The 64016-nt window shown below is 38.3% G+C and overlaps 4 protein-coding genes across 7 annotated transcripts; 3 read left to right on the forward strand and 1 right to left on the reverse strand.

Moving 5' to 3' along the window:
- The first annotated feature begins 7150 nt into the window (after nucleotides 1–7150).
- qsox2 (quiescin Q6 sulfhydryl oxidase 2) lies at nucleotides 7151–25309 on the forward strand. The gene is made up of 12 exons (XM_067408030.1): nucleotides 7151–8243; nucleotides 12127–12227; nucleotides 13213–13261; nucleotides 13358–13463; nucleotides 13653–13743; nucleotides 20521–20666; nucleotides 20762–20905; nucleotides 21494–21623; nucleotides 21748–21870; nucleotides 22003–22153; nucleotides 22384–22572; nucleotides 23405–25309. The coding sequence occupies exons 1-12, from the start codon at nucleotides 7979–7981 to the stop codon at nucleotides 23914–23916; spliced, it is 2007 nt and encodes a 668-aa protein (XP_067264131.1). The 5' UTR covers nucleotides 7151–7978; the 3' UTR covers nucleotides 23917–25309.
- Nucleotides 25310–27363: 2054 nt separating this feature from the next.
- Nucleotides 27364–29712, forward strand: LOC137034583 (nucleus accumbens-associated protein 2). Its single transcript, XM_067407632.1, has 5 exons — nucleotides 27364–28162; nucleotides 28251–28427; nucleotides 28562–28667; nucleotides 28875–28972; nucleotides 29177–29712. Exons 1-5 carry the CDS (start codon nucleotides 27364–27366, stop codon nucleotides 29710–29712), a joined length of 1716 nt encoding a protein of 571 aa, XP_067263733.1.
- Nucleotides 29713–49696: 19984 nt separating this feature from the next.
- fam78aa (family with sequence similarity 78 member Aa) lies at nucleotides 49697–58732 on the reverse strand. Of its 3 annotated transcripts, none has more exons than XM_067408011.1 (2): nucleotides 57556–58732; nucleotides 49697–50868 (listed from the first exon to the last, which is right to left on the reverse strand). In XM_067408011.1, the coding sequence occupies exon 2, from the start codon at nucleotides 50769–50771 to the stop codon at nucleotides 50316–50318; it is 456 nt and encodes a 151-aa protein (XP_067264112.1). In that variant the 5' UTR covers nucleotides 50772–50868; nucleotides 57556–58732; the 3' UTR covers nucleotides 49697–50315. The 3 variants fall into 3 exon arrangements, with proteins under 3 accessions (XP_067264112.1, XP_067264111.1, XP_067264113.1); XM_067408010.1 differs by lacking the exon at nucleotides 57556–58732 and adding an exon at nucleotides 52748–54284; XM_067408012.1 differs by lacking the exon at nucleotides 57556–58732 and adding an exon at nucleotides 51630–51743.
- On the forward strand, nucleotides 56210–59975 carry plpp7a (phospholipid phosphatase 7a (inactive)). Of its 2 annotated transcripts, none has more exons than XR_010896987.1 (2): nucleotides 56210–56976; nucleotides 58746–58876. XR_010896987.1 is itself a non-coding variant. In XM_067408008.1 (2 exons), exons 1-2 carry the CDS (start codon nucleotides 56311–56313, stop codon nucleotides 59132–59134), a joined length of 861 nt encoding a protein of 286 aa, XP_067264109.1. In that variant the 5' UTR covers nucleotides 56210–56310; the 3' UTR covers nucleotides 59135–59975. The 2 variants fall into 2 exon arrangements, 1 of the variants encoding a protein (XP_067264109.1); XM_067408008.1 differs by having other exon boundaries at nucleotides 56210–56782; nucleotides 58746–59975.
- The last annotated feature ends 4041 nt before the right edge of the window (nucleotides 59976–64016 follow it).

Consider the following 64016-nt stretch of genomic DNA (forward strand, 5'->3'; position numbering starts at 1 on the left):
GGTAAGCAAGCAAGGACAATAGCGAAAAATGGCAGATGGAGCAATAATGACTGACATGATTCATGATAACATGATATTTTTTTAGTGATATTTGTAAATTGTCTTTCTAAATGTTTCGTTAGCATGTTGCTAATTTAAATGTGGTTAAAGTTACCATCATTTCTTACTGTATTCACGGAGACAAGAGCCGTCGTTATTTTCATTTTTTAAACACTTGCAGTCTGTATAATTCATAAACAAAACTTCATTCTTTATAAATCTCTCCAACAGTGTAGCATTAGCCGTTAGCCACGGAGCATAGCCTCAAACTCATTCAGAATCAATGTAAACATCAAAATAAACACTATACTTACGCGATTAGACACGCTGCATGACATACACTTTGTGCAGATCCATTTTAGAGTGTTATATTAGCTGTGTGAACTTTTTTTTATGTTGTTTAAGGCAAGCGCAAGCTCTTGGGGCATGGAGCACGAGATTTAAAGGGCCACACACCCTGAATCGGCTCATTTCTAATTATGCCCCAAAATAGGCAGTTAAAGAAATGAATAAAAAAAAATCTATGGGGTATTTTGAGCTGAAACTTCACAGACACATTCAGGGGACACCTTAGACTTATATTACATCTTTTAAAAAAAGTTCTAGGGCACCTTTAAAATGATCCAAACATAGAGATCCTCTATAGAAACATGTCTGAGAGAATGTATGACAACTGCTATTGGCACGATTGGTTGGTAATGTTTTCAGGGTGGGGATTAACAAAGGATCAGTTAAGATGTTAGAAATTCCATTAACATTCTTTTAGGATCTTTTGACAATAGAGAATATTTTATAACACTTCTACTCTTTGGTTTTGAGAGAGAAAATGAATATACACCTCTGTTTATCTAATATTTGTCAGATAAATTTACAGAATATCATTTGAATTATAATTGTTGCTTTCAGATCAAAACACGCAGAGGAAGGCACAAGGGTTTTATGAGGACACCTGCACACCCAAGAGAGTAAGTCCACAACATCCAGCTGAAGTGCCAATGAAGCCAGTATTAAATATCCAGCATTTCACACTCAACCGTGAGCCTCGTCCAGACACAAAAGATGATCTCCGGTTGGACTCTAAGAAGAGCCATCTTAAGCCCAATGAGCAAGAGGACAGAAAGACGACAAGCGTGGTCCATGGCAATGCAACTCCAGATACCACAGCTCTAAATGTACAGAACAATCAGAGACTGCACAGTGTGCTGATGTTTAACAACAACCACAATATCTGTGACCAGGATGCAGGTGGCCAATGGAAGTCATCTCTTGCATACTCCAAAACTGATAAAACCAATGCAGACTATGAGCTTCCTGGACTAAAAACTCAGGCGTGTACAAATGAGACTGTCACAGACAATCCACTTATTGAAAACTTGTTTCTGGAAGCAGTAAGTGCGGAAATAAGAAAGGCTGAGGATAGTCCATCTTGTGATGTCAGTCTGTCTGAGATAGATGAGAAGTCAGAGGCAATTTCGTTTCATAGCGAAGTACTCGCTTGGTCTGAGGAAGAGAGGGACTGTCTCGATGAGGAGAAGACTGAAGCAGCTCAAGAAAGTAGTTTCTCTTTAGTTTTTGCAGAAAAGTACACAATGGTACCAGACAATATTCAGCTTTATGTGAACAATAAACAGGAAGGATGCTGTACACCGCCACATTACGAAAGACAAATGACTGGAGAGTCTACTTTATCAGAAATTCTCTCTCCTGTAGATGAGGTTTTGTCTTACGGAAGTGCAGAACTCTCCCCATCCGCTAAAGGAGGAGACGCATCAGGTCTTGACATCCACGGTTGTCCTCCTCCTCCTCCTGCCTTTGAGATTATTACATGGACTAGTGAGGAGGAGCTTCCAGCTCCACCTGATTCTGTGGAAGATCTCTCCATTAACAGTGAGAACATCCCTCCTCTCCCTGTGGACTTCTCTCTGAAAAGAAGAGAGTCTCTAAGTATAGGCTCTAACAGTCTGAGGGAAAAGGAGGTAAACGATGATACTAATGGAGCTTTATGTGAGGATGCAGAGGAAAACGAATGCTCGGAGTACACTAGCTCACTTCCTGAAGATGTGAGAAATGAAATCTCAGATCCATTGTCCCCCTTTCAGATTGGAGACAGAGTACTTGTGTGTAACTCCAGACCGGGTGTGCTGAAATATAAAGGCCTCACAGCGTTTGCGAATGGTTTTTGGGCTGGTGTGGCTTTGGACAACCCAAATGGAAACCACAATGGAACTTTTAGAGGTGTGAAGTACTTTAGCTGTGACAAAAGTCATGGTGTCCTGGTCAGAGCTGAGGACATCGCTCATATACATAGAGAACATAGTAGTGATGTAGAGATTGGGGTGGATGAAGATCCCTTCTCAGATGAGGAACTGCCTAGCGCAAAGAGAGATAAACAACAGAAAAACATATCAGCGGCAGATGGACAAAGAGTACATGCACATAGACAGTGTCCTCCTAGAGATGAGACCATACTTACAATCGCCACATGCACAAAACAAAAAGAACCTAAGGAAGACACGTCTGATGGAGCGAGAAACCTTTCTCATCCCTCTGAAATGTCCTTGCCAAGAGTAAGTAACACCAAGAATTTAATTGGACAGTTTACTCAAAAATTAAAATTATGGCACCATTCATCCTCATGTCATTCCAAACCCATATGAAATTCTTTCTTCTGTGGAACACAAGATGTTTAGATGAGAGTTTGTGCTGCTCTTTTATATTCAGTGAAAGCATGTACACTATCGTTCAAAAATGTGTGGTCAGTAAGATTTTATATATATATATTTTATATATATATAAAGAAGTTAATACTTTTATTCAGAAAGAGTGGTTTAAATTGATCAGAAGTGACAGTAAAAATGTTCTATTCATTAAATGATCCTGAAAAAATGTATCACTGTTTCTACAAACATGTTAAACAGAATAACTCTTTTCAACATTGTTAAAAATTAGAAACTTTTTCTTGAACACCAAATCAGCATATTAGAATGATTTCTGAAGGATCATGTGACAATGAAGACTGAAATAATGATGCTGAAAATTCAGCTTTGCCATGACAGGAATGGATTACAGCATAAATTGAAATAATATTTTAAAATATTGCTATATATATCATTCTACATATGTGTACTATACAGTATATGTAGCCCTATTGTCTCTTTTCATTGGGACTTATTGTCTTTACAGTCAATTTGTTTATTGTTCCATTCTACTATTCGATTTTACTGTATGGCTAGAATGATGATAAACTACACTTGAAATGTCTATTCCAATCCTCTCACAAGGATGTGCGACTTCAGAGTCTTCAAAAAAAAAAAAACTTGGAATATAGAATAAAAGTCATATGTACTACTTTATCAGTGTTTTTTGTCCTTATTGGTGCTTGACAGCCTCTGGTCACTGTGTGATTTCATTATATGGAAAAGAGCATCAACATTCTTGTGTTTTGCAGAAGAAAAAAGACATACAGTTTTAGAAAAAGTGAATACATGATGACAGAATTTTCATTTTGGGGGGAATTATTGCTTTCAAAAACTTAGTCCTGTTTATTATATAGCAGAATGGCAATTGTATCTATCACTAAACACCTTTATTTTACAGCCGGACTTTGAGCTCCATCACAATGGGCAAAACAGGCATCAAGTGGATACTAAACTGACAGAAGAGCTGATTAAAGATGCTCAGGATACCAGAAAGAGACAAGGAATTAAATCATTGCGTGACAGTCAATCTACAGATGCTGTAAGTTAGCAAAGCAGCCTTGAAATATTTTAACAAAAGATAAAAAGTCTGCGTAAAATAATATATATGCATGAAATTTGCATGGAAGAAAACTATTTCTGAACATCTCACTCTTTGATATTTAGGATGTCAGAAAAAGCGAGGATGGTTATTTTAAGCCATGCGTCTTGGAGCAGTGGCATCAAGCCCAACCCGACACGCCATCAAAGATAAAGGTGTCCCCCCATGAAGACAGTATCGTGTGCAGATTAGTGAATGCTGCAGTAGAAATTCTGTGCAGCCAAGCAAATGAAGGCACTCTTGACCTTTATGAAACACCAAGCTATCTACTGGACGATGACAGTCGCAAACATTATCGAAAGGTTAGTCTATAGTAATGTCTACATAGCAAACAACTGAATATATGTAAATGATAAATTAATGACAGAAGCAAAACTCTCATCTAAACCTTATTCATTTTACACTGTAGGTGATCTTTCAGTTAACATCTGATGTACTTTATGAGATTTTGGGTGATCTGCTAAGAACAAAGCCTGCCCAGAATATAGATGATCAATCTGTAATCTCAACTCTGCAATCAAGTAAAATTTCAGTCACATTTTTAAAGGTAAAAGCATTTGCAATCAGCTGTATGAACTTCTCAGTAATATTCATGTTGTTGTTGTATTTTTAAAATCATATTTTTAAAGTACTTCTAAGCATAGATAATATGTATACATTGATGCCACATTCGACCACTCAAGATACGTTGACACATCCGCCATCCTGGAACAGTCAACACTTAAGATGCTGTTGTCACTTACAGTAAAAATTAATGACTTTTCTTAGATGCCACAACATTTTACAACACAGCTTCAGGTTGTAAAAACCACAGAGCAGAGTCTTGCATGGGTCCTGTTTGGTAAACGTGCACCCGCAGTACTTAACAGAACACCCGACCCGTTATCTGAGAGCTGCACTAATTTAATTAGTGTGTAAACTATACAAAACTTTTGCCTACAAAATGTGGCATACCCATACAGGCTTCTTTGAACAAATGTGCATAAATTACAACAAATACAGACGCTTAGAGGTTTTCATAAATTAAGAACATATAGCCAAATATGAGCCTTTACTGTCATATCATATCAGGGATATTTTAGCGGATTCACTATGCATTTAATTGTGGTTGTCTCTCCTGAAACTCTGCAGTGTATGCATGGCCATTGGTCCTCTTAGCATCATGAAAAATAAATCTTTTATTCACGTTGTGAATAGATTATATACAGAAAGGGAGCAAAGAGTGCTTCCTTTATGACTGAAGATGTCACTTCAATTGCAGCGCGATTGGCTACAATGCTCAGTGCTCCAAATAGAAAACTTTGACAGTCTTCAGACAACAGAGCATGAACACAGATGTGACCCTGGACCAAAAAATCAGACACAAGTTGCACAGGTAGCAATAGCCAAATGGGTCAAAATTATCAATTTTTCTTTTATGCCAAAAATCATTAAGATATTAAGTAAAGATCATGTTCCATGAAGATATTTTGTAAATTTCCTACCATAAATATATCGAAAATGTATTTTTGTAAGTAATATGCGTTGTTAAGGACTTCATTTGGACAACTTTAAAGGCGATTTTCTTAATATTTCGATTTTTTTGCACCCTCAGATTCCAGATTTTCATATAGTTGTATCTCGGCCAAATATTGTCCTATCCTTACAAACCATACATCCATGGAAAGCGTATTTATTCAGCTTTCCTATGATATATATATATATATATATATATATATATATATATATATATATATATATATATATATATATATATATCTAAATTTCAAAAAATTGACCCTTATGACTGGTTTTGTGGTCCATTGTCACCAATAAGCATGGGACCGCTTGAAAGCTGCTGCCTATTAGTAGGTACCGAATTGATTTGAAATAGTTTTGGCTATTAGACCAGCGGCTTGCTCATGCCTATTGATTCCCGACGCGCACCCGCAAATGACAAGGTAAATATTATTCCACCCGTTACATCAAATATTACATTGATTGCAGATATTCATACATGCATATAAGTATACGGTTGCAGATGCACAGTCAAATTGCTCTTGAGTGTTTACAGACTGGCTTTCACTGTTTCAATATGGCGGATGAGGCCCATAGAAACTGCCGCTAATGAGGCATCTATGTATACATATCTATGCTTTTAAGCACAGTATATTTGAATATATTTGTGTTAATCTAAGGTTATTTGCAGGCTGCAGTGAAAAAAGAGATACAGAAAATTCTGAATTTAGAGCGAAGTGAACAACAGATGACAGAGATGCTCCAAAAACTGTGCAAATACTGGTATGCCAAGAGAGACAGAGTGGACTTTATACTGGTGTGTGTAAAGGCACTCCTATAATAATATGCTTGCTTATGAAATTATTGGTCTTAGCTCAAGTATTATTTAAGACCGCAGTTAATAGTAGAACTGAAAATGGCACATTTTGTCTTTTTACCTTCTAGATTCAGGAACTTCATAATGAGGAGAGAAGCTGGCTAGACTACAGAGCTGACCAGTACACTGTGAAAATGCATCTGACTGAAGAGATTTTCAGCCTTCTTTTGGATGACACAATATTAGCCCTAAACCATATGCACTTTTCAACCTAAAAGTCAGGTTTTTGAAACTTGATGGCATTTCATATTCTGCATCTTTGATGTGTTGTTATTTTCCTTTTTGGGTGAATCTCACAAATCACATCAAGAACATTCCCAAGTCATATTTCATATATTTCATAAATGATTTTATGAACATAATGCTCTTTTATGACTATTAGGTTTTCTTGCATTATGAAATTATTTGCACATGACAATTAAGCACATTTTTCCCTAATTTACACTTTTTGAAATTACTGTAATGACAACCAAACAAAGTATGTATACATCATATTAGTTTTGGTTGTACATAATATATCATAGTTATTTGTTTATTCTAATGCATTAAAAATAACAATTTTACAGTATTACAGTAATGAGAATCTAATGCAGATCACCATGATGAGTGATGGGAATTACAAAACAACAACAAAAACAACAAAAAAGCTTAAAAGTAAATGTAATGATATATTACATTAATGAGAATTTCAGGACAAAATTAGCTTGATGGTCATACAATGAATCCATTACGCACATATCAAAATACAAACAATGAGTTCATTTTTCTGTATGCAGTAGGCCTATATTTTTTCTTTTGATTATGGAGAGAAATATGTGTAAAGGTTACTCATTGATTAATTAATTATGTACACCTGAGTCTTGTTTGATTAGCCATGTATTTAAAGGGTTAGTTCACCCAAAAAATGAAATTTCTGTTATTAATTACTCACCCTCTTGTCGTTCTACACCCATAAGACCTTCGTTCATCTTCAGAATACAAATTAAGATATTTTTGATGAAATCTGAGAGGCTTTCTATCTTCCGAAAAGAAACAACATGATTATCTCAAAGTAGAACCTGGAAGCACTGGACGTAAACAGCACAGCAGAAAGACAGGAGAGAAGATAATGTTGAAGAAAGTAGTTATTTATGTTTTGTTTTTGCAGAGAAAAAGTATCATCACTTCATAACATTAAGGTTGAAACACTCAGGACGAGTAATTAATGACAGAAATTTCATTTTTGGGTGAACTAGCCCTTAGTTTAAGACATCAGTTTGGTTTTTCTGTTTGTTCTGTATTGCTTTTACATATGTGACGCTGTTATGTAGATTTCTCTCTTCTAGATTGCATTTTTTTTGTGTGTGTGTGTAAATAAACCAAGTCTACTGTACTTTCTTTCCTCTGCTTCTCTTTCTTTGCCTGCACTTTGACATAATCATGTTTTTTAGATTTACTCTTTCATGTTTTGTGTACATTATACAAATAAGGTGAAATATATTTAATTCTTAGCAACATTTGTGTTTTTTAAACAACAACAATAATAATATAAAGAGCTTAATTTTGCTTGCATGTCATCGAACAGATCGAAGAATTATAATTCAGTAAACGCACCACATGCGTCGACCATACGCAGATAGGATGTGCAAGATAAGCGTTTGCGTTCTCTTAGCGCAGTGACGATGCTCTAGAAGACTCACGTCTCCGCTAAATGTAGTCATTTTTTACAGTCTATGGTAGTCATCCTTAGGAGCCAGCAGAATCACTCTGAATGTAGAGAACTCATTTATGTTTGTGGCGTTTCCTCCATCACCTCAAATGGCAGTTGCGTTTTGCGTTAAGATCACTATTCTGATGGGACTGCTCTTCGGACAGGCTCGGTCAGCTCGATTGTACACTGAAGAGGATCCAGTGGTTATACTGAGCAGCGACAACCTGAAGCAGACCGTGTTCAACTCCTCCAGCGCCTGGCTGCTTCAGTTCTACTCGTCGTGGTGTGGCCACTGTATCCAGTACTCGCCTACATGGAAAGCACTGGCCGGCGACGTGAAGGGTAGGTGGATTTGGACCATCTTCCTGTTATTTACTCCTTTTGAGGAAGAACACGGTATCGTTTCGTTACACGTAAACAAATGCATTCACTTCAGCCACACAAGTGTTTTAATGAATAGTATTGATAGAGGTAATTTGGGATGACCAACCTTACTGTATATTCCAGAGCACTATGATTTATTATAATTATTCACATATCTTCACGTAGCATATGCCATATGGTACTATCATGGTATTGTCCATAGACATGGTATTGCCATTGTGGATGTCCAAGAACCATGGTACTGCCATGATTAATTTCCATAATCAGGGTATTGACACAGTACTTGTTTGTGTTTTTTCTCTTCTTCTTCTTCTTCTTCTTCTTCTTTTCTTTTCTTCTTTTAGTGATGTTGGCTTCTTCTACCATAACTATCTCATCAAGCTATCTGATCAAGCTATTTCCTTGTACTTTGTCACATGGTTTTGCTTAATGAGGCTTACAGTGTTTTGTGCATTTGGCCTTAAGTACACACAAGGACAGCCATGGAAAAGTCGATTATCCCTGGTTTGTTGATACACCTGCATGTAAATCCACGGGTGTTGCTGACTGTTTTCTCTATTTATCACTGCGCTCATTTTAACCCACAAAAAACTCTTATTAGATGGTATGTCTCCAGGTAGTGTATAATATATTTATTTTTAGTGATGTTTTAAAATCCCAATTACATCAAAATGGACCATTCTTTTTTTTAATGGAATATTGCAGAATTTATTATAAAAGATTTATCTTAAGATAAGATGAGTCAGCAAAAACTCCTTTGTTTAGGAAGTTAGCCAAATTCAATATTGACAGGGCATTGATGACTGTTTTTTTATATGGCACATATTGGATCAATTGTAATGTTTTCTTTGATTTGTTGGTTTGCCTCTGAAAGTCAAACAAAAAAATGCACTGGCAAAAGTTGTAAATAACTGACATTGTTATGACATGAGGGTGAGTAAGTGATGACAGAATTTTCAATTTTGGGTAAACTAATCCTTTAAATAGTGCTCTAGTGTAACAGATGCATTTTTAAAAGTACAAATACTCTCAATCTGAGATCATACAACTGGATTCAAAATTATACAAGAATTAAATATAATTAATCAAAACTTAGTAAAATGTCAAACCACAAAGTTTGTGTTTGTGCAGTTTGTGAAGTGAACTGCAGGTGTTCTGTGAAAAGCTAATAATTAAAATATATAAAATGTAAAATATATCATTATAAAATAAAACAAATAGCAAAAATATTTTATTTGTTTACATGGGAACAGTAACCAACATCAGAGAGCCGTGAACAGGTGAATGTGATGTGGGGTACTTCAATGACATCAAGCGTAAAATATCAACAATTCTGATACACAAATTGAATTAGTGGTTTTAAGGTTCTGATATTTTGCATATTCTAAAACAGGAACTTAACCCATGTAACCCTACCAAAAGTCTTCTGCAGTGTATGCTGATGAATTTAATTTTAGAGATTTAGATCTCATAGACCCAAAGATTTAAGTGCTTTCTCTTAGCACTTGGATAGGGGAAGCTCACATTTGGTCAAGCTGTGGCTTCCAAAGCCCTTCTGAATAAATAATGAGATTAACATTAACTCTCTTCAGACCTGCCTAATTGCTAATAAAAATGCTTAGACAGCAGCTCTACGTGTCTACTGTGCTCTGAGCTAAAGGCCTGATGGTATTCTGGTGGAAGCCACTTGTGTTGGGTGCAGTGAAGGGTGACGGCAATGAAAAGGTCACTGTAGACTGACACATTCAATCTGAATGAGGGCAAATGCATTTAACACCTTGTCACGAAGATGCTAAAAGTGGTAGAGCTGTGAAATTAGGTAGGGTCAGTTCTCTCTCAAAGTTTCAGCGTTCTCTCTCAATGGTGTTTGCTGCTTTACGACCCTTAAAAAATGTACTAAGTTTGACATGAGGGTGAGAAAATGATGACCGGATAGTTCTCCCAAAAAATGACTATCTCTTGAAAATTGTACTAATTTTACATCATAGCTTAATAATGATGTAAAAATAATTTATTTCAAAATCTTCAAAGGCATGCTGACTTTTTGGACTATGGAACTGAATGATTACCATATTCTTGTATTAAACTAAAGTATTAAAGTGTTGTTTTTTGTTGGTAATTATTTTGACCAGAGTACTGTTGACTCACAAATGCATGTGTCGTGATCATAAGATATATATGTTCTGGAATGCCATGCCTTGCTTTTCTTCAGTGGACTGGGAATAATGACTAGATGATTGTGGCCTTTGGATGACTAACGTTGCGAGGACAAGTCTTCTGTTGAATGCTTTCAGTCTGCCTTTGTTGGCACAAGCTGTCGGCTGGGTGGCTCGCGAGTGGCCGCCTACCAGCTGTTACCTTCACAATGAGGGTCAGATGTCCCTATTGTGAGGACGCGACCCCGCTGTGCATTCCCCCACACATCCTAAAACTCACAGTGTCCCACCCTCAGGTGAAGAATAGAGGGCTAATGTGCCCCCGGCTGTCCCTCCTCTGTCTCATCCAAACATTTTAAATCAGCTGCCTTCATCACACCCCATCTGCTTCATCTTTCTGACACAGGTTTTACAGCTGTTCACAGAGTTTATGAGTTGGCGTTAAAAACAAACCACCTGGCTCCAGAAACTCTGTATGAAGTGTATAAAATCTTGCTTTGAGGGAGTAAGACTATATTTCGACTCACAAAGTTTTATGTGAGAGACTTAATATCTACGTTTCTGATGTCAGACCTCAAAACCATGTAATGCATCAAATGATTTTAGGCTTCCTGCCAGAGTTTCTGTCCACTTAGGCTATCTGGCAGCTGTTCTGGGTGCCAATACAGATAAGACATTTAGCGTGGACGTCAGCATGTGTTATACAACACAAATACAGAAATATAACTGGGCTCAAGTCCCTGCAAACGCCCATTTACCTCTTTGCATTATGGCCAAATGCTTGTTTTCTGTTTAATGTTCTTTTTAGACATTTCATTCAAATATTGATATAATTTGGTACTTCGTCACTTATATTAATTGGCCACACTTTATATTGTGTCTTTAACTACTATGTACTTGCATTAAAAAAATGACATATTGCGTTGATGTTGTATTGCAAAATACTTTTGCTGCTATTGAGGAGGGACATGGGTAAGGTTAGGTTTAAGGGTGGGTTAAAGGGTAAGGGAAGGCTCAACAGTAAAATTATAGATGTAATTGCAGAAATTAATTACAGCTGTAATTGCATGTAGGTATTTTTTAAATATTAGTACACATGTACACATTGTATCAAATGGTTCATTTAAATGTTAGTAAATGTTAAAGTCACTTAATATAAAATAGGAGCATTTAGTTTTGGTGATGGTTCACCCAAAAATGAAAATTCTGTCATTATTTACTTACTCTCATGTCTTTCCAGATGTCTTTCATTCATCCTCAAACTCAATTGAAGATGTTTTTAATGACAGAGAGATTTCTGTCCTTCCATTGAAAGTCCTTTCCACCAAAACTTTGACGTTCAGAAAGAGATTGTAGTAATCCATATGAATCAAGCATTGGTCAATGTTTATATGTGAATAAAAGACTAAATTAAATGTATTCATTATATAAAGCAATTGGGTATCTTTAGAAGATTTGGATTAAATTGCTTGATTCATATGGATTACGTTTATGATCTATTTATGAACTTGTAGTGTAGTGAAGTTTTGGTAGAGGGACAGCAATCTCTCTGGTTTCATTAAAAATAACTTTGGAATGACATAAGCGTGAGCAAGCAATTGATGACAGAATGTTTGGGTTAATTATACCTTTAAGTTTAGATGTGTTTTTTTAAAATATGTGCTGTGTCTCTCTAACTCTCATAGACTGGGCACAGGCCATTCGTATTGGAGTTCTGGATTGTGCTCATGAGAAGAACTTCGACATCTGTAAGGAGTTCGGAATCCACTTCTACCCCACCTTCAGAGTATGTTTGTGCAAATTATTTTATTTATTCGTTTAACAGATTAAACCTATACAATAAAACTAAATCTTAACAATGGCCTTGTGATATTGCCAAAATCATTTAAAAAAAATACTTTAAATATGAATCTAAAACTGGGTCATTGTATCATTCACTCACCCGATTTGTTTAAAAACACTGATACATTCAGTTAAGTGTGTTGCTCAAGGATGCACAAAAGTTCTGCTGTGGTTTTGTTTGGAATCATTTTCGTTCGTGAAATAGAGCAAAAATAGACAGTGCTGACAATATTTGTCTAAAATGTAACACACTGTTAACTTCTCTTGTGACTCAATAATGTCAGCTCGCACATCATTAAAACAACAATTGCGATATTATCATAGACGACACCATCCCTTCTCCTAATAAAGCGTCAATCAACAGGACATTTTGTTTGCTTGGTTTTTATTTTTTAGCATTTGTTGTGGGTAATTCCGCCCATAGCAAAATCTCATTGGTCCAAACTCCTGCTCTACATAGCTGTACATTCAACATAAACAATGTTCATTCATATATTAGGGATATCACAACAGTCTCCTAGTCAACTAGTTATCTAACAAACTACTAGTGAATTAGAAAGGGTGACAAAATTATTTGAATTTGGATTATTTTTATTCCCATCACCATCTCTGCATTTTAAGATGATGTGTCAAGTTAACTTGGTAAAACAAGATTTCAAGGTAAAAAAATTTTTTTGTTGTGCTCTTTTCGAGCTGTTTTTGAGCACTGAAACATTTTATCTATGTCTGATCAAGGTCAGGTAAACCTGAAACCAGGGTAACTATACAGTAGACGAATGTATTACTACACCCTTATCAAATTTCCAAATAGCCAGAAACATGCCTGGTTATGATACTGTAATAAAATTGTCACAACTAAGACATGTTGTTGTGGGGTTTTCATTTAGAATAATTTATTTTTTCCTTTTTTTTTTTTTTTTTTTTTTTAGTATTTTAAGGCACGTGACACCACAAATGATTTTGGGAAGACATATCGAGGTGGGTTTCATCATTTTTGTTCTGATTAGAATTTAAATTGGATTAATTGGATTATTTTATTGTATTTCTGATTTTGTTTTATTTGTGTACTGATAGGGGCTGACAGAGAGCTGCAGACAGTGAGGCAGTTGATGGTGAACTTCATCCAAAACCACACTAGACAAGACTGCCCTGTGGGTTGCCCTCCCCTTGACCCTGTCAGGTGCCCAAATCTACAATATTACCACCTTTATTACACATTCGATTCCAGCTGTGTTTAATATTTAACATGTTCTGCCTCCAGCTTAAGGAGGGACATTTAGAGATGTTTGTTTAGGGCTTAGTTTCTAGACATAAATGGAATGTGTCTCAGTTTCCTATTTAGAAACATTGAGTTTGTCATCTGTTGCAGGTCTGAGAACGTCCTGTCCTTGATGGGGAAGAAAACGGAGCGCTATACTGCAGTTATAGTTGAAGACGGAGACTCTTATATGGGGAGAGAGGTATAAAAACATACAGATGTGTTTAATCAATTAATGTGTAATCAATCTGTTTTTGTTGGAAAGCAGTATAAGATCAGATGTCATAATTTACTCACCTATATGTCATTCCAAACTTATCTAATTGTTATTGGCTGATATTATTTTTAATCAGCCAATACATTTTTTTTTTTTTTTTTTTTTTACTGTAGCAGGCATAAATTCATACATACACCCTAACTCCGCTGTAACAATGACATTGCGGCACTCGAGGGCAAATTGTTGTTGTAAGCATTCACGACTTCAGGTGACACATACCTTAGTTCAGATGTATATGCTATTTTGTTTTATTGATATTAAATGTATATGAACTGTAATGTGCCCATTCAAGGGTAACTATTGTGATTCTACTGAATCGTTGTACAGCTATAAACAAAGAGGAATGCAAAAGTCATGGGTTCATTTCTCAGGGAATACATGAACTGAAAAAACCCTTTGAATCATTGAACCCTTATGCTGTTTACTGGTTGTCAGTGTCAAGTTTTGTTGTGACACTCTTTACATAAAGAACTTATTAGATGTTTCTTTTATATGTTAAAAAAAAATTATGATCCAGTGTTTCCCACAGGATTTTGTGACACTATGGGGGCTCACATAATAAGAAAATTTTGTACTTTTTTAAAGTTAAATTCTTCAGTCTACTGCACTTTTGACCCATATTCAGTGTGCAAATTAAACGAAGAAAAAAGTCTGTGCGCTGACTTTTACCTGAACATAAGGGGACTTTGTGGTTGTGCTATATTGTCTCAGTCTACATTACATTCACACTAGTGTTTTAGGAATCCAAACTATTAGAATATAATATTTATTATAATTATTATATTATTATTATTCCTATGACAGTAATAGTCTATTATAAAATCTGTGAAAATAGGTTTACAAACACATCTCATTACAAATCCAGTGAAATCAACTGTCCACGAAAATGTTGGAAATTATGCAAATGTGAAAATAATACATAACGGGTCCCCGCTACTTTCCAAAATGCATGCTAAACTCACAGCACATGCAGAGATGGAGTTCAATACATTCACTGTGAACTGAATTGTTTCAGACACAGAAAATGCCAGATCATGAGCTGATCGTGTGAGCAAGTTCACACTTCGCTCTGGAACACGCAGCGCAATAAGACTGTATATACTTCTATAATTAAATCACAGTCTTTTGTGATTTGATAAGGGCACAAAGCCATGTCATGCTTTTGATTTTAGTTTATTTGACAGATACTTTGCCAAAGCAATGGCGCAAAACAATGTTGGAGACATTTTATGTTATTATGAGAAGTTTTTAAAATATTTTGTGAAACTGTGTTGGCACAGAAAAGACTATGGCGGGCTAAGGGCCAGATTTACTAAACAGGGCAAATTAACATGAGTGCGCAATCCCATAAAAGCACAAATGAGAGTGGAAAAATCTGCATTTGATTTACTGACAATGTGCACATTAAAGAACACAGATGCTGTCAGATCATTTTCATGACCAATGCAATCTACCAAAAACTGTAAAAAAAAAAAAAAAAAAAAAAAAAAAAAAAAAAAATACCAAGTGCAAATTTGCATCTGGTTTAAGACATGCTTTTTTGGGGCATTAAATAATGGAGCAAATAACAGTAAATAGACTAGCGCAAGCATTAGTAAGTCACATTGTGTGATTCATTTAAATACTCTCCTCCCATAAATTTTGCATCTGAAACTGAAACTCGTACAAATGCATATGCAATAAGGTCATCCGCTAATTCCTGACAGTAGTTTTTTTTTTTTTTTTTTGCACCGTTGCTTTGGCAAAGTATCTGTCAAACAAGCTAAAATCAAAAGCCTGATTCACAAAAGACTGTGATTTAATTATATAAGTATATATAGTCTTATTGCCCTGCATGTTACAAAGCGAAGTGTGATCTTTGCTCATACGCCAAAAGGTTTGCACTGGCACAAGCTGTTAGTAAATTTGGCCCTAGTTAATTAATGGGAAACACTGATGATCTTTAACAATGCTAATTCTTATTTGTAATTTTTGGTGCAATAGGGCTTAAAACTGTTTGATAAAAAAGATATGGTGATATGGTTATTAGCATCCAGTTTCCATGATCTGTGCACCATTATTTTAAATCAGTATGACTTTCTTCCATTGAACACAAAATACGCAAAATATACAAATGTACATGAATGTACAAAAAAAGGAAGTTCTCCTAACATGAATGGATCAGATCGGACCTAGTGGAAAGCAAGATTTTTAGTGAAATATTACAGAAATGTAGATTGTTTTTTACACAAAGCTATTGTGTCATTTTACAAAATCTGCATGCCACTTTTAAGGTAAATTTTTGTCCTTTTTGGAGCTTGATTGTTGTAGCCAACTTTACCTGTATGAGAAAGAGCAGTTTAGACCAGTAGTTCTCAACCAGTGGGCCTCAGCAAACTTAACTTAAAATGACTTAAAACGTAGCTAACAATTTACAATTGTCACATCCACACTCCATGAACTTTCAGTTTGTTTGTTTTCATCTGTCACATGCTTCTTTGTTCTAGTTTCCCACCACAATCTGTTACTATGGACTCATAATCATATTCTTCACAGCTGTTAGTCATTTTAGTTAATTCGTCTGTGTATATCAGTTCAGTTCTGCTGGTGTGTCTTTGTCAGGTCTTGTTTTGTTCTAAGTTGGTGTATGTTCCTGTCTGGATTCTGTATTCTCCCTTTGGATTATCAAGTAAAGACTTGTTTAACTCTTATCTTCCTTGTCGTGTGTTTGATACACCACCAGTACATAACAGAAGACCCGACCTACAAAAGATAAGCGGCGTATTTTTTTATCATCGTTTTTTTTTTTTTTTTTTTTTTTTTGGTGATTACGTTTTTCTGGTTTCCTCCTGCACAATGGATCACTTTGCAGCAGTACAATTGCTATGCCTTGAGCAGAAGGACCACTCCCTCAAGGCACATTTAGAAGATTTTCTCCTTCTCGTACCATCTACAACTTTCCCGGACAGCTGCCTCTGCAGTTTCTTATGTACCGGCCTCAACACCGCCACCAAAGCGCAGCGGTCCGGGGAAGGGCCTCAAGGGAGATTCACTGAATACGTAGAGTGGGTGCTGGTGTCCTGTGATTCACCGCTCACAGTGGACATCGTCGACGATGACACCAGCCCCACTAGCTACCCAGTGCCCAGCCAACAACACCTCGACTGCGGTGATCGGCAGCCCAAGCTCACCGCAGGCAACGAGAGCCACTCCGCCGTGAGCGCACACAAGAGCGACCGAGCTTAACATCACCACGGTGCCTGAGCAATGCGTGCCTGACCAGGCGTGTGAGCCGGCATCTTCAACCATCGCTGAGGGAGTCCTTGTGGAGTTTGGCGGGAGTCCTTGTGGAGTTTGGCGGGATGGAGATGAACCCTGCCACTGAGAGTGAGTGTTTGGCTACTGCTCTGGAGAAATTTTTTTTTTATGTTGGATAGGTTATTTTGCTAGCCCCTCTGTTACCTCCTGAATCTGTCTGCCATGTTCCTAACCTGTTGGTCCCGCCCAGCCTCCCTCATCTACTACCTCTCCAGAATACTATGGACTCTGTTTTGGTTGTTTTGGATTTTGTTCTGCTCTACAAGTTCTGCCTCAGTCCCCAACTAATCCTGTCATCCAATCATCGATGCCTCCCATCAGTCCCTCAGCACCTCCTCTCAGTGGTGAGTCTACACCTCGGGTCCTCTGGGAGCCATCTCTTCATGGCTGTGAGAAGCTCTTGGCTCTGCCTTCTGCTCTCCCCTAACTCCTGTGCCTGCGCTCCTTCCTCCCTCGATGTTGGCAGAGACCATCGGGCGTTCAGCCTCGCCGGACTCCCTCAGTACGTCGGCTCCACATCGCTACACCTACGCTACGGACTTACGGGCTGGTCGCTACACTCCAGCCCTCTACCCCTTCAGCTTCGGCCAGCTCCTGCCAGACTTCAGCCCTCCGGATCCCTACCACCATCTTGGGGGGTCGTCACTGCAGCTACGTCATGGCCGCCTAGATCTTCAGAGTCCCTTCACTACATCAGCTTTCTTGCTTCACAGTGGGCTCCTTCATCTATGTCACCATCGCCTCCGGTCATCCCCATGGTGGCGCCCGTGACTACATCTCCATGGCTCCTCCCTCCTGTGCCGCTGCCATGGGACACAGTCCCAGATGTTTGCTGACCCAGGCCATAGCTATCTCTGCTCAAGGCTCCACCTTGGCTCACTCCACCATCTTCTCCACCCTGGACTCTTGTGTTCCGCCTCCTCCCGGTAGACTGTCCACCTCCTGAACCGCCTCCTACATCTTTTTCTGCATCTCTTCATTATCATCTCCTCCTCTCTGTGGAGCGAGGACGCGCCTTTCTGGGAGGGGGTGATCTGTCACATCCACACTCCAAATGAACTTTCAGTTTGTTTTTTTGTTTTCATCTCCTCACGTGCTTCTTTGTTCTAGTTTCCCGCCACAATCTGTTATCATGGACTCTAATCATATTCATCACAGCTGTTAGTCATTTTAGTTCATTTGTCTGTGTATATCAGTTCAGTTCTGGTGGTGTGTCTTTGTCAAGTCTTGTTTTGTTCTAAGTTGGTTTATGTTCCTGTCTGGATTCTGGATTCTGGATTCTCCTTTTGGATTATCAAGTAAAGACGTGTTTAACTCATATCTTCCTCATCATGTGTTTGATACACCACCAGTACATAACAACAATAAGGTCTCATTTGTTAACTAACTCATTAACTAACATGAACAATATGAGCAATGAGCAATATATTCTTATACACAGTGCATTAACTAATGTTAACAGATTACAAACTTTTGATCTTAATGTAGTAGTAAATGTTGAGATTAATTAAGATTAATAAATGCTATAGAAGTATTGCTCACTGTAAGTTAATGTTAACTAATGTTAACAAATAAAACCTTATTGTGAATTGTTACTAAGTTTTGTTATTTTTGTTTTGTTGAAGAAATAAAATTCAAATAAAACGCACACACATATTATATATATATATATATTACACACACACATACATACACACACACACACACACACACAGTGGGTACGGAAAGTATTCAGACCCCCTTAAATGTTTCACTCTTTGTTATATTGCAGCCATTTGCTAAAATCATTTAAGTTAATTTTTTTTCCTCATTAATGTACACACAGCACCCCATATTGACAGAAAAACACAGAATTGTTGACATTTTTGCAGATTTATTAAAAAAGAAAAACTGAAATATCACATGGTCCAGAATACAAGTATTCAGACCCTTTGCTGTGACACTCATATATTTAACTCAGGTGCTGTCCATTTCTTCGATCATCCTTGAGATGGTTCTACACCTTAATTTGAGTCCAGCTGTGTTTGATTATACTTGATTGGACTTGATTAGGAAAGCCACACACCTGTTTATATAAGACCTTATAGCTCACAGTGCATGTCAGAGCAAATGAGAATCATGAGGTCAAAGGAACTGCCTGAAGAGCTCAGAGACAGAATTGTGGCAAGGCACAGATCTGGCTACGGTTACAAAAAAAATTCTGCTGCACTTAAGGTTCCTAAGAGCACAGTGGCCTCATTAATCCCTAAATGGAAGATGTTTGGGACGACCAGAACCCTTCCTAGAGCTGGCCGTCCGGCCAAACTGAGCTATCGGGGGAGAAGAGCCTTGATGAGAGAGGTAAAGAAGAACCCAAAGATCCTTGTGGCTGAGCTCCAGAGATGCAGTCGGGAGATGGGAGAAAGTTGTAGAAAGTCAACCATCACTGCAGCCCTCCACCAGACAGGCTTTATGGCAGAGTGGCCCTACGGAAGCCTCTCCTCAGTGCAAGACACATGAAAGCCTGCATGGAGTTTGCTAAAAAAACACCTAAAGGATTACAAGATGGTGAGTAATAAGATTCTCTGGTCTGATGAGACCAAGATATAACTTTTTGGCCTTAATTCTAAGCGGTATGTGTGGAGAAAACCAGGCCAACCACCTAAAAATGGCTGTCCACCAACGTTTACCATCCAACCTGACAGAACTGGAGAGGATCTGCAAGGAGGAATGGCAGAGGATCCCCAAATCCAGGTGTGAAAAACTTGTTGCATCTTTCCCAAAAAGACTCATGGCTGTATTAGATCAAAATGGTGCTTCTACTAAATACTGAGCAAAGGGTCTGAATACTTAGGACCATGTGATATTTTAGTTTTTCTTTTTTAATAAATCTGTAAAAATGTCAACAATTCTGTGTTTTTCTGTCAATATGGGGTGCTGTGTGTACATTAATGAGGGAAAAAAATTAACTTAAATGATTTTAGCAAATGGCTGCAATATAACAAAGACTGAAAAATTTAAGGGGGGGCTGAATAATTTCCGTACCCTATATATATATATATATATATATATATATATATATATATATATATATATATATATATATATATATATATATATATATATATATATATATATATATATATAAATAAATATATAAATAATGAATAATTTATTTATTTTTACAACAGAAGTACCCAGAGGTACTACATAAAGGTTAAAAGATAATAAGGTTAAGAACCACTGGTTTAGACAATCCAATAAATCAAACTTCTTTTGTGTACCATTTAAAAAGGAAAATAACATAGGTTTCGAATGATGAGTGGGTGAGTAGATGATGATCTAAATTATCCCTTTTGAGGCATAATTAGTGATGTAGCCAGAATTGTAATGCTCTAATTTAATGTTTTATCTTTTTTTAACTAGGTAATTTTGGACCTAATGCCATATGAGGGTATAGCAGTCAAGAGAGCTCTGAGCGCAGACAAACTTCTAATGGAGAAACTAGGGATTAGTTCAGTTCCCTCAGCGTACCTCTTCCACCCTAATGGCACACACACTATCATGAATGTGTACGTTAACGGCCTCTGCTGGATTCATTTTTGTCTAACTACCAATTAGAAGCTCTGTTTATGCATAGTTGATACATTTTTGTTTGTGTTAACAGTCAAAAGAGGCTGCGCTTTTTCTTCTCCTCCTTCCTAAAACTCCTGCCTGGAGTCCACAGGAAACAGTCCACCTCGTCCCTGCAGCGTCCTCAGCCTGGGAATAATGGGCAGGGAACCCAGGTGGAGTGGAAAGAGTTTAAAAAGTGAGTTCTATTAATATTTATACTACTGTTCAAAAGTTTAGGGTCAGTAAGATTTTTTTTTTTATTTAAGAAATAAATACTTTTAAAAAAAAGTAAAAGAAATTAAGACATTTATAACGTTACAAAAGATTTTTATTTTAAATAAATGCTGTTGTTTTGAACTTTCTGTTCATCAGAGAATCCTTAAAAAAATGTATCACAGTTTCCACAAAGTATTAAGCAGCACCAAATCAAATTAGAATGATTTCTGAAGACTAGAGTAATGGCTGCTGAAAATCCATCTTTCCCATCACAGGAATAAATTGCATTTTAAAATATATTCAAACAGAAAACAATTATTTTAAAATGTAATAATATTTCAAGATTACTGTTTTTACTGTATTTAAGTATATGGAGACTTGATGAGCCTAAGAGACTTCTTGCAAAAGCATTTTAAAAATCTTACAGTAGTGTATATGTTCAGTAAAATGTAGTAAAGTAGTCCAAATGTCTAAAGTTTAACAGTTGAGATGAACGCCCACAGGCTTCTTACTAGCTGTTGATTTAATTTTAAGAAAGATGAGGTAACCATTATTAATGTTTCTTAAGGTCTAAGGTATACATGGCAGATCTGGAGTCTGGCTTACATTATCTACTGAGGGTTGAACTGGCCACCCACAAGACCTTAGAAGGAGAAGAACTAAAAACCTTCAAGGACTTTGTAACAGTTGTGGCCAAGGTAGTGTTTTAAACACAAACACAACTTTTTCTTTGTGCTTGAGATGTCTTCTCACTCTGAAATTGTTTTCATTAGAGCTTTGAAATTTACAGAGTTGTACCTTACTTGGCCCCTTTGATTTTAGCTATTTCCAGGTCGCCAGTCTGTGGTGAAGCTTCTTGAGACTTTGTTAGAATGGCTAGTCAGTTTACCCTTGGAGAAGATCCCCTATGATGCTATTCTGGACCTAGTTAACAACAAGATGAGGGTAAGAGTGTCACCCATAAAACAACTTATCCACTGCTTTTAAAAGGTCAATATACCTCATAAAGTCTCATTTTTCATGTATGTGACAGTAGCCTAAATCAGATTGTTGGTGCTCTGTTTGTATTATTCTCAGATCTCGGGCCTCTACCTGAGTGAGCAAGTGCAGTGGGTTGGATGCCAGGGTAGTAGTGTGGCACTAAGAGGATATCCCTGCTCCCTCTGGACTCTGTTTCACGTTCTGACTGTGCAAGCTGCCAGCCGACTCGATGCTCTAGCCAACACTGGTATGAGCAGGGAAATCCCTTCCTCTTAATGAACCTGAAACATGTCTGAGATCTCATCAGTTGTAATTGTGATTGTAGATTAGTACATTTTAAGTATACATTTTGCTGTAATATAAGCATATATGTCACTGTTTGGGCTTGTAGCAAGCAGAACAGTCATCTGGTAAACATTTTCTATTAGTTCATGTTTCTTCATTGCTACAACTAATTTAAACCCACCTTCATCTCAGGGTTTGAGGATGATCCCTTGGCAGTGCTTCAAACCATGCGTCGCTACATTGGGACCTTCTTTGGTTGCCAGGAGTGTGGGAAGCATTTTGAGGAGATGGCTCAGGAGTCTCTGAACCAGGTCAAGTCAGTTGATGAGGCAGTACTGTGGCTGTGGAGAAAACACAACCAGGTTAATGCAAGACTGACAGGTAAGACAGAAAGGTATTTAAAGTAAAATGAATGCATAAAAATGCATTTAGGTTCTTGCTCTATCTTATGGGTGACAAAGTATATACACTACTGATCAAAATGGGGTCAGTTTTTTTTTTTTTTTGTAAGAAATTAATACGTTTATTCAGCAAGACTGCATTGAATTGAACAAAAGTGACACTAAATACATAATGTTACAAAAGGTTTCTGTATAAATGCTGTTCTTCTGATTTTATACAAAAGTCAAGGAATTAAAGGAAGGAAAAAAGGAAAATGGGTAGGATTAAAGAAAGGACAATATGAAGAACAAGAATGACAGATGGCAAGAAAAAAGAAAGAAAAGGAAAGGACAGGTGGAAAGAAAAGGGACAAAAAGACATGAAGGGAGAAAGAAAGGAGGACTGGAAGGAAGGCAAAGAAACTGGAAAGGGGTAAGAAAGTCAAACAGGAAAAAGAAAGGGCGGAAGGGGAAGGGGAATACAGAATGAAATCAGGGCTAGATGGAAAGGAAATAAAAAAAAGATGTAATAATAAAGACAGTAAGGATGAAAAGAAGTACTGGAAGAAAGAGAATTGGAGAAAAAATTAAATTAGGACTGGAAGGAAAAAGAACAGAAAGTAAGAAAGGAAAAATATACATGAATGGAGAATGCAAGGAAGAAAGAGAAAGAGAAATGATGTGAAGGAATTAAAAGAAGGCAAAGGGGATAGAAAGGAGGGAAGAAAAAAGGAAAGAAAAGGGACAAAGAAAGAAAGACGGAAGAGAAGAAAAGAAAGGATGACGCATAATACCACACGTCAGCCTCATAGTTGATTGCACTCTTTATGCAGGCTCAATGAGCGAGGACCCCATGTTTCCCAAGACTCAGTGGCCTACTCCTGATCTTTGTCCCACATGCCATGAGGAGCAAGAAGGCCTTCATGTCTGGAATGAACAGATGGTGCTCGCTTTCCTCAAACAACACTACGGTGCTTCCAACATCTCCCCAAAATACTCCAGTAGCAGCCAACCAGAGCCAGGCCTTCCGGCTCCTGAAAAACTCAAAGCCATAACCAAACCTAACAGCAACATTCACCTCAACCAGAACCTAAAGCCATCTCCTGAGAATCTTCCTAAACATCAGAAGAGGATTAGCTCCAATGATGCAGAAGAGAAGCACGCTGGTATCCAGATAGAAGCAAGACCAGGGATGACGTTCCTGGGTCTGGGATTCTCCAGTGTGGATATGAGTCTCTGCGTGCTGCTTTACGCCCTCTCCTGCGTCTTTCTCATGTTCATGTTCTTCTTCTTCCGCTTCCGCTCAAAGAGATGGAAAGCTAGAAACTACCGGCCTTACGTATAGTGCAGGAATACTGTGGAAAACTGTGAATAAGGTGCCAAGTGTTGAAGGAGACTTTTAATTTATTTGATTAATATTGTTTTGGGGGGGTTTTGTTGTTGTTAATGTTTTTATGAAGTATTTTGTAATGAAGAACTTGTCTAATGACTGATGAAAGCTCCGCTCAGACCTAATTGTGTAAACATGCACCTGTTGGCGAGTGTTTCTCAACCCTAAAAAAATAGAGAGGATGATTTAACATGAGAAACTATTTTATTAAAGGAAAAGTAACAACCTAGGTCAAAGTATATTTTTATGGAATATTCTACATTATTTATAGAGATTTTTATTGAAATAATATATCCTAAGTTAGTTTCTCATAGGGTATACATTGCTCTCTATGAAAGTCACTCTGTCCCCATATTTGATGGTCCAAAAAAAAAAAAAAAAACACTTGAGAAACTTGATTTATTCTGTCACTCAAGGTCACTAGCTGAGAAGCCAGTGACATGTAACACTGCCTATCAATGACCAGTGGAAAAACCCTCGGTTTTGTTACTCTCATGGTCCATTGAAATCTGTTACAAGGCTGCTTGAACTATGTTTTTAATTCTGCATGTGAAGAGCTACAGTGGCACATCATTGTTGTTATTATTATTGACTTAAAAAGGTCGCTTAATTCCTGGAATTTTTTATTTATTTATTTTTTAATCTTTTTAAATCTGGTTGAAAAGCTTCATAAGTGGTTTACTGGTGCAATTCTGCAGCAAGGAATGTAACAGTTAAAACGTTTTTTTTTTTTTTTTCTCTGTAGATCACCTTTGAACTGAAACTTACAGTGACTGACTTTTTTTAATGTAACATTAAATGCATTATGTTGTAGAACTAAAAGAATATGTTGAACCCTAAGGGAAAAGATTATTATAATGTACTCATAGGATTCCTGATCACAGACCTCATTGTTCAACATATATATCACTACAGCAGTATTTTGATTCAAAGTTTAGAATTAAAATGTGTTGACATTGTGAACATTTTAAGTATCATTATCAGCATTTGATTTGTGGACATAGTGAAATCATGAGCTGAACACATTACTTCAAATATCTATTGAAGCAGTGTTAATGGGACCCGGGGCTAATTATTTATGAAGCATATTATTAATAAAATGTGGCTTCTGTGTTGTGACAGTATGTGCTCATGGCCTTCTGAACTGCTCCAAATAAATGGCTGTTAATTACATTGTGTTTTCTTTTTATTATTATTTCCAGTACTTTAAGAATTATATTTTTATGTAAAGACTATTTTTGGGGGCAGTTGTTCTGTATATATGCAGTTTGTCCTAACAGGGAAGTTGTTGCATTTTGTATAAAGAATACTGTATGTTGTCTTTCAAATAAAAATGTATAAATCCTGAATTCATAACTACATACAATGCAACACAAACTTGTATCATTTTGATGATTTTTTTTTTTTAAGCCATCAATATTTTATATAGCACCACTATAATTTACTGTTACATGAGGTGTAAATGTTTAATTTTGAGATAAATTTTCTGTGCAGCAATTCTTAAATGATAATTTATCAGGAGAACAGTTGAATGTACCATTCTGAGAACACAGTGTAACTGCAACTTGAAGTCTAAGCACATTGAGAGGTCATTTAGGTTTTCTATTGCTGTAAGTCTGTGTCTGCCCTCTAGTAGGCAGTATGGAGTCTCCCTTTCCCCACCAGTTCAGACTGCAGTCTGTTCTCCCCAGGGACATCATACATGTGACCATACTAACGCTGTCTATTACTAGAGCTCCAGCTGTCAACTTAACAGATGTCTGCACAGGCACTCTTGTTTCCAAATGTAAAATATCTTACTATGTTCAGACTGGAAGAGGACATTTTCCTCAATGACGGTGTGCATTTCACACTGGAAACAAAGTTTGAGGGCAGTTTCTTCAAGAGACAGCTTAATGTGTCATGTTTTGCTTTTTTCCAAGCTGACAGAGTTTCAATGCTTTTAAAAAGACCAGACAGACAACTAGAATCAAGTTTTGCAGCATTCGCAGGGTGTGTTAATTTTTTTTTTTTTTTTTTTTTTTTTGCTATTGATATTAGACAGAAGAATGGAACATGGCAGTTTATCTCTGATAGCGCTGACTCACGCCGTAGCCCGTCGGCGTCTCAGCGTTAAAAGCCAGCAAGTCAGAGACGGAAGCACAGTGCCTTCTTCCCCACTTTGCTGAGAGATGCTGCTTTACTGCCCCACTGCTCTGTACTCAACTCTTACTCGCACAATACAGTCTTTCAGTCATCCGTCTAATATTTGCCACCTTAAAATGCTTCTCAGTTTGATGTACTGATCTGACATTCAGGGCAGCTTTGAGGCTGAGTCTGTCTATTTTCTTTCTTTTATCGGTAGAGTGTCTGTCTGATGCCGTGTTGGCACATCTGATTGGGTATGCAGACTCTGTACTGAGCATGCCAGCCTGTGACAGGGACTGCAATGCAGAGCTGCTCTCCTGGCACACACCATTTGTCTGCCCTTAATGTAAATAATCCTGAGCACGGAGCCGCTCATGGCAGAGACGGCTTCTGATGGATTATGTGTCTGCACACGTTCGGGTTGGTGCATGCGGGGGGAGCGCTCCCGTTCTTGTCTTTTCTTCGTGTGGTGACGCTCAAATAAAAGTGAGCCATTGCTCTCTCTCTCTCTCTCTCTCTCTCTCTCTCTCTCATTCTGTCTTGCCTGTCTTTTGTCTCCATCGCACATGAACACGTTTACTCTCTGCAGGGCAGTTATCCGCATCAGGCTCTCTCTCTTTCTCTGTCTCTCGCTCGATCTCTCTCTCACTCTGTGTCCTTAAATGACTTTCCTCCAGTCTCACTCCCTCCCCCTCTCTCCCTAGTCTCTGTGTCTGTGCCTATAGCCTCTCTCCCCCTTTCTGTGACATACAGTAGATGGTGCATCGATTGCACACAGACGCTCGCTTTCCCTCTCGCTGATTCAGTTCTGTGCGAGGAGGAAGAGGACGGATTGAGACGTATCTCTCTGCTTCTCAAGCTACATTTCCTCATGCTGAGCTGCTGTGAGGAGCCTGTCCGCATTCTCTCTCTCTCATCTCGGAAGATTCTGCTATAGAGGTCAGGTAGTGGCGGGGTGGAGAGGGAGGGTGGGCGGGTGGGTTTGTGGGTCACTTTTCAGCTTCTTTTGAATACTCCAGGCAAGCTTATGCTGAGTTGCCAAACATGGAGACTCTAGTAATGTTGGGGTGAAGAAGCTGTTTACCAAGGGAGTTGCTGTGCAGCATTTCTGTCGCATTTTTCTGCTGTGTCTGCACCAGATAAACATTGTGTGACTTTTGAATCTAGTAATTTTCTGTTTGTTACCTCATCAACTGGTCCACCTTCATTTTGACTTTCTTCTGTCTTAGATGTCTGGTGAGAACATCCTATCTTTTCCAGAGATCTGAAACGGGCATGATGTCTCAACTCTTGCACATGGAGATTCCAAACTTCGGCAGCACTGTTCTGGACAGCCTGAACGAACAGCGGCTGCTGGGCCAGCACTGCGATGTAGCCATCATGGTCAACGGACAGGCCTTCAAGGCCCATCGCGCCGTTTTAGCAGCCAGCAGCCTCTACTTCCGTGATCTGTTTAGCGGTAGTGCCCAGACACTCTTTGAGCTGCCCTCATCTGTGGCCCCATCTTGCTTCCAGCAGATTCTGTCATTTTGCTACACGGGCCGGATGACGGTGAGTGCCAGCGATCAGCTGATGGTCATGTACACCGCAGGCTACCTTCAGATCCAGAACATCGTGGAGCGGGGAATGGACCTCATGTTCAAGGCCAGCGCACCGTACTGCGACTCACAGACATCTGCCACAGACGATCCCCCTAGCCCAAACAACAACAACTCCTCCCTGTTGCTAAGCGACCAGCCCACAACTGTCTGCAAGATCAAGGAAGAGAAGTTGGAGACCCCGGTGTGCGCACAGAATGGGGAGCTAAAGCACTCAGAGGAGGACAGGGGACCTAGAGTCAGATCTTTAAGGAATGGGACTCTTTTCTACACCAGTGGAGGTGTGAACGGGGTCATACCCGTGATGCATGCTTACGAGCACTCGACCCGAGATCATGCCAGCCCTGGTGCCTCAAGCCTCCCGACCACAGACAGCCCAACTTCACACCAAAACGAGGAGGAGGACTTTGAAGACGACTCATACGAAAGCCTGACAAACGGAAAGATCTTTGGGGGCTCGTCTGGGATCTATAGCAGTAAATGTCTTTTAACTGACTTATCTTTTGCTCCATTGCATCTCAAGATTCATCCCTGTGAGTGTGATTTTTTTATGTCTCTTCCCAGTGCAAGAGAAGATGGAGGTGTCCTCCCTGCCTCTGTCCTTGGAGAACCGTTTCTGTGTGCTCTTGGGAGGAGACAGAGAGGCTCTGCCCGCCGGACTCATCAGCCAGATCGGCTACCGTTGCCATCCTGCTCTCTACACAGAGGGCGACCCTGGAGAGAGACTGGAGCTGATTGGAGGTGAGGCCTGAATAATACCAGCCTGTCTGAAACTCCATGTCCATCTGAATTATTTATCAGTTCAGACTGAGTCATTTGAGTCACTGATTCAGAGCTAAGGTCTCCTTGTTTCTCTGTTGTTGGTGTTGTGGAAGGATCTGGTGTCTTCATGACTCGTGGGCAGCTGATGAACTGTCACCTCTGTGCTGGGGTCAAGCACAAAGTCCTGCTGAGACGGCTTCTAGCTGCTTTTTTTGACAGGTCTAAAACATTACAAATGTATCTGTAGAATGTCTGAAATACTTGGTTTAGTTCTGCAGTAAAAATAATCAAGCAGAGATGGAATCGTTGTCCTTGTATTCAAATGTGTCAGTATATTGTGTTTGATAACTGTAGGGACCGCATGGTGTTTTGGAAAAATTTTGTGTGTGTGCCCTCCAGTGGTTGACTATGGTATTTTGACTGCAGGAATACACTGGCTGACAGTTGTGGGACTGGAATACGTTCCTCCAACTGTGATCCGAATCGCAAACCACTGGACAGCCGCATACTCAACACAGTGAAACGTGAGTGACCCTTTGCTATGATGTTAGAGGAAACAAAATTGACCATATTTAGTATATGTTTCTGGTCTTAGTGTGCATGATTCCATGCTTTACTTTCTTCAAACTTTTCTCCTGTTTCACAATGCCACAATATGGAAGTGAAATAGGTTAATGATGAATTGAAGCATTAATAGTCCTTTTTTTCTCTCTCTGTTTTGTCATTAGTCTACTGTCAGAACTTTGCCCCTAACTTTAAAGAAAGCGAGATGAATGTTATCGCCGCAGACATGTGCACCAATGCCCGGAGAGTTCGCAAGCGCTGGCTCCCCAAGATCAAGTCCATGCTTCCAGAGGCGATTGAGGTATACAGGGGGACTGCAGTCCTCAGCCAGGTGGAAGGAACCACCCATCCAGGTGGTGGCTTTCCCTTTGAGTCAGAGTTCAAACACCTGGCAGCGTCAAATCTGACTCTGGAGCAGCATCTCTATGGAGACTGCAGAGAGACACTGAGGAATGGCTCTCACTTCAATATGGAAGAGAGGTCCCAAAAAGGTGAAGCAGCCAAGACTGAGCCAGGCCAAGCCAAAGAGTCTGACACCCCGCAGGAAGTTGAAAGGCTTCCGGAAAGTCCTGAGAGAGCTGCCAGTGTGCTCGCTCTCAACCCAGCCAGCAAGAAAGGGGAAAAAGAACGGGCATCCAGCAGCCCCAGATCACAAAAAGAGGAACAGAACAGACAGAGACCACTTAAAGAGGATCAGTGACTTCCTCTACTTCATACTATTAAAAACTGGTCTGCAGCTTCTCACACCAAAAAGGATCATTATCAATAAAGGCAACTCTCCCATGCCATTGAACATTACATTAAAGCTGCATGATCATGGAAACTGGACATATAACATTTTTTTCCAGGATATATTGAAGAACGTCTGCATTAAATACAGTTGTGCTCACAATTTACCCTTCCCCTTGCAGAGTCTATAAAATGGTTTCAATTTATTACTGTCCTTATGAAGCTATTTGAAAGATATTTACTCATATTCCACAAGACGAAATAACTGAATTTACACAACTGATCTTTTTCAAAAGTTTACATACCCTTGGTTTTTAATATCATATATTGCCTCAAGCATCAATGACTGTTTGTAGTCTTTTGTGATAGTTGTGCATGAGTTTATGGTTTGTCCTGTGCGGTGAAGCTGTTCTTTGACAAAGCCTCCAGGTCCTGTAAGTTATTTGGTTCCTCAGCATGCTCTGCACATTTGAGTTTTTCCCTACAGTGGCAATATAATGTTGAGATCCAGTTTGGATCCACTATGGATAATTGAGGGACTCGTGCAAAACTGTGATGCTTGAGGCAACACACAATATCAAGAATCAAAGGTATGTGAATGTCTGAATAGGATATTTTGTGTAATTTAAGTTACTATTTTTTTCTTATAAAGACTATGTGTTATGCAGCTTCTTCAGGGCAGTATTAAATAAAAAAAATCATATTGTTTTTAGGATTACATCTCTTATTTTTTTAAAAAATGATAAATGTCTGATTCCCCAAGGGGTATGCAAAAATCTGAGCATGACTGTATAAGAAATTGTAAGGATCTTTCATGGAGCCACTTAGCATACATAAAAATGCAGGCACATATACAAGCTCAGTACATTAAGGCAATCGGCAGTGCGTTTTTTATGAATGCATGTGATGCATAAGCTCTGGCATTTCTGACTAAATACTCTTGCCAATTACAGAAACAAGTGGATTATGGACTTCTGCATGGCAAAAATAAGTGAAGGACAAAGGCCCTCCTTAATATAACATGACTTACATGCTTCAGAAATCAACTATACTGCTTTAACTCCAGCTGGACAGTGGGGTTGCTCTGTACAAAGCTGACTGTTGGACTGCTGAGTTCAGTACAGTAAGGGAAGCTGAACAGAGAACAACAGTTCTCTAGAGAGTAGCTTGGACTCTCAGTTTTCCCTCTCAAGCTTTTTAATCTCTCTCTTGTTCTCAAGCTGCTGTATAGTAAATGCTTGCCTGTTTTTTTGCATATCAGCTGGTCTGGACATTTGAAACGGGATTGTATGATTGTTTTTGGAAGTGAAATAAAGGAAAGGATTATTTTGAGGGATAATTAGGTTATGCCTATTTGGTCACCATTATTTTTTTGATAAAAAGGGCTTTTGCTTACAGTGATTACAGAGAAAAAATTTAATGAAACATAAAAACATTAGCTCAGTTTTACTTGAATGCAGAACAAACAATACATGTGCAATGTCTCAACAGGGTCTAGATAAACAGATAGTTACAGAATTAATTATGGTTAATATCTAACATATTATTTGCCTACCTGCATTACCCAAATATCTCAATTGAATTTTGTTCATTTTCATACAGATATATTTTCTTCCTTAAATACATGGGTGAATCTCTGCATCTGTTCCTCCAGCAGGCAGTTTTGTCTCCTTTACCCTGCAAAAGAACAACATTGTTCATTTTCAGATATCATTGACTATGTTCTTTGAATTATTTAACAAACAAAAAACTGCTAAGATTGAACAGATTCAGCAACTGTCCAGACAATAACCTCTGAATTGGGAGAGGTAAACAGCATATGTGTGGTAATTTTGTGATGGTCTTCAGACAGAACATTCAGATCCTTTTCAAGATGCCTCCAGATGTTCCACAAATCACGAACAGCACAACATTTTTCACAGTTTTTCAGCTGCTCGTTCTCTAGCCGAAAGAGATTCCAAATAAAACGTCTGGTTGAACAGAAAGAAAGAATTAAGAAAAATAAATACATCAAATAATAAATATTCTGCTAAAAAGTCAGATAACCTTTCCTAAAATTAGATTGCTCAAAGTACAATCTAATCCTGAATATTTTTCCTATGAGTCAGCAGCCACCATAAAATTAAATTATAGTTAAATGTAATTTGCGCTGATCATCCTGGATTACAAGTTTACAAACCTCCTCACTTGCTGCTTAGAGCGTGTGACTGAAATCTAACCTGAGGACTTCCAGTGGTGCCAGCAGGGCACTTGCAGTGGCAGCTGCAGCTGAATCCTTCATCTGTGCCAGAAGGATATTTATAGCCCAGGAGACCCGCAACAGCACATCCGCCAGCATGGCTGCATAGTAGTACAACTGAAAGAGCACATCTCTCAATATTAAGAGCTGGACAGTTTGACCCCTTAGTAACAGAGATTAATTTAGTGCCACCTTTTTAGCTTCAAACTTCATGAGATTCCAGTGTTAAAGACTTTCACTGTCACCACAGACTAAATCACTGATTTGTCACGCATGGTCAATTTGACAAAATAATACAAATGTTTAATCTTAAATAGTGATAGCAGAGAAGGGTTTAGTAAACTAGGATCACTACTGCTAAATGTTTTTGTAACTCAGATTATGGACTGATACTGCCAAATTCAGAATATTTACTATTGTGAATTAACTTCAAATTCCTGTTTAATGTGGGTCAGATAAACTCTAATTTATGGATATGCTCTTACATTAAATGAAAGGTTCTCCCAAAATAAAAATTCTTCATTATTTACCAACTATAGGGTGGATTTATAGTGAAATAGTGAAAGTCAATAAGGATAGGCTGTTTTAACAGGGTTGCCAGATCTGTTTAACAAAACCAGCCCATTGGCCAATCAAAAATAGCCTAATTCAACTAGCCCAAAAACTAGCCTTAATACCAAAACTCAGTCACTGTTATATGACACTTGTAAATCATAACACAATTTTACCTTAAGAATGGCAGTTTGGTGATCCTATATACAGTATATATTTTTTTACCTTTCTGAAAATTACTATTTACAGCAGGTAATGTTACAGTGTCCTGCAGAGTTTATCTCCATCCCTGATAAAAACTCACTTGCCTATAACTTTCTACTAATCCTAAAGACCTTGATTAGCTGGTTCAGGTGTGTTTGATTAGGGTTGGAGCTAAACTCTGCTGGACACTGGCCCTCCAGGGCCGGAGTTGTCCATCCCTGATTTACAGTTTACAATCTAAAATAAACATTTTAGTTATCAATCAATGGAGAATGCTTCCAGAGATGACATATGATACTTTATTTTTTTGTTTACTAGCCACAATCCTGCAGAGATTTGCATAGTCCATATGACCCATACACATTATTCCAAGTTTTCTGAAGCCATATGATAACTTTCTGTGAGAAGGAGACTGAAATTTTGTGGTGAACTTTTCCTTTAATTCTCCATGCTAATTTATTGTCAAATATATTTCCACATGCACCTTATAATTCACCATTATTTTGACAAAGACAATCACCAGATCAATACTAGTATACTAATTTTTATACTAACTTACCTGTTGGGAGTACACCAACTCATCTTTTAGCAGGCCATTTCCCTGAAGTAATCCCCAGTCCATCCTTAAATCCCAACTCACTGTAACTAGAACACCCATACAGGTAACCACGGCCCATATATACAGGTATATCCTCCCCTCTTCAAGCAGCGCAGATCTCTCTATCACACATATACACACAAATATGCTGAGCATCATTTTCAAGGTCCTTTATTATCTTAGTATTACAACAATTTTTTTTTCATGCTTTTAAACAAGTTTGTCTTTCATTTTGTTCTTTTCTATTTGATTTATTTTGCCTTGCATTAACCATGAAATTCCAAGCCATGTTTAGAATAGTTATGTAAAAACATGAGAACATATTCTCAAAAGTACACCCAATCATTTTATATATGTCACTTGCCCTTGTTTTTCTCCCTAAACAACCACAACAGTTGTATTAGACTTTACACTGACAGGTATCAGTGTAGATGCAGGAAGTACAAAGCTTTCTCTGTAAAGTTTAAAATATTGTGCTCAAACAGCTACCATATCCTGACAAATCAACAAGAAAATCAAAAAATTTGAATGTCACTAAATGCTGTGCTAATTTTGACAAGTAGAAACAAGTAGAATCTTAAATGCTAACTAGTTATTTGGTCGTGTACCTCTAGCCATGTTGTAGAGGCCGGCGAATGTGACCATAAGAAACACAGTGAAGTATTTTCCTGCATTCAGTAGATGTAGCGTGTGGCCAGTGTCCCAGAAGCACCTCAGGCATTGTGCAAATCTAAGCCATGGTGGAAAACACTGGATCAGACAGGTTACAGCCATACTATACTGCCCACAGTCCAGAATCACTGTAACAAACAGAAGAAAATCTCAGCAGCAAAAAAAACATCACAAGATTAAAAAGAGGTTTCTTGAAACACTGAAACATTCTACGAACTCTGAAGAACTTCTGTCCTAAAACTTCATTTTATTTAAATATGACAGCATAATCTGTGTTCCATTCACAGAACATTATACAATATAATAGGGCTGGGCATTGATTCAAATTTCATGATATATGTTCATTCATAAGCTTGCTTATCGATTCAATTCTGTTCTCGATTCAATACGATTATATATATATAAAATATCTACTCATGTCAGAATATGTTCTTCTGCCTGGGCTGTACCCCCATGTAGACAGCACTAAGTGGCTTGGACTGCCCCCACTGCAAGAGCATGATGGCCCGCGCTCTCCGCACTCGACTCACTATTGTGCTGGGAGAAGAGGCTCTTGGCTCTAATCAGGCTGCTTCTTCTGTTGTTCCGGGAGAGAACCTTCATCAAAGCTCAGACGACAAGCTCCCGTTGGCTCAATGCCCCTCATCCACCTGAGCCACACTCCTATATTTATTTCACGAAAGCCAGCATTCACCCCTCCCCTGGAGCCCACAATGTGGTTTCCTTTGGCACATCCAAAGATGACAAGGATGCTATGTCCACTAGGTTTTGGAGAGAGAGGAGTAGGGCCTGCGGACTGACTTGAGTGAGCCTCGCACAAGCATGGTGAACTGCTGAGGGTCCTCATGAAGGCTATGGATGAGCTGCGGTGGTCTTCCCCTGCTTAACCTGCAAGGAGTTGACTAGGTGAGTGATACCTCCAGTCTGACCACCTCCACAAGAATGGTCCCAACAGTCAGTGGTTTTCTTCCCAGAAGTACATAAGGAGCTTTCCAAGACATGGCGCACCCCTCACTCAACATGTGCCTACCGTCAAGAAGCTTCACAGCACAACCTACTTGGTGCTGAGGGCCATAAAGATGACAGCTCAGTCTATTAGCCATGTGATGGGGAGCCTGGTTGTGCTGGACTGTCATTTATGGCTGACGCTTACGGACAAAGTGGTACTCCTGGACACACCGGTGAGTAAAATGGGTCTGATTGGCAATGCAGTGGAAGCATTCACAGAGGCACGGAAGCAGTCAAAGGCCATTTACCACTCACCTGCCAGCCTGTGGTCTTGCTCTTCATTATCTTTGCTGCCATCGAGATGAGCAGCCAGCTCTATTTCAGCCTCTCAGAGAGAGCCTGAACCAGCGGTGTGCCCTAAGATGCAGGGACCAAAACACTTCCACTACCCGAAGCACCAGGGCCCTCACCCAAGTAAACTGGTGGCGAGCCAAAAAGATAAGCAAGATAAGAAAAGATAAGTCTGCTTGCCTTGCCTGTTGTGGGTGTCAATGTTGTTTGTGTGTGTGCAAGAAATGTTCCATGTATTCCCCTGTGTTACCCACATTACACAGCCAACCCCTCATTGATAAGTGGTGAGTTGTCTCGTGTAAACCACGAAGGGCACCAAACGCTGCCAACCTTTGCTGTAGCATGGCATGCCTTGCCGGATGCATCAGAGTGGGTAAAGGATATTATACTGAATGGTTACAAACGATGTCCTCAATTAATCTGCAAAACACTCTGAGCTGCTGAGGTCAGAGTTTTCCAGTCTATTAGCAAAGCTATACCAGTTCTGTTATAGAATTGGTCCCACTGACAGAGCGCGAGAGCAGATTCTACCGCCGTTACTTTCTAGTGCCAAAGGAGGATGGCAGCCTGCACACCATTCTCAATTTGAGACTTTTGAATTGTGCATTGGCAAAGTGCCCATTCAAAATGTTGACATAGAAGCGAATTCTCTGGTTTATTTCTGTGGACCTGAAAGATTGTCATATTCAGATAGCCCTGCAGCATCAACGCTTTCTCAGATTTGCATTCAAAGGCGTGGAGTGCCAATTCACGGTCCTCCCCTTCGGTCTGTCTCTGGGCCTATGAACATTCACAAAATGTGTGGACGCTGCTCTGTCGCTGCTTAAACTGACTTATGCATGCCACTTCAGTAATGCTGTGCTGTCACAACCCACAGCCAGGCTTGTGATGTAATCAAAAACCCAAATTCCCATGGTTGGATGTTTGTCAGCAAATGTTTCCATACATGACCACTCAGTTTGTGCTACATTCTTAATTGTGAACAGCACTCATGCGAAGGGACCTAATGTCTGCACTGCATGTGAGGATTGAAAACAGTCAAGTCCTGCCTCCTAATGCCCTTCCTGTGCTGGCTTCTACTGTGCCAGTCTGCTTGTCAGTGTTTGAAAATTACTTTCACAAAATGTATCATCCACGGACTTGACATGTCTATGCCTGACAATGAGTAGAAGCTGCTGCCTTGCAGCTCAATAAGGACAAGTGTCATTTCCTGCAAACCAGCCTGTTGTTCTTAAGTCATTCTGTTTCAGCAGAGGGTCTTCTCTCTGATGAATCCTGTACAGGCGGTTCAAAATGCCCCTGCTGATTATCTATCATGTTTTCCCTTACCTGCTTCTCCTGCAGATGATGCTGTTGATGAGGAGTTTGTTGCTTTTATATCGGTCACCTGTAATTATTTGTCTTCTGCTGAGGTTGATGCTGCATTTGCTTCTCTTCCTTCTCTATATAGATTTTCAATGGTTGGCCTCCTTCAATCAAGGGACTGGACGTTGAGTTGTTGCCATACTACAAACTGTGACTGGAACTGTCTGTTAAAGACAACTTTGCCTTCCGAGGTTCACAGCTGATTGCACCTGCTGCTCTTTGATTTGCACTGCTTTCCATAGTGGAAAATCCATTGAGAATTGACAACGTCTGCTGCTTTCTCTGTTTTTCTGGAAGGAAGGAATATTTGTCACCATTGTTCCTCTCTCTACTACTTGGCAGCTAATAGTGCTGTAGAGAGGTTTGACTGTGTGCTCAAACACACTGTCCAAACGAGCATCCAGCAATATCAGCCATGGAAACCTGTGGTAACTGACTTCTTACAGGTGTACCAAGCCACTCCAAATGCTGCAACTGGTACTTCACCCTTTCAGCTCCTCTATGGCAGGCAAATACACACAAGCCTTTCTATTTGACATCTGCTCCTGTGGACCCGCCAACAGAAAACTTGCCAAAGAAACCAAGCTCCTGTGGGAGCATGAGGGAATATCACTGCTGTGGCAGTGGAGAAATTTTTGCCAGTGAAACTGAGTTTTGGCAAGAGCAGAGGAGATAATACTGCTGCAGCAGTGCCAGCATTTGTACGCTTGCTTGGATCTGCTGCTGGGAAAGGCCTTTTGAAGCAGCTGTGTTTGTTGCACCTATATGATACAAACGGAAAGGTGATCTGCTGGGATGCCAGTTTGGAGCAAAATGGACTTAAAGTGTCTTTGGAACCAGAAACGTATAAGGGGTAGTTGGAGTCATCTGCGAAGAGTGGGTTGATTGGGAGTTTAGCCTGACATGAAGGTAGGCTAAGAGGGATTGGTACAGTTGAATTGGTGATGGGAGATTGAAAATGTAGATGAAAGGTATTTTTTCATTTGATCTGTCTTGATGGTTTCTTCATATTCATTGTACATTTAACTAACTAAACAGATGTTTAGTATAAGCTTGTATAACCCCTTGTTACCAAAGTGCTGATGGTTCTGTACAGGTGGTTAACTGACTGTTTTGTTTGTGGTTACGTTTCCATAGCTTCATTCCCCTTTTTCCATTTCATTCATTCACTTTCACTTTCCATTGTACCCATGTATGCATGATTGTGTGTATGTGTTTGTTTAGATTTTTGTTTAGTCACACAACTCAAGAGTACCTTTAATGACGCGATTACAGCTACATGCTCTTGAGTAGCACTGTACCCAGTAAAAAAGAGTTATTTTTCTGTGGCCACAAAAAAATATTCTTTCTAAAAAGTTATTAGATGATTAATACTGAGTGTTTGGTGGATGAACAGGTTAATTGTTTGTAATAATAATTCTGCTACATCAAGTTAATTCTATTAACTGATCCAAATATTTATAATTAATTACAAGTTATATTATATTATATTATATTATATTATATTATATTATATTATATTATATTATATTATATTATATTATATTATATTATATTATATTATATTATATTGCAGGGTTGAAAATATTGATTTCTTAATTTCTCATTTTGATCAACCGATATCAATTCTTAAATCTCAAGCATCGATATATGCTGTTTTCAGTTAATGTATGCACTTAAACTAAACTTCATTATTTTTAGTGTGCCGCCTCCCATCCAATAAATCGAAATAACCTTTATGCTTTGTTACTTTTGATATGAAACAAAGTTCTATCAAATCAAATTCTGCCAATTTTATTACAAAATTCAAAGAATTTCAAAGAATAATTTTTCTGACAGATAGCTGTGGCCACCTCAGTTCAAGCGAAGGGGAGCACACCTATGTTCCCAGGGTCCTGTGTTCCCTAGTTCAATGGTCTGTTAACACACATTAAAAAACTTTTAAAAGGTCAGAATGCAAAGTTCAGAACTCGCAAGAGAGCCTTCAGTAGCAAATTAGCTCAAAAGGGAAATATATATAATATAATATAATATAATATAATATAATATAATATAATATAATATAATATAATATAATATAATATAATATAATATAATATAATATAATATAATTCAGTAGCAATTACAGGTAAAGGATTAGGCCCCTCTTACCTGCAGATGGAAGGCTGTCAGACCGCATATCTCTCCAGTTGATCTGATAGGTATAGTAGCACAACAGATCCCTCAAGCCAAGGAACAGAGGGATAAGACTGTTGAATTGATCTGCTAGCCAGCATTCTGCAAAGCCCACAGGCTGGAAGGGGGCTGCCAAGACCTTACACTGTGATATGGATATTTTAATGCATAAATCAGGATGTTGCATATGATGATGCATTCTCTAGAGACCACTGCTACTAAAATGAGTGCTATTGCAAAACATTTTACAGCAAAGATATCAAGCTAAATGAACTGGAACTGGATGACACTGGATGCCCCACACATTCAAGTTGTCCGCACCCACTCATATTTTAAGAATAAGGTAGATAGAAGAGCAGTAGATGAAACTCGTGATATTTTGTATTTGCAACATAATGAAATATAATTATTATACATTTGGCATGAAACAGAAATTGTAATAGTCTTTTCTTCCTAATTAACTTGATTTTGTCTTCATTTACTTGATTTTTTTATGTATCAGAAAAGGGGTGTCATGTTGTTCCAAGAGGAAGGGGAAGTTATTTTGATCAAAGATTATGAGGGCACATAAATTAAGGAAAAAAAAAAAAAAAAAAAAACAAACAAAAAAAAATCATGTTGGTTTTAAGAAATATCATGAGCAATCTGAATATAAGCAGGATTCAACAAGGCTGTGATAGTCACTAGTTATTAATCAGAGCCCTGCTGACAGCACCAGCAGCACACTTGCGAGTGTGATAGTAAATGAAGGTATTCATATTGATTAAAGTTATATTCTAGACACAATATTGCAAGTTACTGTCAGGGTCCTGTCACCTTGGTTGGTCTTATTTTTAGTGACAGGATCCTGACACTTATGTTGTTTGTCTTGTCCTTGTGTAAGCATACGACTGGGTTGTTCTCAGGGCAGCGCACTCATGTCTTGTGTTTTGGATGTTTGTGTGAGCACATGGCTTCTGTCATGTTTGTTTGCCATGTGCCATTTGCACATGGTTTTTGTTTGTTTCTGTGTGCCATGTGCTGTTCTGCCAGTCTTTAGTCTTGTTCCCACCCTCTTGTTACCTGATTATTAGTTTATTTCCCCACCTGCTCTCCCTTGTTACCCTCCTGTTTCCTTTTGATATGGTTCACTCGCATTGAGCCAGTTTTTGCTGACGCTATGGGCAAAACTCTTTTTCTCCGAATACTGAAGCCTGATTGGATCATGTCGGTGTACCTGCACAGACAAATGGTATTTCAGCCTGCCAAAATGGGCAGGGCTGACTGCCTATATAAGTCACGCTGGATGCCATATTGTCTGAATCTTTCTCCTTCATGCACAAAGATCATTTCCTCACTGACTCCAAAGCAGTGAATTGATGGTGCTGCAGCTGACTTGATGCTTTTCCCATGAGCCTGTCTGGCAACCTATTAAGAGCAAATTTCATTTTTAAAAAAAAAAGAAAAAAAAAAGAGCAACGTTTGTTGCAAAATCTCACGCAACAAGTGTGGCTCATGCAGGGCTCCCTTGCTTCCCTCGAATGAGCACACCGTTAGCTTGCCTGGGCTATGAGACCAGCTGCTCTCACAGCGAGAGCACGAGTCTCACCTCGCTGCACTCGCAAATTGCTTCTTTTAAAGAGAGTGATCCCGCTCCTCACGCACCCCCGTTTTCTTCCTCTCTCGAGCTGAGATGCCAAGTTCAAGCCAAGCTTTCAGGCTGCAGTGAACTCACTCTCTCCACAGTGAGAGGATTCCCCAGTGCTCTTTACCTGCAATGACCAACTCCCCTCATCTGGCACAAGTGGCTAGGTCTCTTTTGGCAGATCCGAGGAGGATTTTGATGACACCATGTCACTTGCCACTTCTGTTGTGGAGGAGTGGTCCAGCGGAAGACTCTTCCCCCCTGCCATCTAAAGAGCCAGGCAATACCAGGCCACGGTTAGACTTGGAACTGATCCATGTGCTACCCAAGGCCGTAGAAGAGCTGAATTTAGAGTGTTCGGCCCCAGAAGAGCCTACCCATAGCGACCAACCCCGTTTTTCCCAGAAATTCATGAAGAACTCACTAAATCGTGGCGTGCCCCCTCAACGCACATTCACCACTCCACTTCGTCTGCCATTACCTCTGTTGATGGCAAGAAGCAGAAGACGTACACTACACTTCCCCTGGGGGAGGGAAGGGCAGGGGTACCTCTGCCCTCCCACGGATCTGCGGTGCACCACGCCCTATTGCCGGCCAATCAGTTGGAACGAACAACCTAATTGTGAAGTTTCTTCAGGGAGCCAGAAGGCTGAATCTGCCTAGCCCCCTTACAGTTCTGCCCTGAGATCTATCCACAGTCCTTAGGGCACTTTGAGTTCGAGCCACTTCCAAGCTGAACCCTGACCACTTTTGCTTAAGACTGCCCTGCTGCTAGCTCTAGCATCAATTAAGCGAGTCTGCGACCTGCAGGCGCTCTCAGTGAATACGTATTGTCTTGAGTTTGGACCCAACAACAATAAAGTTGTCCTTAAACCAAGGTAAGACTACTTACCCAAGGTACTCTTCACGCCTTTCAGAGCTCAGGTTATAATGCTCTGTGCTCTTCCTTCAGTCTTTACATCTTCTGCAATCAGAGCAGCTGTTTGTGTTTTGGAGGCCACTCTAAGGGGCTGCCAGTCACAAAGCAAAGACTATCTTGTTGGATAGCGGACGCAATAGCACTGGCCTACAGTTCTGTTCCTTGGGCTTGCAATATCCTTTCAGAGTGCCACTCCACCAGGGGGATTGCCTTCTCCTGGGTGTGGTCAAGTGGGGTGTCCATTGGTGACATCTGTGCAGCGGCTGGCTGGTCCTCACAATCCACCTTTGCCAGATTGTAACCTCAGCTCCCTGAGATAATGGGAATGAACATTGCGTAGCTGTCCGTGCCACTACGCTCACGCATGAATCAATGCATGCCGCACCTCAGTTGAAAGATTCTAACAATATGGCATCCAGTGTGACTTATACAGGTGCCGGTCATATAATTAGAATATCATCAAAAAGTTGATTTATTTCACTAATTCCATTCAAAAAGTGAAACTTGTATATTATATTCTTTCATTACACAGAGACTGATATATTTCAAATGTTTATTTCTTTTAATTTTGATGATTATAACTGACAATTAAGGAAAATCCCAAATTCAGTATCTCAGAAAATTAGAATATTGTGAAAAGGTTCAATATTGAAGACACCTGGTGCCACACTCTAATCAGCAATTAACTCAAAACACCAGCAAAGGCCTTTAAATGGTCTCTCAGTCTAGTTCTGTAGGCTACACAATCATGGGGAAGACTGCTGACTTGACAGTTGTCCAAAAGACGACCATTGACACCTTGCACAAGGAGGGTCATTGCAAAAGAGGCTGGCTAATATTCTATCAGAGGCTGATATTCTAATTATATGACCAGCACCTGTATAGGCAAGAAGACGATAACGATATTGTTTTCAAAAACTTGCACTTTGAAACCCATTTCAAAAGTTTGCATTTTCAAGCCCCCCAACAGCCAAAATGCATAAAAGTTTTCCTTTTGTTGAAAAAGGTGTAGTGTAAATGATCTCTAAAAAGGGAAGGAAATCAGGAGGGTAAAGGCCCCGATATACTTCAAACGAAGTTCTTTTTATGATAACAACATGGGTATGTTAGCACGATCTCTGCAAATTAGCACTCCAGTCACGTTTATTTATATAGCAGTTTTACAGTATCAAACATGAAAAACAGTGTCAGTGCCTCATTTTATCAGAAGCACAACTTCATTTTGTACTATAAAGCGGCTTTCCAGTGTGTTCATGTTTTCACCCGTGGAGATCTTACCTTGACGAACTTAAACACACGAAATGAGTCAAAGAGTCTCATAAATGGTCCACGCAAGTGAAGGCGGAGCATCGGTGCATACCTCCTATTATGTTATCTCACAGACCAATGGTAGTACGAAGGTGTTTTGCAGCTGCAGCGAACTTTTCCTGAAACTTTCCCGTTTCGAACTTCCAAAAAGAACACAAAACCAACTTCATTTTGGCCTGATTTTGTTCGAAATTACGTCACATCAGTTCGTTAAAGTATATCGAGGCCTTAACAAAGGAGAGCAGGTGGGGAACCAGGAGGTCCTATGTAAACCAATAATCTCATAAACCAATAATCAGGTAACAACAGCATGGGGCCAAGACTAGAGACTGACAGAAGAGCACATGGCACACAGAAACAAACAAAAGCCATGTGCAAAAGGCACATGGTAAACAAACATGAAAGAAGCCATGTACTCACATAAACACTCAAAACAAGACAGAAGACCACAAACAAACATCACAGAAGCCATGTGCTTACACAAACACCCAAAACAATAAGACATAAGAGAGTACGGCTCAGAGAACAACCCCAAAGCCATACGCTCACACAAGTACAAGACAAACAACATGAGTGTCAGGATCCTGTCACCAAACTAAAGTTTTTGAACAAATCTGTTGAATGAATTATTCAGTGTTTCAGTCATAAAGACATTTGTTGGCACCTACTGGCGCGTCAATGTAACCTGCAGAGAGAGTCACTGAAAAATTTCCATCACTAATACATAGACTAACAGTCTGTCTGGGATCAATACAAACAAACAAACAAACACATAAAACAAATTTTATAAAAATAAAAAGTATAAAAACAAAAAATCAAGTCTTAGTGCCATGCATTAATCTTATCTTAGTCATAGCTTACCATTGTGACCATGAGCCAGCGACGAGCCTGAGCGTGAAATATGGAGAAGGGGTTTAGTAGCAGAAACAGGAGGAAGCTGTGAAAAAGCAGTGGGTGGAGCTGCTGTGGAATCGACAGCACAGGAGGATGAAGACTAGCCAGTACACTAGAGCACCAGCACATAGTCAGACCCCCGGCCATCTGCATTACACAGTCAAATACATGAGGCCTCAGCACAGTAATCATAAGATTAATAAACACACTCAAATAAATGATTTCACAACTCACCTCAAAAATATGGTAGCATGAGATGTGCTCTCTGGGATCCAGTCCAAAGATGAGTGTGTGATTTATTGCTGAAGTATTAAAGCAGTACAGGTTCAGTCCGATCAGGAACAAAAACTCAATCAGCAGGAAACTTCCCTTGTAAAGCTGCAGCTGAGGCTTCAGAAGCTCCAGGTCTGTTTCATTAAACACTTTCAAGACAAGTTGACAGTTTGATGTTACATACATACCCACTGGCAAATATATAGAAATATGACTTGAAATCCATTCTTTCATACTTATATTTTTTCCTTTCATGCATAGTAATGGTTAATAATAGAATGCAAGTGTGGGTATATGCAGGTTGGAGTAATGGCCATGATAAAAGCTAGGGGCATGCCGAAAGGTCTTTACAATTAGTCATGAAGGCTGCCTGTTAGGGTTTGGGGTATGGTTAGGGGTTAGTTTCTGTTGCAGCATTTCACCTTTCAGCACGCCTCTACCTTTCTAAACGCCCCTACCTTTTAGCATACCCATTACTCCAACTCTCTCATAGAATGGAGACCCCCATAGCCAGATATCAGAAATTATATGCCATTGTTATAGTTTGGTTACAATTGTTTAGGGAAATGGTCGGAAAGAAGATGTAAACTTTACTAACCTCTGAAAATTAAAATGGTAAGGAAAGCCAGGATGAGGCCGCAAGAAAAGCCAGTCCGAAACATTATCCACACTTCAACTTTCTTTGTACATATAAGAAAAAAGACTATAATCTGTAAGAGGCTTCAAAGAAAGCACTATTTAAAATGTATGCATATCTTCCATTTCTTTCTATGTTACATTCTGACTAAATTGACTTCAATATCTGATATCATGACAACATCATGATTATTCCATACCTCTGTAGATTAATTCTCCATTAGTATTAAGAAGAACATTTTGGTAATTTAAATGTCATCAATCGGTTGATATTTTAGGATGATAAAAGTTTGTTAAACATGTATAAATAAATCAAATTATGTCAGTTAACAATAGAAAATCCTGCATCTGATTTGAGATAAATAAGAGAACCTTGCCACATTTACTGTTTTGGTAATAATGCAACCTTTAAAGCCAGAAGTTTTATTTTAATGCCTGCTTTTTATAAAGAGACTCTGTCTGTTTGCAGTGCATTATTCAGTATACCTGCTGATTCAGAGCCACTTTTTTCATTCAGGGGGATTTCACATGTGACATTGTGTTCTTACCGGTGTTTTGTCCATTGGTGGGACTTCAAGTCTTTTCATTGCTCTCAATTTGTCACCTCCCTCCAGCTGAATCATAAATGTCTGTAGAATACATTCAGTTTACTGATCCAGAGACTGGATGTTCTGTAATGAATAAAATGAACTAAATGAACAGTTACAATCCTGCATTCTCACCTCCAGTTTAGACATGAGATGTTTACATTTGTCCCTGTCTGTGTTGAGAAGAGATGTGTCAAGCCTCTCATTTCTCCATTTTAGGCCATGTTCAGAAGCAAACTTTGAATCATACATTATGGTGATCTTGCAGAAACATTTATAATTAAATTCCTAGGGGGGGGGAAATCAGCACAATGTATATTGGGAATAATTTGTATTGTTTTATATCACTTCAGTCAGTAAGGACAACTGATATACTATCTTTCAAAAGTTTGAGATCAATAAGATTTCCTTTTCTTTTATTCAGCAAGGATGCATTAAAGTGATAAAAATGACAGTAAAGACATTTATAATGTAACATTTATCAAAAGATTTCTATTTGATACAAATGCTTTTCTTTTAAACATTCTATTCAGTTTTTGCTTTTGTGGAATATCACAAAGAAGAAGAAGAAGAAGAAGAACAGCTGTATTAACTGTCATGATAATAATAATAATAAATGATTTACAATGTTTTACATTTAAAAAAGAAAACGGTTATTTTAAATTGTAATATTTCACAAAATTGTTAGTTTTACTGATTTTTAAGATACTTCTTTCAAAAACATTTAAAAAGTCTTACTGATCCCAAATTTTCTCATGGTTGTATGCATGTATATTGCTAAATGAAAATCTTCAAGATTTCTAAAGACCACCTGGTATTTTTGCAGAAAGGCCAGGCTCAGGTAGAGCTCACAAACTGCCATTTTGATTTGTTTTATATTGGTGTTTTTTCTTTTAATAGGTGGAGAAATTCTGACGACATGATTATGTCCTTGTTCGGATCCAGAAACATCCTGCGCTACAATCCCAAATGTTGCCAATCTGTTATGAGCTTCTGATAGTTTCTCTGTAATATAGAAATACAGTAGGTAGTGTAAATATGTATCCACATTTATTGTAAATGATCTGCTCTAAGTAATTAAGAGTTGTCTACCTGAATAGAAGAGGTTCACCTTTTTCAGCTCTTCCTCGCAGCTTTTGAAGAATTCCTCCGTCACAGATCTTTGACTGTTTCCTATACAGTGTCTCATTATTACTGATAGATAAATACAACTTTATAATATTCTGTCATATGTTATTTACTAACTCCCTGCATACTGACATTCACAACATCTCAATCCTTCCCCTCATTAAGCATTCAACTTTGCAAAGCTATTAATGATTCATTTGACCTGCTTCACCTTTGATATTGTGAGGATACCTGCCATAGAAAGTTGAAATCTATCATGCATTTAATTTCAATGTGGATAATTTATGAGGTTATACACCATTAATTTTTTTTTTTTTTAACTCATTTTAACAGTGTACAAATTAACGACTAAGTCATATTAATTTCATAGTGGAGTAATCTCACATAACTAGAATTCATTAGCTAAAACAACAAACAAGCTGATGCTCTTACCATAACAAATGAGGTTAAGTCTATCTTCATTTTTCAGCACAGACTTCAGGCTCTGAAAACAAAATGCTTTCCTTTATTTGGTTCATTAATCATGCTAAGTTACACTTACAATTGTATTACATCTCTGAAAGGTTGAAAGTGTAAAGAATATATCCAAGTACAAGAACCCAAAACTCACCTCGTAGCTAATATATTGCTTCTTCCATTCAGGAATCATTTGTAAATCCGGATGATCAGGCAATGTCATTTGGACTACTTGGTTAACAGCAATGAGTTCCAGTGTTTCTCCAGGTGTGTGTGTGTGTGTGTGTGTGTCGTGCCTCATAACAATAGAATATATGAGAGGGAGGGGCAGTCACAGTACAAGAACACAAAGAATCACTAAACCCATTTATAATTCAGTGGGTCATCTAATCATTTAAACACACTTTTCATAGAGTTGTATATCATGATCTTATTTGAAGTATCGCCTACAATGTTTAAACAAAACATTTACTATTTTCTTTCTTGAAGAAACTGTAAAAAATGATTTTTTGAAGGTGTAAAAATATCCCAAAGAATATTGGAGTACGTTTTACAAGAAAAAATAAAATAAAATAAAACATCAACAAAAAATCCTTGTTGTCAAGTAAATGTTTAATGTACAGTAAGGTCCAAAACAATCAGTGGGAAAAAAATGGGAAAAAAATAAATACAAATATCATGGAAAATGAATAATAAAGTTCAGAGAGGACATGATCATATAAGGCTTAACTTGTGGAGTTCATGCAGCTTGAGTGCTGCTGTTGTTATTAAAGCAAAACATGCTCATAATATAATTTGTAATTGAAAACAAAAATTAATTAAATTATTAAAATTCATAGAAGCGTTTTCAACAGTGCTTTTAGACTTTTGGACCCCACAGTGTATGAAAGTCTTGTAACCCTTTAGATTAGGGAACACATATTCACTATTCTTTCTCTCAATAAACTCCCAATTATTACTTATTGATAGTAAGTAGTTGTAGTTGTAGTGGTTATGTTTAGGTATGGGGTAGGGTTAAGGGACCTAGTGTCACAAGGGTGTTTGCTGACAGCCAGATGAGGGCTGATGAAGATAATTCCAAACAACAAAGTTTAATAGTAGATCCAGATAGCAGGCAGAAAGGTAAAACATCTAACATCAAACACCTAAACATAACAGTGACCGGACAGAGAATGAATGTGACCAAGTTATATAGCAAACACTAATGAGGATGATTAATGGAACACAACTGATACATATGAACTAATAATGACGGTAACCAGGGAGACAGACAAGTGGTGGGAAACTGAACAAAGGAACATGTGACAAATGAAAAGCAAACTGAAAGTCCATGAAGAAAACTAAACTGAACGTGACATAACGCCTCTCCCGGCATGACACGTCCTCTCGCCGTAGAAGAGTGCAGACCGATGGAGAGACGGCGGCGATTCTGGAGGAGGATGAGGACGTGGTGAAGGACTGGTGAAAGGGGCAGGCAGACAGAGGACGACGTCCAGGGAGGGGCAGAAGGAGGTAGCATCCATGGTGGCAAGGTAGGAGTGGCCAGGTGGATGCAACTCAGAGCTCAGCCATGCCGATAGCCCAAGGTGGAGTTGACGGCGGTAGGAGCCATGACGGTGATGAACTCTGTGGGGCAACCGACGGCGTCGGAGCCCTGAGAGGTGGAGCGTACTGTGCAGTCTGAAGTCCGAGGAAGAGATGGGACGCCGATGACCTAGGCGTCTGCGATGGAGCTGCAGCGACGACCCCCTGAGACGGAAGTAGAGATCCAGAGAGCTGGTGTGGCCGAGGGCGGAGATGGAGCCTGAGAGAGTGGCCATGTCTGACCCAGGTGGAGCCGATGGTTCGAGGGAGCCTGGCGAGGCCGAACTGTCAACGCTGGAGTCGAGGGAGGAAGGAGCATAGGTGCAGGAGCCAGGTTGATGGGTCAAGGTGGGACAGAGTGCAGCGAGGCTGGAGGCGGAACCACAGGCTCATCTCGCCCAGGAGGAGTAGGCTCCCAGCAGGTCCACTGTGTACCCGCACCATTGAGAGGAGATGTAGTGATACGGAGGGAGTGATGGGGAACGATGATGACTAGGTGGCAGGCTTGGCGGAGGTCTGAAAGTTAAGAGTGGCCACAAAAACCGACAAAAAATAGAGCATTCCTGGTGGTAGTATGTAGATGTGGTGTGAGAGGAAGGGAGAGGAAGGCTAGGTGGGGATAACAGGACTGACAAAAAAGATTCTGATTTAGATGAGTTCCTGGGATACAGGGAATTACACTCACCACATATCCAACAGGTCCAGACGGTGCTCGCTCTCAGTGGTGGGAGGGTGGGCATGTTACAACTTACCCGTGTTACAACCTATGTTACAACCTTACTCGCCTACGTCACATTGCGGAAGAAAATATTGTCATAATTTTAATTTCATCAAGAATTTAATGCCGTTATCATTAATATAAATTTAGATTTTCTAGCCTAGAGGTTTTGAACTCTGGCCCTTTAACCAAGGTTGAAGCCTTGACCCTTTAATCAAACTCTGCAGGAAAGTGGACCTCAAGGGCCAGAGTTGAGAACCCCTAGAACCAGATAATCTGACTAATTTTATTTAGAACCCCTGCTCTAGTCACTTGTTCGTTCATATATATTTACAATAATAATACTAAACAATGTGACAAATATGGATGTCCAGAGAGTCTCTGCAGATACAAGACTTTTGAGATTTAAATGAATACATATGAGTAAAAAAATAGGGCAACTAGGAGTATTTTAGAATCAGGTCATATGGTCCCTATTGAGAGGAAGCTCTCAAACAAAGAACAAAGTTTGTGTGATTCAGATAAATTTATTGGTCATAGTCATCAGTAATATGAAGTTCAAATGCTATTGTGAAGCATTTTTTCTTGTATAATAAATTTAGATCTCATTTAAAATGACAGGCAAAGCTAGAATTAAGCTGTCTGCACTTTGTTAAGTTTTTATTTTCAAAATAGTGATGACAAAACTCAGACAGTGGGGGAAAAAAAACAGTGACACGTTGATTTTATTGTAGTGTTTCCACCTTATATTCCACCTAAAGGATCTCCACATCTAAAAAAAAAAAAAAAAAAAAAAAATGAGAGATGAAGTACCTGAAACAGCTTGTGCTCCTGAAAAGCTGCCTCTTAAAACATGAGAAGACAATTAAATTATTCACAGTTGTAGTCCAGGGAACATTCTGTAAGAGGCCATGGACACAAGTGACATTTGCAGATGTGTTTCCTGTAATTGCACAAAATAAAAGGCAACAAAACATTGGCCGCACCAGACTAAAAATAAATATACCGCCTTCATTATACATGTAATAATCAGCTCATACTGTGTGAACAAATGATTTTAGTTTACTTCACAATAATCGGTTTTATAAGGCCACATTTCAGTCCTTAGCATGTAAAGGCCATATGCAGTTTTGTCTTACAAATTACAAATATAAAATATCTAAAAAACAAAACAGTACACAACGTGATAAATATGTGTCCTTAAACAGAATATTAACAATCAGTAAATAAACAAATAATACCTTTGTTTCTTTAAAACTTTAAATCAGTAGCCCTGTTTAATAGCATTCTCACTCACACCATGCCACATTTCATGTAAATGAGCAATATTTAATCATTTCAAGTTAAGATGGAAGGAAATATCCTTCATGGTATTTTGGGGGAATGACCACAATGGGCTCCCCATTTCTAGGCCGCCACATTAGAACCTGGGCATCATTGGCATTAGGCTTAAGCAAGGCGTTTATTGGGATGGGTTCGTTCCTAACTAGGACTTGAGGCTGCTCCTGGATCAGTGGCTCCATAACTGTGGCTCTTTGACCCAGAGGCTTATTTGGATCCACTTTAATGCAGATCTGCATCCTCCAGCGGATGGTTCGGAGAAGCACCATCTCAGCTGTGGATTCGTTCATGGCCACCAGCCAAGTGGTGAACCGTTGGTCCCTCTGGATGGAGCTCAGGAGAGGGGGACTGCTAGTGGTGCCCACTGGGACACTCCATGTCACACTTGGGCAGAAGTTGTCGTTCATGCTGACAGTGAGTTTGGTGCTCTTCTTAGTGGGGCCCACTACAGTGTACATCTCAGTGGTGCAGCCATACCAGGGGTAATTCACACCGTCTGAATCACTGATGGCCTGGATCTGCCCACATCTCAGCTCTGGGAGCTCCCAGCTGGATCTAAAGGGGAAAGATGACACTTATTTTTCAGGATGTTTATATGATATGTGATATATAATATGGCGTGTTAATACACTCTTGCATCAGCAATGTACGTTAAAGGGACAGTTCACCCAAAAATGAAAATGTGATGTTTATCTGCTTACCCCCAGTGCATCCAAGATGTAGGTGACTTTGTTTCTTCAGTAGAACACAAATGATGATTTTTAACTCCAAGTATTTTGAAGTATTTTTTATATTTCAATGAGCGCGAGACATCACTTCCGTTGTCAGAGCGCGATCAGACCTCACTAAGCGAATACTGAATGCAGTTGGACATAGTGGTGCATTAGAGGTAAAAAAATTATATAAATACTGTTCAGTTTCTCGGCACAATCCGATCGTTTCGTGTCTTAGGACATCAATGTGTCGTCACAAGCCGCAGGGTTTAATTTGGATTTGTCTAAGCAAGTTTTATTTACTCTTATAGACGAAGTTCCCATTGAGACACATTATACAGCTGACAGACGGCAATGGTTAGAGTTAAAAATCATCATTTGTGTTCTATTGAAGAAACAAAGTCACCTACATCTTGGATGTCATGGGGGTAAGCAGATAAACATCAAATGTTCAGTAAAGAGTATTTGTGTGTAAAAGTTTTAAAACAAGAAAGTACTAAGAACTACAAGATATTCTTAACAATTAATTAACAACCATGTAATTTCCTGGAGTTTGTTAATGTCATAAAAAATATGAATTGATAATCTTAGTAGACATAAAACCTCAGGCTTTCTCAGGACTGACGCTGGTAAAGGACAAGCCTTTTGTCCTGGTAGGGGTGTGTTCAACTTTTCTGCTGTTGAGGAAACAATCCCAGGAAATTGGACCATAAACATCACTAACATCCTGAGAAATAGTTATTACATAGTTTTTCAGCAGCATCATGCCACCTAAAAAGAAAGCAGCTGAGATTAATAAGTTTGGTTCTTTTTTTTATATTACAATATTTTAATGTTATTTTACTGCCCTTTTTTTTTTTCTATTTTCAGTGTTTTTGACACAATAATGTGCCTAAATTATAACATTAAAAAATAATATGCATTGTCTTTTATGCAAAATTGTTTTGCAAATTTGTAGTTGCAAATTTATTCTCATTCTCAAAATGTCTAATTTTTAAGCTTAACTTTTTTTCACTTAAATGACTGGTTATTTTAAAAATAGAAATCATCCAAACGTCAATACATTAAATAAGTATTTTTACCCATGAATACTCTTGTTGAGTGCAAATCTTTGACTGACAAATTGTGCCATTTATGGGTACACTTTTAAAAATAAAAAGATCCAAAAACTTTTTTTTCGTGATGCATTAGAAGAACCATTTTAAGTTCCTTTGAAAATAACCTTTTTTTTTTTTTAGTGTGAAGAATATTTAAATAATCTTAAGAACATTTTTCCACTATAACAAAACTTTTGTGCAGTGGAAAGATTCCCTGGATGTTAAAGGTTCTTCATGGAACCACAGATGACAATAAAGAACCTTTATTTTTAAGACTGTAGATCAGGGGTGTCCAATCCTGCTCTTGGAGGACCACTGTCCTGCAGAGTTCAGCTCCAACCCCAATTAAACACACCTGAACCAGCTAATCAAGTTCTCAGAGGCATACTAGAAACTTCCAGGCAGGTGTATTGAGGCAAGTTGGAGCTAAACTTTGCAGGACAGAGTTTGAAAACCCCTGGTGTAGACAGTTTTTAGTGAATATCAGCTTCTAGATTATAGATGCCGATGCACAACAATTTCCACATTTTAATTTTAAAAAGGTAGGGGCCCAAAACAATAAAGACACCAGTAAAGGCAATAGTATGTATAAAGGCAATAATATTCAGCAATGAACACACTTACACTCCTTCATTCCCATATATATTGAAGAAATCCATTTGATTGCAAGCCTGGATCCAGCCAACAGTCCAGATCTCTTTGCAAAGCATGGGTGGCACCTGCACCTGAGCTGATGCCCTGAAGTAAGGCGTGCGGTAACGCAGAACCACATTAGATGACTCATCAATTACAGTTGGACTAGGATCAATGGAGGCTTGCAGTTCCAGGACTGTGATGTTCTCATGAAAACTTGGCTTGAGTTTTACACTCTGTACACATCCCATGGTGGAGGCTCTTTAGACTGGCAGCACAAACACCCATCAGTATCCAAGTGAAGCAGTATTATTCATAATGAGAGTAAAAGGGCCCGAGTCTCTGGTCAGACTGATATGACATGATTAATGACATGATTCCTGACATATCAACATAATGGATTGCTACATAATTGTAACTTCTTAACACTGCATTAATAAATACCAGGTCTTTCCCTTCCTTCAGTCAAGCAAAAATAACATAAACCTTACATATTCATTCTAATAAACTGTAATTAAACTTAATAATTATGGAACTGTAGTTATTGCGTGTTGTCTGCCAAAAAAATATATGATGTCAGCTCATACGTGACTTTGATTTTAAACCAGAAATGTCTAAGCACCTGTTAGGTACCGTCCAATAGTGCGGCATTACGACCTGTTACGCTGCGCTCCAGTCAACAGTCGTATGCCGTTGAGTCGATCCATAATTCAAAAGGTCCATACGGATGGCAAGAAGAACAAGAAACATTACTTTAAGTTTAAATCCACAGGGGCTCCCTACAGCTCGAGCTCCACGCTGCGTCTTCTGGCATAACTTGAGACTAAAATTTCTGGTGTCAAATCAAATATCGGTGCTCTTAATTTCCCCGTCATATCTGAGAGATTTAAAGAGCGTGACCAGTCGGGTTACTTTGTGTCGCCCTTGCCCTATTAAAGGGTTGTCAGGTTCCTCTGGTGTAATACAATACTTCAGCTGTTAGCTTTTTTTATCCAAGCGGCTTAGAATTAGACTTCCCTTCTTGACGACGTTTTGCATCCTGGGTAGTGTAGTTTAGAGTCGGGGGCTGAACAGTCAACAAGTTCCAGTAATTATTATTAGGCCTATTAATATTATTATTATCTGCACATTAAGCTATTTTATGAGAAGCACAACAGACAGGAGTGAAGGATTGTTATTCATATAGTGATTGAAATAATTAAATTCAGCAGCTTTACAAATAAAGCTTTCATGTTCACAGTATCTCTGAAGAAATTATTCCAAAAGATAAAAATACAACTCATGAAGGCAAGAATGAAACAGCTAAGAAATTATATGCATGGGGTAACGTTTTTGGTAGAATTGTAATGGAGTGATAATAAAGGCTTTTTAACTTTAAATGGTCTTTAATTAATTAATGTATTTATTTATTTGCCACAACAATGCATTGACTTATGTATAGAAATATTTTATTTAATTTATTTATGATAGATTTTGAACACAGTTAAGGCACTGCATTGCAGGGGTGGCACAGTGATTTATATTTAAATTAGTCTCAGCTTCAAGGGTTAGTTCACCCAAAAATGAAAATTATGTCATTACTCACCCTCATGCCGTTCCGTAAGATCTTCGTTAATCTTCGGAATACAACTTAAGATATTTTTGTTGAAAGCCGATGGCTCTGTGAGGCCTGCATAGGGAGCAATGACACTTCCTCTCTCAAGATCCATAAAGGTACTAAAAACACATATAAATAAGTTCATGTGAGTACAGTGATTCAATATTAATATTATAAAGCAACGAGAATATTTTTTGTGTGCCAAAAAACAAAACAAAATAACGACTTATTTAGTGATGGCCGATTTCAAAACACTGCTTCAGGAAGCATCGGAGCATTATGAATCAGCGTATCGAATCATTATTCGGATCGCTTGTCAAACAGCCAAACTGCTGAAATCACGTGACTTTGGCGCTCCGAACAGCTGATTCGACACACTGATTCATAACGCTCCGAAACTTCCTGAAGCAGTGTTTTGAATTCGGCCATTACAATATAAGTCGTTATTTTGTTTTTTTTGGTGCACCAAAAATATTCTCATCGCTTTATAATATTAATATTGAACCACTGTACTCACATGAACCGATTTAAATATGTTTTTAGTACATTAATGGATCTTGAGAGAGGAAATGTCATTGCTCCCTAAGCAGGCCTCACGGAGCCATTGGATTTCAACAAAAAATATCTTAATTTGTGTTCCGAAGATTAACGAAGGTTTTACGGGAGTGGAACGGCATGAGGGTAAGTAATACATGACAGAATTTTAATTTTTGGGTGAACTAACGCTTTCAGACGTCAAGCCCACGGACCATTGGCTGAACGTCTGACGCATATGGCAACACTTCAGGAGTTTTGAAGTCACCATCTGGTTGGTTGAATTCTACAGGATGTCCGGGAGATGTGTGTGTCACGTTCTTTAACGGTCCGCCTGGGAACAAATTATGTGACAGTGACGCCAAACCAGCTCGTGAACTGTAACATACGAGCGCTTACCAGGATTAACTAAACTCTGGATCTTCAAATGTGGGCTATGTGAAGTTCACGGCTCAATTAATGCACTAAACTTTCACAATGTTCTTGAATTAATAACTTATTAGATGCATGCCGGTCTGTTATTGTAGGGACATCGACTTTACATTTTCATGCCCCTAAAATTAACGCGGAACAAAACAAACTGTGATCGGTTGCATTACATGTTAGTCAAACGGCCTCTGGGCGGTCCTTGGCCAATGAAAGCTGCTATAGAGTCCAGACCTTCTGCCCATAGTCTAAAGGTCTGGCTATGCGAGACTATATTTACATTAACACCATATTATCCTAGTGCAGCACTGACGCGTTGCAATTATTCAGTATTTGCAATACAAACAACATCTATCTATCTATCTATCTATCTATCTATCTATCTATCTATCTATCTATCTATCTATCTATCTATCTATCTATCTATCTATCTATCTATCTATCTATCTATCTATCTAATTCAAAATTGCTGTATTAGCATGACTGTAAATAATACAATATTGCCAAAGCTTGGAATAGGCTACATATAGTAAGGTATACATAAAACAATAATAAAAACATCAAAATAATAGTAGAAAATATTATCAAATATTACAACACTATCAAATATTATAACATAACTTAAACTTAAATTAATAAATTAGAACATGTCTGAACATTTGATACCACAGCGTTTTAACATTATATATATATATACACACACACACACATCTATCTATCTATGATTTGTTTGTTTGCATGTTTAAAGCGATTTTCTTAGTTAAGTGTCATTTGTTTATCTTGATTTTCAGCTGTAATAAGGCAGCATGTGGATGCGTCTCATATATCCAGGCGGCTGGAATGTCTATTTATAGTGTAACTGGAATAGAAGTCGCAACACTTAGAACAGAGCAAGACATGATCTGGGAATGGACATGGTAGACCGATCACTGTCTCTCAGTGTGAAGAACAGGACAGTAAAACATATTTAAAGCTGGAAGATCAGTAGAGAATCAAGATGCCCGTGAACCAGTCTCGATCCAGGGCGAGGGAGCGAAACAATGTGCTGAACAGACCCGAGTTTATGTCTCTAAATCAGCCTTTAAAGAGCGGTAGCGCTGAAGCTCGCGGCACTGCGCGGAGGCCGTCGCAGAGACAGCAGCAAAGTCAACACCAGCCAGGCGAAAATGCGCAGCACGAGACGCCCGAGAACAATAAAGAAAAGAAGGAATTACCAGAAGAAGACTGCATGCAGCTAAACCCCTCATTCAAAGGCATCGCTATGAACTCTCTTCTGGCCATTGATATTTGTATGTCTAAGCGGCTCGGTGTGTGCGCGTACAACACATCGTCGTGGGGAAGCGTGCGCTCTATGGTCAAGCTGCTCGCGCTCACTGGCCATGGCATCCCGTGGATCTTCGGAACAATTTTGTGTCTCACAAGAAGCAACACGTTGGCAGGTCAAGAGGTTTTGGTCAATTTGCTGCTAGGTGAGTTGTAACGCTTTTCTGATAAGGAGTAGCCTGACGCCCTGAAGAACGTCCGAATGTATCACAGTCTAAGAACGAGCGGGTGGCTATATAAACATTGTGCTACTATTTTGGTCAAACACATGCTACTGTGATTGAGAAACGTCTTCCTCTACACCAACGCAGACCTTCTTGACGAATGTCCCACAGAAAGAGTAAAACAGTTAATATTATTTTTTATATTAAATCCTTAAAATGACTTAAGGATAATTTAAAGCCTAATATAGGACAATTTGAATAAATCAATTCAGTATAATTCCAGTGTTTGGTACATGTAATGTTAAATGTATTTGTATTTTTGAAGCTCTTGTCTGAAAGAGATTTAAATGTAATGTAAATGTTGTGTCCCATTGTTTACATATGATTTCTGGGATTAAAATGACATTCAGAAACAATTATGTACATAATTAAGAATTTAAAAAAAAATAGCATGAACCAGTAAGATTGTCATCCTGTAAGCACATTTGATTTTGGAATGAATTTGAAATCACATTGTGCTCACATAAGGGTTTTTTAGCAGCTTGTGAGGATGCTGTTGGGTTTGTAGGTCAGTGGATAAGGGAATACAAGGATATGTGTTCTGACTGATGTGACTAGTTCATTGCAAGCTGGCATAATGAAAAGCTTTTCATTTATACTCTAGAATGTATTATTTTTACTACTCCATTTATTTGACATTCTCTTAAAGAAAATTTAAACCAAAACTCTAAAATGAATATTCATCATTTACTCACCCTCATGCCATCCCAGATGTGTATGACGTTTTTTCTCCTGCAGAACACATATGAAGATTTGGAGTAACGTATTTCATACAATGCAAGTAAATGATGACCAAAACTGTAAAGCTCCAAAAAACTGTGTACAAAAAACTGTCCAAATGTACTGCAAAGTTAATCCATATGACTCCAGTGGTTTAATCCATGTCTCTAAAGTAATTGCATTAGTTCACTGTAAATCTTTAGCAGTCTTATTGGCGATCCTGACTTCAGACTTGTTTAGCATAATACAGTTTGAATTATCAATCTTGCCTGAGATGCTCTTATTTTTATGGGGAGATACCAGACTCCACGCCTCTGCCATTGGAGGAAGCGAAAAGGTCAACTTTGATCATGTGTGCCTTGATAACCAATCACATTTTAACCTGGACGTCATTGAATTTGTCAGAGTTGTAGGACAGTAAATCTCTGTTTGTGGATACCACAGAAATGAATTAGAAGTGCTGTACCGCTGCAAAATTGTTTGTGACTTCTTTTATAAAACGACAAAAAATAGATCCAAAATGAATGTTGAATGGTATATATGTTGAAGGATTAGCCAATGGTCTGTCTATTCAATAAATAATAAGCTGTTTCCTCAAAAAAAAAAAAAAAAAAAAAAACCATTTTAGTCATCATAAGAAAGCCTCTCCTCCATTGACATCCACTAAAGTCCTATTATCTCCTCCCCATGCAGCTTACCACAGTGTTAAGGTGCAGTCACATCTGTCCAATGTTTAGCCAATTTTCTCAGGTGAAATCAAGTAATTTTAATAGGAATCCATGCGATCTGGAATGTAACCGGAGTGTGAAAGATTTACCGAAGCAGGTTTTGCAATAGGTTCAAGTTTTCACCAATTTGCCGCGTTTACTAACAGAAAGCTGCTTGGTTTAAAGCTTCTCTGATTTTTCTTTATTAGAAATGGCTTAAGCCGTCTTTGCTAGTTCTAACATGATATATTCTCATTAGTTACAAAGACACATTGGAAACATCCTTCGAACTGTTGTATAAAAGCAATATCATACTCACAAGAGTGTGTTATGGCTGTATATCATGATGGGTGTGATTACTTGTGGCCAAATCACACCCACGCTGATATACAGCTGAAAACATTCTTGTGAGTCTGATATTGCTTTAATAACACACATTTAACATCATTGCTTTACAGCTCTTTTACTGGATGTGATGACTGTAGCGGGCATGCAGAAGTTGGTGAAGCGTAAAGGGCCTTGGGAAATGGCACCCAGTTTCCTCGACTACCTGGCCATGGATATTTATTCTTTCCCTGCAGCGCATGCAAGCCGAGCAGCCATGGTATCTAAATTCCTGTTAGCACACTTGGTGCTTGCAGTTCCTCTGCGTATTTTGCTTGTGTTATGGGCCTTCCTAGCTGGCACGTCCCGTGTGTTCCTGGGTCGCCACCATCTGACAGATGTCGGCTGTGGTTTTGCCTTGGGATTCCTTCATTACAGTTTAGTAGAGATGGTGTGGCTGTCGTCCAACACTTGCCAGACTCTAATATCCATAGGAACATTCAACTGGAGCCCCCTCTACTGATAGTTGCGGGATTTCAAAAATCGCTGCATGATTTATTTTTTTGACAGTTCAGGTTAAGTGCCCTCCACCATATAGTGCATGACAGTAACATGTACTAAGAAAAAAACATTACCCTAAGCAGCACACCCATTGGCTTGATTTAACCATTTCTTGATCCATTTCTGCCAAAGCAATATAACGTTTGGAGAAACGCTCCAAAAGCATCAGGTGCACAGTTATTCCTTTCGCTTTAAGAGAAAGGATGTTGATGCAAGTATTATTATTATTTTTTTTTTTACTGTCAGGTTTGATTAAAGGCCAAATAATGTGTGATTTATATCAATCAACTAATGGATTTATTGATTACAGTAAGTGAGCGAAACATTTGCTCAGGGACTTTATCAAGCAGCATAATGAATCATTTCAGATTTCTATTTTCTTGGAATTGTATGTAATTTTCTGAATATTTACAATGTATTTGAGAATTGCTGTAAATTAAACCACTGTTTTACAGGACATCATGGATAATTTGAGACTTTTTGGACTGTTTTGGTTGCCTGGAGTTTAAATTCAGTTGTATTTCGATACTCTGAATGCATCACATTTATATGAATGAAATTACTTATGCATTCATACTAAACATTACAAGCACATTTTCCACTTTTACCAAAATTCCCAGTGTTATTTATACGAAATTGTATGTTTTCAATCGCTGCAAGCCCCAGATGTGCCATTTTGTATGATTTTCACTGCAGTGTTATGTGTCTATGGGCCTTCCATAAATAAAAGAATCCTTTCAATGAATTTGATACCTGATTGTTATAAATCAAAAGACTTTTAGTGCTGTAAATATTGAATAAGCATAAATGATACATAAATTAAACAAGTTGTACTTCTTTTATCATCTTTTATCAACAGTATTTATTGGTTATGAATATATATGTGTGAATACAATTTTGTGATGCAAAGCATCATTTTTTTTTTTATTCTTCATGCTTAAACATGCAGCGATAAATACCTATAACTGAAGGGGTGTCTATAATGATATTATTATAATAAATACATGATTTTATTTGAGCAAAATAAGAAAAAATGTCTGTCCCTTCAAATATGGAACATGATGCCAACTTTGTACATTACATTCTTAAAAAATGCTGGGTTAAAAACAACCCAAGTTGGGTTAAATATGGACAAACCCAGTGATTGGGTTGTTTTAACCCAGTGGCTGGGTTAAATGTTTGACCCAACCTGCTGGGTAGTTTTATTTAACTCAACTATTGTTTAAAAATGACTATATGGCTGGCTTAAAATGAGCCCAAAATATGTTGGAAATTAAAAATCAGGCACATAATTAGTTGAGGCAACAATAATATCAAAAAGTGAACATTCATTAAAAAGCAATTTAATACATGTTTATTATTTAATCATTATTAATTAAACATATTAATAAATGTTAATTTCCAACTTATTTTGGGTTCATTTTAAGTGATCACTAAAGTTATTTTTAAACATTAGTTGAGTTAAATAAATCTACACAGCAGGTTGGGTTTAAGATTCAACCCAATCGCTGGGTTTGTCCATTTTTAACCCAACTTGGGTTGTTTTTAACCCATCATTTTTTAGAGTGTTAGGCTTATAAGATTACACAATCTCAAAATCTTAAAACTGTTATGATGAGTAAACATCTGCAGACAGAAAAGGAGCAACAAACAATGATGAAGAAAGCTTCATTACTGTATTGACACTGGATCTGATAAAATTACTACAAACACACACAAGTGTTGATCCCATGGGATGAATGAATATTCTCAATTTTTACAAAAAAAAAAAAAAAAGATTAAGATTCGGAGACATCTCTGATTGGTGCATGTCACATCGGGTCCAGGCTGGTGGTACATACACGATTCTACTGTTATATTTAGCATTACAACATAACAACCTGACACAAAAGCTTGTGCTTTTTTTGCACTATGTTTCATAATGCATTTCACATAATTAACTCCAAAATCATCAGGTAACCTACATCAGCCGGAGAGAGACTCACGACAACACTTGTGAAGAAAATGTGTTTTAGTTTGGTTGGTAATCATACGCGGAGGATGGATTGAAGGTATTGACGAGTGCACAAAGTTCTTTAATAAATGAAGCTCACTGCACAATGAATCTCTTATTTAGGCCTACATAATGTCTACTTTGTTATAATGAGAGGATTCGTGAAAGTGCAGAACTCAGAATCCACTCACCACAGTCAAAATGCCAGAGTTTTTGTTCTGTGCTAACTTAAAGGATTAGTTCACTTTCAAATTAAAATTTCCTGATAATTTACTCACCCCCATGTCATCCAAGATGTTCATGTCCTTCTCTCTTCAGTCGAAAAGAAATTAAGGTTTTTGATGAAAACATTCCAGGATTTTTCTCCATATAGTGGACTTCAATGGCTTCAAAGGTCAAAATTACAGTTTCAGTGCAGCTTCAAAGCGTTCTACACGATCCCAGACGGGGAATAAGAAAAACAATCGCTCATTTTCTAAAAAAAAAAATTAAAAATTATATACGTTTTAACCATAAATGCTCATCTTGAACTTGCTCTCTTCTTCCTCTTCTCTATTAGAATTCCGGCAGTGTAGACACTGCAAAGTGTATTACTGCCCTCCACAGGTCAAAGTTTGAACTAATTGTTATATACTTGCACTAGCATATTGTATATAACAATTTTGTGAGACACAAATAACATTTGTGTAATGAATTCATCAAGCGCACCATCGCAAAGAGAGAAAGATAGTACTCTTGAAAAACTCAAAGTATAATTAAGTAGTTAAGTGCATTTGTTGTGTATGTGTAGGCTATGTGTCGCCTTGCTTAGCTAAGTTATCATTTGATCGTGGAAACAGTGGTGAGGCACTGGGGTGGAGTGTGGGTACCCACAGGCAGAAACATAAATTAGCGCCTATGTTTGGACTGCTTGTTTTGCATTAATGTTTGACAGAAGAGCTCAAACTTTTATTGAAATGGTTGCATGAAATCTTAGCAGCTGTCTATGTCAGTCTCCCCACCAACTTTTTGCTTATAGCAGTGATCTGCCAGTGCATGACCCTGACTCAGCAGGCTATAAATACCTGCAGGGGTCAGCCTTTGAGTCCATGTTCTTGCTACTGACTATTAGAACCCCACTGCTCCTGTGACCTACATACACACATGTAAATACTACTCACTACTGACAGAGTTGATTTTTTTATAAGCTTCTTTCACTATTGAAAAAAATCATATGAAGTGTAATGAAATTATTAATTATAATAATTTTATAATTGAAGATGAAATGACTTGTTTCTCTATTTTTTCTTCTTTTTTTTTTTTTCTTTTTTTTTTGAGCAAAATTCCATTGCAGATTAAACAAAATTCTTTGTACGGTTTAAAGGTATTAAATTCAAATTCTGTCAAAATACTATTGTTCTTTAAGCTTACAAGAACAGTTACACAAAATGGCTTAAATGCCTAATAACACATGAAAAATTATTACCAAAATGAAAAAAAAAATAAGAGGGAGAAAGGAAATATACACAATATATACAGTCGACATAAAAAGTCTTCACACCTCTGTTAAAACAATTGGTTTTTTGTGATATAAAAAATTTAACAAAATAACTTTTCCACCTTTTATATAAATAATAACAACCTTTGCAATGCCACTGAAAACCACACTATGCCACAAGAATGGACAAAACACAAATGAACTATACAGGGGTGACCAAACTGGTAACTAAACAAGACACAGGTGAGTAATGTAATCAGTAACCACGATTATGATGGGAAACCAAAGAAACAGGAACTAAAAAGTGAGGGAACACAGGAACCAGGGAATAAAAATACGTTTCAATATAAGTGTCCATAAAACAGAACATAACATGACACTATTGACTTATCTTAACTTGGGGATATTTTTCGCACTCTTCTCTGAAAAAAACGTTCCATTTCCTGTGTGTGGCCCTTTTCAGTTTCCCCTATACAGATTTTCTATAGGATTCAGGTCTGGGGTCTGAATCATTGTCATGGTGAATGTTCATTCATTTTCAGCTTTCTAGTAGATGCCAGAAGGTTCTGTTGCCAAAATCGACTGGTATTTGGAGCTATTCATGATTCCCTCCTTCACCAAAGCCCCAGTTCCAGCTGAAGAAAAGCAGCCCACCACCATGCTGCCACCACCATACTTCCCCATTTGCATATGGTGTTTTTTGTTGTTGTTGTTGTTGTTGTTTTTTTTTTGGCGGCATACCTTTTACAATTTTGACCAAAAAGTTTAATCTTGGACCATAACACATTTTCCCACATGGTTTTGGGAAGCTACACTGTAAAAAAAAACCCAGTAAAATTTACGGTAAAAAACCGGCAACTGTGGTTGCCAGAACTTTACCGTAAAAAATACAGTAGCAGCGTAAAAAAAAAAAAATCTGTTAAATTTACGGTAAAACAATGTATTTCATTAACTGATATAATGTTAATTTACCAACCTAATGAAGTACTAATATCTGTTTTGTACCTTTATAAGATACTGACAGTCACCAAACACAGTGGTGATCACATGATGAATCAAAGTTCATCACAAGCAGATTTTCCACAAGCTGAGAAGGACAATACTAATATATAGAAGGTGCACACAGTGTCATTCACACACACACTAAACACCATCATGGTAACATGCATGAAATTTTAAAAATGCAATAAACATTAATTTAACAACATTAGATGTAACATAAAACCCTAATGTACATAACTGATTAGAAAAAATGAGAAAAACTAAGAAGAAACAGAGTTATTATAATGAAAATATATAAAATGTGCAGTTTTTCACTGTAAATTTTACAATGAATTGTTATTTTTCACTTCCAAAAACTGTGAATTTAACAGT

The sequence above is a fragment of the Chanodichthys erythropterus genome, chromosome 13 (genome assembly GCF_024489055.1).
Source record: "Chanodichthys erythropterus isolate Z2021 chromosome 13, ASM2448905v1, whole genome shotgun sequence".
NCBI lineage: Eukaryota > Metazoa > Chordata > Actinopteri > Cypriniformes > Xenocyprididae > Chanodichthys > Chanodichthys erythropterus.

Excerpts from the sequence above, each read along its gene's own strand:
- qsox2 (XM_067408030.1), top strand. The coding sequence starts at position 7,979 with ATGTTTGTGGCGTTTCCTCCATCACCTCAAATGGCAGTTGCGTTTTGC. Across the intron at positions 13,262-13,357 it reads TTTTGGGAAGACATATCGAG|GGGCTGACAGAGAGCTGCAG; the intron begins GTGGGTTTCATC and ends GTGTACTGATAG. Across the intron at positions 20,906-21,493 it reads GAGTGGAAAGAGTTTAAAAA|GTCTAAGGTATACATGGCAG; the intron begins GTGAGTTCTATT and ends ATGTTTCTTAAG.
- LOC137034583 (XM_067407632.1), top strand. The coding sequence starts at position 27,364 with ATGATGTCTCAACTCTTGCACATGGAGATTCCAAACTTCGGCAGCACT. Across the intron at positions 28,163-28,250 it reads CTCGTCTGGGATCTATAGCA|TGCAAGAGAAGATGGAGGTG; the intron begins GTAAATGTCTTT and ends GTCTCTTCCCAG. Across the intron at positions 28,973-29,176 it reads CATACTCAACACAGTGAAAC|TCTACTGTCAGAACTTTGCC; the intron begins GTGAGTGACCCT and ends TTTTGTCATTAG.
- fam78aa (XM_067408010.1), bottom strand. The coding sequence starts at position 53,007 with ATGGGATGTGTACAGAGTGTAAAACTCAAGCCAAGTTTTCATGAGAAC. Across the intron at positions 50,869-52,747 it reads ATATATGGGAATGAAGGAGT|ATCCAGCTGGGAGCTCCCAG; the intron begins GTAAGTGTGTTC and ends TTTCCCCTTTAG.
- plpp7a (XM_067408008.1), top strand. The coding sequence starts at position 56,311 with ATGCCCGTGAACCAGTCTCGATCCAGGGCGAGGGAGCGAAACAATGTG. Across the intron at positions 56,783-58,745 it reads TTTGGTCAATTTGCTGCTAG|CTCTTTTACTGGATGTGATG; the intron begins GTGAGTTGTAAC and ends ATTGCTTTACAG.